The sequence below is a fragment of the Salvia hispanica genome, chromosome 2 (assembly GCF_029641045.1).
Source record: "Salvia hispanica isolate PSC_SH4W2 chromosome 2, Shi_PSC_v1, whole genome shotgun sequence".
NCBI classification, from domain to species: Eukaryota; Viridiplantae; Streptophyta; class Magnoliopsida; order Lamiales; family Lamiaceae; genus Salvia; species Salvia hispanica.
Genome location: NC_142693.1, coordinates 45,759,636 through 45,831,724, shown reverse-complemented (window position 1 = coordinate 45,831,724; position 72,089 = coordinate 45,759,636). Strand labels below are relative to the sequence as shown.

Below are 72,089 nucleotides of genomic sequence, written 5' to 3'. Positions count from 1 at the left end.
ATACACTTAAATTAACTATTTAATACTTAATATACATATATAGAGATATAATATTTATTATGCACATAATAATATAAATGCAATTATAAAATATTTCAATATGCAAAATAATTTATGTTTCAGGTTAGGGATGTCACAACTCTTCCCCTCTTTAAGACTTTTGTCCGCAAAATTCATTCCTCTCTATATTAACGTACTCAAAGAAATTTTTAACCCGTAAGTAGATGTGGATAGTTCTTTCTCATCTTTTCCTCTGTTTCCAAAGTCGCCTCTTCGACTCCATGATTTTGCCAAATAACTTTTACTATTGGAATATCTTTTCTTCGCAATTGTTTCAGCTAGCGGTCCACTATATTGACAGGTTCTTCTACATAACTCAAATTTTCAGAAATATGTATATCATAACCTTTCAGAACATGTGAAGGATCAGATTGATAACGTTGAAGCATATTGACGTGGAAAATATAATAAATATGTGCAAACTTTGGAGGTAATGTTAACCATTTTGCTCGAATCGCGTGACTCCTTTCTGAGGTGTCACAAAAAGATTTTATCAAGACGGAGATAGTAAATCGCGGATCTCTGTCAATATATAAGATACTAGAATACCATATAAGCGTTCCTGCAGATAATGTTGCCAAATCTTCAAAGAAAAATAATGTCGCTAATAATAGATTGTGAACAGAATAAGAAACTCCATGTACTTGCGATTGTTACGACGCATAAGCAATAAACTTTCCATTAAGTCAAAAGATAACCAAATCAATGTTTCGGCGCATCACTTTAAATAACATAATATCTTGTACATGCGGAGATAACCAAAATAGGTGACATATTCAACCGATGCTTCCACTTATTAAAACTCTTTTGATATGCTTCACTTCATATAAAAGAAGAATTTTTGTCGTACTAACTTCATTATCAATTGAATAATAATCGAGAAACATTTCCAGTTGAAAATCAGTTCAATATTTTGTAGATCCACCTCTATTCCACGACTTGACACCACGTGTCCCAACAATAACACATGTTTTAGCAAAAACTCACAGTTACTCAACTTAGCATAGAGTTGTACATCTCGCCGAACTTGAAATACTCACGTTCCAGTAATGGTTAAGAGACTCTTGAAACTGATCAAACAAGTCTTCGATTCTCGATAATGAATATTTATTCTTCACTGTCACTTGATTCGACATTCTATATAAAGTCGCAATGTGCAGTCTTTCTTCTTCAAATATGATATTGGTACACTACAAGATGAAACACTGGGTCATATAAATCTCCTACCATACAACTCTTGTAACTGATTCTTAAATTCTTGAAACTAATGAAGACGGTTGATAAGTAGAAATAAAAATAAATGCAATGTTCAATAGAGAAATATGTTTCCTGATAAGGTGGAAATCCAGATAAATCTGCATTTCCAATAAATCAAAAAGCCGATCTAGATAATATAAGAAAACCGGGTACAATATAGTGATTACCGTAAAATACCACTCGATCACGTCTCGATAATTATATTACCATTTCTTTTACTTGACAAACTACCTTGGTTCGATGAAGTGAAAACCAATCTATACTCATAATAATATCAAAACTTGTGTATGAACAAGAGAATCAATATCCGCTGGCAGCCCAATTGAATTAACTCGCAACACATTCTCTAGAAAACCGTGTATATTGAAATAATGACAGCTCATAATCAACAAACATAGTTCCTTGATTAAAGACAAAACCTTCTCTTCTTCTTATCACAATACACTTCTCTGCATATATTTAGCATTGAGTTCTCTAGAAAAATCGTCTGAACCGAATACCATAGGTTGTATCGTAGCTTGTGGGACTGTTCCCCACCAAGAGTAATTATTGCTTCAAAGAAGAGATACCCTATAATCAAAACCTTCTTCTGACATACAACTCATCTGCTTGAACACCGGTTCTATCACTTTTAACTATATCCTAGTCTCAGTCAGATTAGACCCATAAAATCAACAATTTCTACTTTTCCGAGCTCTTTAAATTTTCTACCTCTTTACCTCATCATTGGTCCATGTACATTTTGATCCAAAAGGCCTAGTTATTTACTGGAATTCCTCATATGATGCAGCATGTATATGAGATGTTTCTACAATTAATTGATGATGCGGGGCGGCTGACCCTTCTCTCCTCAGTGACACATGTTTATGATAATACTAATGCAAATGAAACTTATAACCAAAATGTATCATATGATATGCCTGAATGCTATATCCCAGCGGTTCTATCCCCGCTCTGATACCACCTAAATTGTCACACCTTAACTCTTATAACGTATGCATTTACTATAAATAAATTCAAATTTTAAAATAAATAATCCACACGTCAAGTATATAAAAACACACATATTATATAGTTTCAAAAACCACTATTTATCAAGTACTTCCTCCATCCCATTGAAGATGACCCACTTTCCTTTTTAGTTTGTCCCAATCAAGATGACTCATTGCTTAAAATGGAAACCCTTTTATCTCTACTTTATTCCCTCTCTCTTACTTTACTCTCTCCACTTAACACACAAAATAAAGTTGCATAAAATCTCGTGCCGTCCAAGAAATTGGTCATCTTCCTTGGGATGAAGGGAGTACATATTTGAAACATTTTGAAAAGTAGTGGGACCCTCTCATCACTATATATATTACACATTTATCTACATGCAAAAAAATGATGAGGAGAAGAAGGTTGCCAAAACGCGTCAGCCGCCGACCCTGATAACATATGGAGTTCTTATGACTCACGTCAACCCAAAAGGTTCACTGATATCTTATTCCTGAAAAATATTAGTGGTTTATATGAGGCACAACTTAGTACGTATAAACTTCCCTTTAATTTCACACACAAATATCAAACACGTCCTTTCACCAACATATATCTCCAAAAGTAATAAAATGTCATAAACACTTTAATATTCATATGCACATGCCTCTCCGTTTTTTTTATTATTCTGTGACAGATCAAGCCTGGTATCTGCCTGGGATTTTCATTGTATACGACCCGAAGGTCCCTTTTAATTATTTGACCTTTCCACGAAGGCCCTTCTTCGCACATTTTCTTTGACCCGTAGGTCCATTATCATTGAATATTACCCGTAGATCCCAGGGCAAGACTGTCACATATCCTCTTTAATCCAATGATGCAAATAATTCTAATGCTATATAAAAATATATCCATAGCACCACTCACATATTCAATATTCCACCATTAATATCAAATAACACATAATTATATCAGAGTCACATATAATCAAATTATTCATTTTATTTAACACCTAGCAAAGAAGCACACAAATCAAATCAGTCGTCAGCCGAGCTCTCCCGCCTCGCGTGTCAACAAACGCAGGTGAACATGTGGAAAATCATAGGTGAATGGCGGGCGGCAACTGACCCTATGGAGAAGGGGTTTCTTCATGATCTCCTGCAGAGTATACGGACCGATTTGGCTAGCGCACGTAGGGAGGCAGGAGACGCCGGGACTCAGATGCGGCAGATTTGAGGTTCCCGGGTAGTGGGGCTCGTGTGTGGAAGGAGGGTTTTTTTTTAATTATGTAATTTTTTTAATATACTTTTTTTTAATTTAAATAAAATTATTGCATTTTCTCGTATCTGTGTCGTAAATTTAATTTCGTATTATGCATGATTGTAATTTATTTGTTTTTTATAATTTTGTTTATTATAGCTAGTCCTAGTGCTAGTCCAGTTTCTTGTCCTGATGATATGGCAGACAGTTTCTACTCTTAGATAATGTAACAGGAAGAGTTTTTTGACTAGGCTATTGCTGGCCTATTGTTAAGCTATTGTCATCAGAGATGCTCTGACTAACCCAGCATTCTCACAAAAATATAGTTACTCAATAAATTAAATTAATATAAAAAAATCCATTTATTAATCACATTAATTAGACACAAATGGTTAACGTAATATAGATCAATTGATATTATGCCACCTTAGATGAAGAATTCAAATTTATCTGCAATTACCTATGTTGACTTTTTTAATAAAATTATATTTGATATAACCACTAAAAATATATATTCTGATGTCACATTCGAATACTTACATAGAATCCAACATTGTTTTTGTTCAAAAATATTAATAATATATTATATGTGGGCTACCGGAATTTTCAATACGGGACAACTGTTAACAAAATAAAAATTCTTGGCTTTATCGACGGATTTTCACAAAGTTGCGGAACGGACCATAATTTCATCAAATTTCAAGATTTTTCAATTAATTAACCATTATTATGATTGAACTTTGATAAGAGTACATAGCTACATTTTGTTTTTTGATTTTATTATTTTAATGCCAAAAACGTGAAAGACCATAAAAGAAAATCATACGATTTTTGTTTAATCGAATCATACAAATTTTAAGTAGACCTGATTTATTATGTTAGGATCATGCTAAGTCAACATAATTTTATCTAATTATCTCGTAACAAATATAATATTTGATTTTGTAAAATTAAATGATATAAGTTCAATCTACGTTCAAAGTAGATGAATGTGGGTGCATTCACTTTCTTCTCTAAACCGATTCGCAAAGTTTGTCACTTGAATATGAAGTTTGGAGAGTTGTAAGGTTAATTAATTTTTGTACCACAATTATAACGAGCTTCATGAATAAAGTATTTAAGAGGCTACATGATTACTTGTGGTAGTTATGTCTACAAGTAACTTGGGGGTAAAGTCCGCATCGTCGTTGCACCTCATTGATAAACTTGTAGTTTCAAAGGATTCATTAGTTGATTGTTGCATGTATTGTCGAGTTTGATAGCTCGAATCTCGAGTTTTTAATAATTACAAATCAATTGGTTTAGTAATGAGTTTGTTGAGAATGTGTTGAGCAAATAGGGAAAAACAATAACGAGCTAAACTGACAAAGGAAAGGACGTTGAGCAAAAATGGATACCAGATTGACTCACTCGATCAAGTGAGATGAGACAACAAAGCCAGCCGACCGAGTGGTTTGCGCAGTATCTACTAGGAGATCTACCCGGCCGGGTAGGATTGCACAAAATAACTACCAGATCGGGTCAACCCAATGATCCACTCTAGAAAGTTCTACCTGGCCAGATAGAACTAAGTCATAAGTCCACCCGGTCGAGTTCAACTTGGAATATCCATCCATAACGCTCTACCTAGCAATGTAGATTCGACCCAATGTTCCACCCGGTTGGTTTAACATGGCATTGTGCGCTGTGGCCATTGACTTGGATTTTAGATCTTAACAGTTGGTGTTAGGGTAATCATTGGTCTTGGGTTTTGGCTTGTTTTCGACGAAACTTAATTCTTTTAGACCAAAGTAATTGACTAAGTTTGATACAACCCAACATCTCTGTTGGGCTCATACGTGTACATGAGGTCGTCTAGGTACATCTCTCGATTGACGAACGACATGAACACCTATCTAGTGCATCTTTTGTCTATACACGTCTGTAACTTCAGACTGTTCAATAATTGTGAGGTGACATGAATGGCTAACCATTGAAATTGGTAATTCCTACAACATTTGAATTTTTATGATCATTTATGCATGATTGGTTCTAGCAAGGTCCTCGTGCTCTACTATGGTTATAAATACGATAGTCATGTGGTGTATTTGAGACACCACATTCTCTTTATTGTAGAACTCTATAAATACCTCTTCTAGTTTGTCGAAGCTTGTCTTCAATGTTTCTACATCTTCAGTGCTGCTACGATTCGTCTAAACCCAGAGAACTATTATGGCGTATATTGTCTTGAGGAAAGAGGTCCACCTTGACTAAGCTATTTTACAGTTTCTGTTGATATGGTTTGGAAATCTGAATCTCTTTAGGTGATTATATGGATTAATCATTGTCGTGTTTATACATAAATCACATGAAATACTCATTTAATTCTCACAAAGCAAACTAAATGAAATATATGAGAATTCGATAGACCTCTTGATTCTCCAAATAATTGATGTGGCTTGAACCTTCTCCACGTGGCATGTCTATACTTGACCATAGATCTTCATACCTATTGCTGGACTCGTATTCCCCCATTTGCATGGAAAAATCTTAGAGAAATAAGTAAAGGACTGGATCAAGAAATAGAGCACAAATAAAAAATTCTATCACATCCTGTGATTTAGAATGAAATCGTAGTTCTCTCTATCTTTCTATGTGGGCACCGAATTTGAGGAGGGGGGGGGGGGGGGGGATTAGGGTTTATGTCTCTAATCTTGTCTCCTTATATTATTATGTCATGGTGGGCTAGGTCATGAATCTATGGAGGTTGGACTTGGGTCAACCTATCGTACTTCTAATTATTAAATAAAATAACTCTTAATTTAATATTAACCCTATAGAGTAATATCTCGCACCTCTATAAAAGATAATATTGACTAGCATCTAATTCCAAAATTATGAGTAATATGGGCTGCTATTTTAATTATAATTATTTCTTAGTCTAAGATGTTAATATCAATTATTTAATTCAAGTATGCGATAAATTGATAATTGATTAATAACTTTATATTATAGTTTTCTAGTTTAAAACATTATTTTTATTCCTAGAATAAATTCCAATTACTAGTTTTACTCAATAATAAAGCCTTATTCCGAATATCTCTTGGTAATATTATAAAACCATGCATACACACGATTTAGTTCTATAATTAAACTAGCATCATGTAGTTATTAATCTCCACTAACTAAGATTCCAGGTTTACTGGATTGCGAAAAATCAACACCTATTGATAGGTCAAAATACCGTATAATCAATAATATATGCTCAATCTTATAAACAAATTATAAGAAATATAAAATTCTTGAGAGTATTTCTTATGGCAGATATCATTAAGGATTCATCTCAACATCAGATCTTATTCATTATTGTACCATACCAGTGTCGTTAGTCTCTTTAGGTAATAAAAAACTTTCAGACTTTCTGAACAACTATTTAGCCAAAACTTATATGGGTTGTGAAACTGTTTTTATTCTACAAGGGATGACTGAGTCACCTACCATGGTGACATGTTCCATTACTCCTTAAACTTGTTTAATTTCTATGTTTTCGGACATATAATAATAAAAAAGAACTCATTATGATAGTGGTGCTTTATCTACTATGGGTTAGAACTTAGAATTGGATATAGAGTTACCATATCCTCGTTCGAGACATGTGCAAACATTATGCACTCTCAAAACATGCTTTTAGTTTCATTTCACTTCATTTTATTTCAATTATCTATTTTGATATATTACATTCTGTCTTTGTTTTTTAATTGTATTATGTACGATAAGTTCTTTTCTTTTATTATCCAGTTTATTATGTGATAAAATGTAAAACTCATCCAGTTATGCAGTCTATTCTTGATTAGAAAAATTAAAGGTTTCACTCCTGATACTATAAAAATGAAAATAAAGCAAACTGTTACACTATAGAAATTAAACCCTATTAAGAAACAAAGACCCACCACCCTTTTCACTTTTCCTTAAGAAAATACGAAACATAATAATGTTCCAAAATAGTTTGACAATAACATAGATTGCATATAAGTTGTGTGAAATTTAGAGAGGATTGTGTTCCTAACGGTTAAAAAAGAGTGTGAATTTAGTGGGAAGCAAATTGATTTGAAGAAATATCTATTAAATGGATAACGAATTGATCTAAATTTTATGGTGGATTCTCCAAAATAAATCCTAGAGATTCATAACCAACTTTTCCATTGATCACAAAGCGAAGTGTTGAAAATCATCTTTAACCTAATCTCAATCATCCATCATAGCCGAAAGAGTGGACTTCTTTTACTAAATGCGCCTCAATACATTTCTCCTTTTTTTTAAATAACCATACTTTTATGTTTCTTGTGCAATATTCCTTGTTCATTTTTGTGCAATATTCCTTGTTCATTTGCAAAATCACATCATGTAATTTTACTATGGACTTTTCTCTTAAAGATGTACCATTTTAAATCCATGTTATTTTCATCTTTTAAACAATATTAAAACGGAATATAATACTATGTACAACTATTTCATCCTTAGAAAAATGAACCATCCTTAAATCTCATAAGTAATACTCCATTTAAGGTTCATTATCTATAAAGATTAGTATAATCGATGCAAATACAAATTAATCAAGTACATTATCCAATTTCCATGCCTAATCTAATAATACAGTTGACGGCCTTGAATTCTATTAGTTAGATACTTCTTTCGTCCCATAAAAACAGGGATATTTGAGATAGCACGATAATTAATGTCCAATTGGTAAAGTAAGAGAGATGAGAGAAATGATAGTTAAAATCGTGCTAGTGGATAATGAGATCCACATTATTATTAGTGTTTAATATTGGGCTCGGATGATACAAGTTGTAATTAAATTGATGTATATGGATAATGAATTGAGAAAAACTTTTCATAAATGGAAAGGAAATATTTTTATGGGATAGATAAAAAAAAATATCCTTATCTTTATGAGATGGATGGAATACCATTTATCGAAATATATATGTGCCACATCATCAATCATGCTAATATAAGAGCATTTACAATGGGAGGACTCTTTCCAGGCCGCATCTCACGCCATCATCATTCTCCTCCATTTTTGTCTCAAGCCACTAACTTACACTATATAAATAAAAAATTAATTTACAAATCAATATATATCACGAAACTAATTCATTAAAAATATTAAATAATACTTAAAAAATAAAATTTAAAATTACTTAAAAATATAGAATAAAAAAAAGGGGGGAAAAGTATGCCAGCGCAGGAAAAAAATTGTGTATTTATAGAGATAGAAATTAAAAAAAAAATCTACTTTATCAATGGATCTCACTTCAGTTTTTAATTTATTTCCTACTTATCTCATAACTACATCCATCTTTTGTGAGAACTCTAAACTCTAGATATGGGAATAATTGTGTGACGTGCCCTATTAAGCCTGTTGTCGTGAAATTGAATGGAAACTGTGATAACTAAAGTTATAATCTATTCTAGGAATTCCTTTTTTCGCAGATTCGTGCTCAAAGCAAATATCACACATTTCTTTTTAGTTTCTACACAAAAAGATGTTACATTTCATTTTTTAGAAAAAGTTATCTCACATCAATATAAAAATCTATTTTTTCTTTCCATTTAACACATAAAATAATAACATCTAAAATCTCTTATCATCACCCAAGTGTGATATTTATTATGGGATGGAGGCGGTACTATTTACTTTAGTATAAATATAAAAAAAACCATGTGCTTAGGTAGTTTAGTATACAACACTTATTATATGATAAACAATTTTAAAATTTAATTCCCCATGTGTTGATCGGTAGTGACCTTTAGCTGTACTATTGCTACATTGTATACTTGTACTTGATTTCAGTGTTAATAATGTGCATTAAGTCTTTTCAAGATACTTATTAAGGTGAACAATGTTGGAAATAGTGCAGCCTTTACACGGACAACTCTTGCTATTACAAAAGAACCAAAAACCTAGAAGGTAAATAAAACAAAAGAAATACAATAAAAGAACAAGATGCAAACTATTGTCTTCTTCAAGTCGAGTCGAGGTAACCCTCTCTCCGCAAGACGAGATACGCCCGGGCTAGTGCTCACGGATTGGCGCAACGTCCCCAAAGATGAAACCACTTTCCTCCTACCGAGTTGAAGCACCTCAAACTCGTAGACTCCGGCAAACTTGAATTGGAGGCGAGAACCGAGCTATGCAATGCTTCTAAGATGGAACTAGAATGCTTGAGAGATCAGAGAGAAGAGAGAATGATTGTTGGCAACTCTAACTCTTTTACCACGTCTTGGTTCTACATCCTCAGGACTTGTCCTCGTCACTTTTTGAGAATTAGAACTAGTGGTTTCATCCATCATTCTTTCACTAGAACGATCATCTTGCTTCTTGCAAGGAAACACATTCTCAAAGAATACAACATTCCTTGACTCAATTACTGTTCCTTCAGCTACATCAGGTATAGCTGACTTATGAACTAAGAAGCGACATGCGCTACTGTTCAATGCATATCCAATAAAGATACAATCGACTATTTTAGAGCCAATTGCAACTTGTTTTGGAGGAGGCACTTGTACCTTTGCTAAACACCCCCACACTTTAAGGTATGTTATGAAGGTTTCTTTCCCTTCCACAATTCATAAGGAGTCACATCCCTATTTTTGAGTGGAATCTTATTCAAGATGTAATTTGTGGTTAGCAAAGCTTCCCCCCACATGTTCTGGGGTAATCCTGAATTAATCAACAGAGCATTCATCATCTCTTTCAGTGTTCGATATTTGCGCTCAGCAACACCATTCGACTGAGGAGAATATGGAGCCGTGGTTTGGTGAATTATACCACTTGCATGACTTAATTCTGCAAACGGCGCCACATATTCACCACCTCTATCACTCCGAACACACTTAATTCGACAATTAAGTTGATTTTCGGCTTCATTTTTTAAGTCTTTAAATGCTTCAATTGCCTCATCTTTACTTCTTAATAAGTAAATGTAACAATACGTCGTGCAATCATCAATGAATGTGATGAAATACTTTTTACCACCTCTAGTTTGCACAAATTTTAAATCACATATATCTGTATGGATCAATTCTAGAGGTTTTGTGCTCCGTTCTACCGAGCGGAACGGCAGCTTGGTCATTTTTGCTTCAACACAGACTTCACATTTCTTTGGTGAATTAAACTCATCAACTTTTAGTAAATTAAGATTTACTAATCTTTTTATAGCATTTAGATTTACATGTCCTAATCTTTTATGCCATAAATCAGAGCACTCAAGCAAATAAGAAGATGTGCCATCTTCCTTATTGCTTATTGCTTTTCCACGGTGAATGACCATAACATTCAGCTCAAAAAGCCCATTCACTAGGTGACCTTCACCTATGAACTTTCCATACTTGGTTAATATAACCTTTTCACACTCAAATTCTAGTGAAAATCCATGATTTACTAGAAGTGAGCCTGACACCAAATTATTTCGGATGTCTGGGACATGCAACACATCCTTAAGGGTAAGAACCTTTCCAGATCCTAATTTTAGGAACACGTTACCCACACCAACCACCTCAGAAGAGGCTTGGTTTCCCATGCGTACTTTTCTACCTCCAACAGATTTGTAAGTAGAAAAACGCTTCTCTCGTAGCACACATGACATGTGGCACCCGTATCAACAAACCATACATTTGGATTATTACCATGGTTCACGTCGGAGACCATTGCGACCACCTCGTGATCTTTGTTGTTTATAACAACACGTTCAAATAATTTGCACAAAATTGTCTCCATCAATAAGTACACAATTATCTTGAACCATATGTGCATTTGTATATTCAACACCACATGCATTATTACTACCAAGTCAAAACTGGTCTTGCTTGTCAAATGACAAACGATAAACACAATTATCAAGAGAATGGATCTCAAGAAATTAACCACTTCATTGCGCATCGACATTGCGTCTGTTTGTTGCTTCAGTCCAGCTTTGAATTTTATGTTTCCTCCAGCTTCGGTCGACATGATGATGGCAAGAGTACACTATCTCGTCTTGCGATTGTTGGAAATAGTGCAGCCTTTACACGAGCAACTCTTGCTATTACAAAAGAACCAAAAAACTAGAAGGTAAATAAAACAAAAGAAATACAATAAAAGAACAAGATGCAAACTATTGTCTTCTTCAAGTCGAGTCGAGGTAACCCTCTCTCCGCAAGACGAGATACGCCCGGGCTAGTGCTCACGGATTGGCGCAACGTCCCCAAAGATGAAACCACTTTCCTCCTACCGAGTTGAAGCACCTCAAACTCGTAGACTCCGGCAAACTTGAATTGGAGGCGAGAACCGAGCTATGCAATGCTTCTAAGATGGAACTAGAATGCTTGAGAGATCAGAGAGAAGAGAGAATGATTGTTGGTGTGTTCTCATCTCTCAAATCCACACCTATTTATAGGATAGGAGTGGCCCCACGAGAGGTCTCGGCATTAAGGCACCTCATAAACATATTGGAGGTTACATCATATGAAAGGCCAAAGGTCTTAAGGAAATGAAAGGATTAGACCTTTCACATTTCCACATGTTTTTCTTACAAACAACCCATGATGCCCAGATGTTGGTGAACATGTATAAGCGGGTTCATGTATTTCTCGAAATGCCTGTCAACATCAATTGTATGCACTCCAAGTGGAAGATGTGATCTATCCATGGTTTCCTGTGTTTATGAAGAATATAACGTGTCTTACAATTCCGAAGATGACATCGTTCGCTCAAAAGCAGGAGGCAGCTTGGAAAGATGAAGAGTGTGCATTTGAAGTCCTCCAAGCACGTTGGCTACAATGAAAGGCTCAGCACATCCTTGCAGTGGCCGACACAGGTGGAGGAGGTGAGGGGCTAAAGCCCTCCCCAAACTATTTTTTTTAATAAATTTCTACTATTTTTTTTTTCAAAATTCTTAAAAACTCTTCAGCCCTTCCCAAATTAATATTTTTGGGGTTTAATGGGAAAGAATTTAGTGAGAAGAAGGGGCTGAAAAATAAAATTACTGAGAAAACTTAATGTAACAATGGCCGCATAGGAGTAGGGATGAGGAAGAAGATGAAATAAATAAAATATTTTAAACTTAAATGAATATAATAATAATAGTTGATAAAGTCAAATCCCTATTCCTCCTACTTAAATGGTGGCACGTTTTAACTTCTAGCTCTACAAATATTGAGAAAAGTTACATATTGTGAATATTGTATCTATGTTTCAAAAATATTAGTACTAACATTTTTATGGAGTATTAGATATTTAATGCTTTAGCAAATTAAAACGCAACTAGAACATGAATTATATTATTATTTTTTTTGTTAAATTTGTGTTGGTATTAATTTTATATAGTATTAGATATTTATGCATTTTTATAATTTTTACTTCATCCGTGTCTTATGGTAGTTGGGATAAAGTAAGAGAAAATAAAGTAAAATAGATGAAAAGAGTAAAGTATGAGAGATGGTGGCACAATGTGGAAAACACGGGTTTTAATGAGAAATGAATAAAATAAGAGAGAAAGAGAAAAAGTAAAAAAATGTCAAAATGAAACTATTTTTCATGGACGAAAATGGGTATGAAAAATTTTAGTTAAGCCCCTGCCAAACTTTTTTCCTGCGTCCGCCACTGCATCCTTGGTTCCTAACCATAGTGTACAAAATGGAGAAAACATTACTATATGGCATGATGAATCGGGCTCCTCCAGCTTGACTGTTGTAAGCCACCCTAAACTCAATGTACTCCCCCCAAATTTTGAGAGTTTGCAGCCTGCCATGCTTTATGCATGAAGAAGTAGTTTATACTTACCTCCAAGAAGACCTGATTGAAGATGTTTAAGCACGCACCAACATTTCCTAACACCTTTTGTTGGTTTCTGGATTTACAAGAGATAAACTAGCCGGGCGTAATACAACCCAAGAAGAAATACAAATGGAAAACTGAAATTACAACTTGAAAAATCGAAACAAATAAACCGTGAAAGAATTAGCCGAGTCGAGGAGGCCTCTTTCCACAAGACGAGATACGCCCCGGTAGTGCTCTTCGGATTGACGTTTCGTCCCCAAAGATAAAACGGCTACGTCTCTGGTGAAGCAGCACCGCTATCAGCAGAGCTCCGGCGAACTGGATGGAGGAGAGGGCAGAGCTTTTGACAGAAAAACAATGCAGAGAGAAGAGAGAGTGTATGATGCAGAGTTCTATGCGGATTCTAGTTTCCGGTGTATAGAATGCTAGAATGACTACCCTTTTTATATGCTCAGACCACTGTAGGGGTCAACGCAGCCTTGATGGTTGTCATCAATGCTAGACCGTAACAGTCGTCGGTTACGAGGCGTTACAAGTCGTTACGGTCCGGCGTTACAAGCTCAGAGCTAGAGAGGTTGAATCTAGACGCTTCTAGATTCGATCATGACGTGGACTATCACGTGTCAGCCACGTTGGCTTCCCGCGTCATACTGACGAGGTGTCATCCCGCTTGGCTCGCTGACGTGGAAACGGTGGTGGTCTAAAAAGAATTAGACCCACTAGCCTTGGGTCGAGCCCAAGCACCAAGCCCACGACCAGGCCCAAAGAACAGCCCAAAGACCAATTGTCAAGATCCAAATGAAGGGGTTGGCAGCGGAAGCGCTCACATAAATCAATTACATAATAATTATGATCTATTTAGCAGATTATATAGACAAATTCTATTCGCGTAATTATCACATGTATCATGCTCATAACTCAACTAAAACATGCTTTAAATTAATTGAAACCTAAAACATGCTTTTCTAGGGTTTAGCCATTATACCTTGATGATTCTCCAAAGAATCGAAGATTGCTAGCGCCTTCTCCACGTGAAGATCTTTAGTACAAAACCACGGATCTTCTGTCTGGTTCCTGGACTGTAAACTGATATCAGGGTGGGCTGATCTCACCAGTGCACTAGGACTTAAATAGAGAAGACAGAAATCCTTTCCCTCGGAGGAGAGAAAATTCGACCACTCCTAGAAAGAGAGGGGGCGAAAATTTTGAGTAAAAATCAAGTATATTTCCTGTCTCCTTTATTCTCCTATTTATAATAAGTCACATATTGGGCCCAGACAGGGATCTATGGAAGGCTTTGGATATGGGCTCCTCCAATTAGCTTTTTACTAATTAAATTAAACCCAATTTAATATAAGCTTATAATTGGAATATTACGAGCAGCCACTACAGAAGTAATATTGCACTCCCCATCCAAATCCGAAATTATAAGTACTTCGGGTTTCCATTAATTAATTATCGTCTGCTATGGACTTAATTAATTAATATCTTATTTATTCCAAGAGAGGACTCAGCAAGAAAAACTTATTTATTATTCATAGAGCAATTAAACTCCAACTAGCTAGGTTCTGAATAATAAAACCTTATTTCAAGCTTCTCTTGAGGATGTTATCAAACGAGACTCACCTCGCGCACGATTCAACATAATAGCAATCCTAGCACCGCTAGATATTAATCACCACTACCCAATATACCAGGCTTATTGGGTTGCAAAAAACCCGCACCATTTGGTAAATCAAAGTAGTGCATAATCAATACCGTATGCTCAATGCTAACGTACATTGATTGAGAAATAATTTACGAGACCTCGTCTTTCAGTAGATAGCATAAAGACTGTCTCGCTGTTAGATCCATTCAGTGATATACCACACCAATGTCATCTTATTTCAGTAAGGCTTAGAAATAATCGGACTGACATTGCAACCTTTCACGATAGGTAGTCTAAGCCTATCTAGGTTGTGAAATTATTCTTTTTCTTTGTTTAGAACTGACCGTGTTACCTTAAAGTGAACGACGCCCACATCCGGTCTACTAAAACAAAGACTTGGACTTTGTTAAGTTACTTATACATTTAAATATGTAATAAACATCCATTAAATGTAAAACATAACAACATTATGACAAAAATAATCTGTTTATTCCTTTGGAAAATAAAATAAGAGTTTTAACAGTATTCAAAGTTTTAACAGTATTCAATCACTCGAAAGGTGATTTCTAGTATACAAGGAAGTTCTTAAGCCATTCGGCTTCTTCCTCAGCTTTATCTAAAGCTATGAACTCTGATTCCATGGTTGAACGGGCTATACATGTCTGTTTCATGGATTTCCACGAGACATCACCACCCCCAATAGTAATGTAACATCCGTAACCCGAAACATGCATTATTTTGCATATTTTGGCCATTTCAATCCTTACCGCTTATGTATCCTTTATTGGCATAAGACATTTTAAATGGATATCTAAGGAGATAATATTTAATTACTCATCAATATAACTAAATTTATAATGATATATATAATATCATTACGTGTTAAAATTAGTACATGTATTTTTTTTTATTAGTTAGCAAAAATCAGAAGCAAAAGTAACAGAATAAAATTAAAAAAAAACTTGTCTACAGTTTAAAGTGATGTATATGCTTAAATGCCACGGAAACTTTAGAGTATTTAAATATTTGCAAATTTATGTTATTAATTAAACTAAATAAGTAGTACTTATCTTGGTATGGGTACACGTATGTATATTTATACGTGTAAGATTTTAAAGATACACAGCATACAAAATTTTGGGAATGGCTCCAGCTTTCTCATTAATTTAAATTTATCCATTGTGATTTCATAAGTTCAGGGAGGAAAAATATAGTGATGGAGGAGCTAAGGAGAGAAAAACAAAAGCAGGAGAGGTGAGTTGAGAGAAATCAGTCGAAATAAATGGTGAGTTATATGAGTTTAGAATAGGAAATAGAATCGGGAGTTCGAGTAGATCACTTGTCATTATCAGGTGTGTATAAATCATACTTTTAATTATATATATTTTATGTGATTGATTGTTATGTGTTAAATTGGAGTGAATATTTGAATTATATGATGTGGATATGTGATTTGTGAAATGGATATATTTATCTATATTATTGGAGTTAATTGATGGAACATATGGATATGTTTGATATATGATATTGTCATTATATGAATCATTTGATTAAAGAGGATCTGTGACAGTCATGCCCTGGGTCTGATATCAATGGCAATGGAGCTACGGGTCATATACAATGGTAATGGACCTACCGGTCATATACAATGGTAATGGACCTACAGGTCATATATACAATGGCAATGGACCTTCGGGTCATATATATATGTACAAAGGCAATGGGACCTACGGGTCATATATATTTATACAATGGCAATGAGACCTCCGGGTCATATTATACAATGGCAATGGACCTTCGGGTCATATATATATGTACAAAGGCAGTGGGACTTACGGGTCGTATACAATGGATATCCCGGGCAGATACCAGGCTTGATTTGTCACAGAATAATAAATTGAACATAGAGGCATATGCATATGGATATGAAACTGTTAATGATATTTAATGTTTGTGGATTATGTGTGCTGATGTAGAATATTTGTAAATAAGCTAATAAATTGTGGATTTTTGTAATTATGGTAATTGGATGGTGATATAATTAATATATGATTTCTTTACTTAAATTTATATTTTTTTTATAAGTAGATATGCCAAGGAGGGTTGAGGTGTGACAAGTAAAGACGTATCCACTTGTTGAAAGTGAGTCTTTATTGTCGGATATCCAATTCGCATCACAATACCCTTCAAGTACCGTGGGGTATCTCGAAAAATGTAGCCTATGATTTTGAGTATGTTTTAGATATCTCAAAACCCTTACAAGAGCTCTCCAATGCTCTTTGCTTGGATTACTCGTGTATCGACTCAACTTGTTCACGGCACAAGCAATGTCCGGTCGAGTGCAATTAGTCAAGTACATAATGCACCCAATGACCCGTTCATATTCTTCTTGTGCAACGGGTTCGCCCTTGTTTTTGCTCAAGTGAACATCGAGTTCAATTGGAATCTTAACCGGCGCGCCATCATAGGCATTGAATTTCTTCAATATCTTCTCAACATAATGAGATTGGGGTAAGATGATTCCATCGGATGTTCTTAGATTTTTCATTCCAAGAATTACATCGGCTAGACCCATGTCTTTCATGTCAAAGTTTCTCTTTAACATTGCCTTTGTCTCGTTAATCACTTGAGTGTTACTACCCATGATTAACATGCCATCAATGTAAAGACACACTATAACGTACCCGTTATCAGTGCTTTTAATATAGACACATTTGTCACATTCGTTGATTTTAAACCCATTTGATAACATTACATTATCAAACTTCAAGTGCCATTGCAACGGCACTTGTTTCAATCCATAGAGGGACTTAACCAGTTTGCATACCTTTTTCTCTTATCCAGGTACTACAAACCCTTCGGGTTGTTCCATATAGATTTCGTCCTCTAGTTCACCATTTAGAAACGCAGTCTTAACATCTGTTTGATGAATCTCAAGATTGTGCAATGCAGCAATCGCGAGAAGCACTCGGATATATGTAATCCTCGTTACAGGTGAATAGGTGTCGAAGAAGTCATGTCCTTCCTTTTGTTTAATCCTCGGGAGAAGCAGTCGGACTTTATACTTATCCACTGTTCCATCGGCCTTAAATTTTCTTTTAAGCACCCATTTGCACCCTAAAGGTTTTGCACCTTCGGGCAAGTCAACCAACACCCAAGTGTGGTTTAGCAAAATTGAGTCAATTTCGCTTTGAACAGCTTCTTTCCAATGTAACCCGTCTGGGCCATCGAAGGCTACTTTTATTGACGTTGGCTTTTCATCCAACATAAAAGCAATGTAGTCAGGACCAAAAGTTTTTGGTGTTCTGACTCTACTACCACGTCTTAGTACTGCATCACTTGGATCAGGCCTCACTCGCTTGCGCGATTTAGGCTCTTCATCCGTGGATTTAGAACTAGTGGCTTCATCCACTGTTTTAGAACTAGTGGTCTCATCTTCAATTCTTGTCTCAGAATTGATTGAGACTTCTTCTTTATCCTTGCAAGGAAATGTATTTTTGAGAAATACGACATTCCTTGACTCGATTGTTGTTCCTATTGTAATAGTCGATATTTCAGACTTGTGAACAATAAATCTATATGCACTACTGTTAAGTGCATATCCAATGAAGATACAATCAACCGTTTTAGGTCCAATTGTGACTTACTTAGGTGGGGGAACCATCACCTTTGCCAAACACCCCCACACTTTGAGGTATTTGTAGGATGGTTTCCTTCCTTTCCACAACTCTAAGGAGTGATGTCTTTTCTTTTGAGTAGAATTTTTTTTAGGATATAGTTGGCTGTCAAGATAGCCTCCCCCCACATATTATGTGGTAATCTTGAACTCAGTAGCAACGCATTCATCATCTCTTTTAGAGTTCGATTTTTGCGTTCTGCTACACCATTAGATTGTGGTGAATATTGAGCTATTGTTTGATGAATTATACCATTTGCGTTGCATAACTCTTCAAACAGGGCTACATACTCGCCTCCTCTATCACTTCGAATCGCTTTGATTTTACAACCAAGTTGATTCTCTACCTCGTTCTTAAAATTTTTGAACGCTTCAATTACTTTATCTTTACTTCTTAGAAGATAAATGTAGCAATATCTTGTGCAATCATCTATAAAAGTGATAAGGTACTTTTTACCACCTCTAGTTTGCACCATCTTTAAATCACATACACCCGTGTGAATTAATTCAAGGGGTTTTGTTTTCCGTTCAACTGAGTGAAACGGTAACTTAGTCATTTTTGCCTCAAGACATATTTCACATTTGTCTTGGGTATTCACATTAATTACCTTTAGTAAATCTAAATTTACTAATCTCTTCACGGGTTTTGAATTTAAATGTCCCAATCTACAATGCCACAAATTTGAAGACTCGGTCAAATAAGAGGAAGTAGATGCTTTATTATTATTGTTAGCCAAAGGCTTTGGAACAAGGCACGTAGCCACACTAAGCTTGAAAAGTCCGTCGATTACATAACCTTTTCCGAGGGACTTCCCAAACTTGTATAAAACAAACCTATCAGACTCGAATACAAGTTTAAACCCCTTATTAACTAGTATTGATCCTGACAGTTAGGTTCTAGCGGATGTCCGGGACATGCAGCACATCCTTCAAAGTGATCGTGACGCCAGACGTCATCATGAGGATCACATTGCCAATGCCGAGGACCTCAGACGATGCTTGATTCCCCATGTTGATCTTCCTCCCTTCAACAGCTGTGTAGAAGGCAAACTTGCTTCTACCGGAGCAGACATGAGCAGTGGCGCCGGTGTCAATGTACCAGCCGCCCTTGTTGTCAACAATGTTGAGTTCTTCAGTGACCACGACAACAAGGTCATCTTCATTCCAGTCCTTGAACTCTTTCTAAACGATGTGGGCTGTCGGCTTCTTCTTCTTGTTGCGGCAGTCTTTGGCAAAGTGGCCAATTTTGCCACACTTATAGCACTCGCCTTCAAATTTCTTTGCATGCTGCTTGCCCTTCCCTTTGTCTTTCTTATTTGGGCGGGGACATTTGTTGGAGGGTCCGCCCCGCTCCAACAAGTTGGCTTTGGCATCAAGTGGGCTAAAACCCTTAGCCTTTTGATCGATCTTGCACACATCCGCTTCAATGCGCAGCTTCACGATCAAGTCTTCAAGACTCATCTTCTTTCGCTTGTGCTTGAGATAGTGCTTGAAAGTCCTTCCAGCTAGGAGGAAGTTTTTCAATGAGTATGCACCGTATAAAGTTGTCGGGCAAAATCACCCCTTCAGCCACGAGTCCGTGGATGATCAATTGGAACTCTTGAACTTGGATACTACAACATGTTCAGTACCTGCAGCATTATCGGTACTATACTTTTTCTCTAGGCTTTCCCACATCTCTTTGGATGTGGTTACAACAGAGTATACATTGTACAAGCTATCATCTAAAGCACTTAGAATGAAATTTTTTCAAAGATAATCTCCTTTGCGCCATGCTTCATAGTCCGAAAAGATATCGAGCCTCGTCTCTTGATCACTTGGCGCTGGTGGCTCGTTTTCCGTGAGGAAGTTGGCGACGCCCAATGTTGTCAAGTAGAACAATATCTTTTGGTACCACCTCTTGAAGTCAGATCCTCCAAATTTAGGTGGCTTCTCAGCGGGTGGCATCATTCTAGGTGCCAACGTTGCCGCACTTGGTCCATTAAGGAACCAATTTCGTTGCCCCCGAAGGAGCCAACAACATGGTTGGGTATAGAGCCCCCACCAGTCATGTTGGGCATAGATCCCATCATGGTCGCACTGGTCCCGAAGGAGCCAATACCCGTGCTTAACCCGAAGGTTCCAACACTCACATGAGACACGAAGGCCCCAGCAGTCGCGTGAGACTCGAAGGTCCCAGCATTCGTGTGAGGCCCGAAGGCCCCAACACTCGATCCATTAAAGGATCCAAAGGAACCACTAAAAGTGGAACCAACCGACCCACTCGAGGTGAATCCACCAGTGAGCCCATGGGTATTAGTATACATCCAAGGGGTTGTTGATGAAGATTGATAGAGCCCGAGAGTTGGCATCATCGTGGTGGATGCCATAGTGGAGGAAATGATGGCGGTGGTGGTGGCCAGAGTGATGGCAGCGGCAGTGTTGGATCCAGTCGACATCTCCAAGCAAAAGTATTAAAGTTTCGAAAGTATTTAGTTTAAGTTATGTCCAAATTCCTTCAAAGGCAATTTATATCTCGTCTTGCGATTGTTGGTTTCTGGATTTACAAGAGATAGACTAGTCGGGCGTAATACAACCCAAGAAGAAATACAACTGGAAAACTGAAATTACAACTTGAAAAATCGAAACAAATAAACCGTGAAAGAATTAGCCGAGTCGAGGAGGCCTACTTCCGCAAGACGAGATACGCCCCGGTAGTGCACTTCGGATTGGTGTTTCGTCCCCAAAGATAAAACGACTACGTCTCTGGTAAAGCAGCACCGCTATCAGCAGAGCTCCGGCGAACTGGATGGAGGAGAGGGCAGAGCTTTCGACAGAAAAACAATGCAGAGAGAAGAGAGAGTGTATGATGCAGAGTGCTATGCGGATTCTAGTTTCTGGTGTATAGAATGCTAGAATGACTAGCCTATTTATAGGCTTAGTCCACTGTAGGGGTCAACGCAGCCTTGATGGCATCAATGCTAGACCGTAACGGTCATCGGTTACGAGGCGTTACAAGCTTAGAGCTAGAGAGGTTGAACCTAGACGCTTCTAGATTCGATCATGACGTGGACTATCACGTGTCAGCCATGTTGGCTTCCCGCGTCATACTGACGAGGTGTCATTCCGCTTGGCTCGCTGACGTGGAGACGGTGGTGGTCTAAAAAGAATTAGACCCACTAGCCTTGGGTCGAGCCCAAGCACCAAGCCCACGACCAGGCCCAAAGAACAGCCTAAAGACCAATTGCTAAGATCCAAGGACAAGGACAAGGACATGGACACGGGCACGGGCACGCGCACGGGCGCGGGCTCGGGCTCGCGGCGGGGCCGGCGGCGGCGGCGCGCGCGTGTGGGCTCTACAACCCATCTTAGTCCACTATAATTATTACATGTAATAATCCTTCTTATTAAATACTAGTTTAATAAGGTTGTTACTTCCAATATGAGATAATTAACTCTCTTAATTATTCCCTAAGCTTCTCTCATAGCTCATTAAGTTTGCAATTTTGCACAACTTTAATCCATTATTTCTCACTCACCGAGAATCGGATTTGAGAAAATGAATATACCACGGTCATCTACTACGAACGTATATCGACGCTATATCATTTAATTTCACAAAATTAAATGTCTCGTTGAAATTATAATTGGTCAAAGTCCATTGACCGGCATAGATTCCAACAACTTCAATTTTTAATCTTTATATTTTGAAATTTGTATTTTTTTAATGATGTAATTTTACGTTATATACTCCCTCCACAAAAGTATGTACTCTAACTCTTTTAGTCCGTCCCACAAGAATGTAAACTTTCTAATTTTGGAAATTATTTTCTTTTTGTTGAGGTGAGACTCATTCTCCACTAACAATACTTTAATTAGTTTTTCATTCTATCTCTCTCTTATTTTACTAATTGTTTATTAAAACTGATGCCCAACCAAAAGTGTGTACTTGAATTGGATGCAAAATTGAGATAATTTAACGATTTTTCCACACCACAATCGACGAATACATTATTTTGTGGGTGTATTCTCTTTGGCATCATAACAAGCATGGCTGCCACCAAGATTAAATTGGTCCAAAGTGGAAGGTAATTTATTGATTTCACTTATTCTAAATATTGAATAGACGTTTAAACAATCATCGAGAAAAAAATGGTCAGACTAAAACAATAAATAGTACATACTCTCGTGGGACGGATAGAGTATTGTTTACTTGTATTTCAATTTTTCGACTAAACCAATAAATAGTGTAAACTAATGTGAGAGGTGTGGGAAATGACATCCCATTTTGGGAGTCGTGGCATGTAGTAGAAAAACATATTTACAGACATGGCCTGTAGTAGAAAAACATGATAAAGTAGGAGAGAATGAGAAAAAAAGTAGTTGAACAATGTAATGGGTGGTGGGACCCCTAAATGATAAAGTAAAAGAGAAGGAGAAAATTTTTCCATAAATAGATATGGACTATTTTTATGGGACGGACGAAAAAAGAATACTCAGCCTATTTCTATGAGACTGTGGAGTATATAATACTCACTCCGTACAAATAAATATAAGTACATTTGGGACGACAAGGGAATTTAATGCATAATTGGTAAAATAAAAGACATAAGAAGACGAAAGGTTGAAATAATGTTAGTGGATAGTGATACCCACATTATTATTAATGTTTAATGATAGACATAAGTTAATAAATTGATGTATATGGGTATTGAATCTGGAAAACATTCCACAAATGGAAATGAGATATTTTTACGGGACAGACAAAAAAGAAAGGTGTCCTTATTTTTATGGTACGAGGGAATATATTGTGTCACTGTACACAATATATGTGACTATAATGTGCAAAATATATGTATATGATTACGAATATACTCCAGATATACGTGTGTCAGGCCTCATATACAGATTACAAATATACTCCCGATAAACTCATCTGAACTTGGTGGCGGGTTGTCGTGGCCCGTGGCGTCTGTGGTGGCAGCAGGTGTATCAAGATTGCTCTTTCTAAGAATACAAAGTTTGGTTGAATCGCAACTATGGGAGGATTTAAGAAGCGGGAAAGAAAGGGGAAACAATCAATTGGGCGCGAAATATAAATCAACCTTGGGAAATTCAACCATTCAAATAGAGTATCCAATCTCAATAGTTCAACAACTGAAAGAAATAATATTCAATGATATCAAAAGATAAATGAAACAACGTTCAACTGAAGCATTCGAGAGTAGAATAATGTCATGTATGAAGACACGACATATTCTGAACATTTGATAGGCTTCTTCTTCACTTTTATGCTCAACACACATCGCGTTCGTCACAACTCCACCTACACATAGGGAACAGACATGCAGGGCTGAGTACTTGATACACTCAATGGACTTATGCCGAAAACCTAAAATTATTTATCATGTCTCCATTGGGTGACAACGGGGTTTTAACTTAAGAAAATCCCCGAGGCACTAAAATCTTTTCCATCATAAAACTTGGTTGTGCAACCAGCTATCATCATCATTATCAATCCATATCTAGACCATGAATAACAGGTAATGTGGCCCAAGTCACAAGACCGGTCAACTCGAAAGATGACGCACGATCTCCCATAGGTGTACACCAGTCTGAGTAGGGTTTGCGACCCTACTAGGACCCGAATTCGATTAACCATAGATGTAAAAAGCCACATCACATAGTTCCATAGAGAGAACAAAAATATGGCATGACATATATACATCACATCAACTTTCACATTAAAACAAACTTAGGACATAGTCCATATTTTAAAAAAAGCCCACCTCGTTTGCTTATTTTCTCAACTCGACTTTTCATTCCGACTTTAAAATAACGTGCAAGAAAATCACCTTTTAAAAAGAACATAACATGCAAAACAAAAATTAGACTTTGGAAAAATAATCTAATTTAAAAACAAAGAATTCATCTTATATGATATTCATTTTACCCTTTGATCTTTCTTAGGAAATTTTGAAATTTTCCATAACTTTAAAATGTTGTCTTTATCTCCCTTCGATATTTTGCGGCCGGCCGGTGGCCATTTGAGCTCCCAAAACACTACTCCTTCGATTCCTTTTCTTTCTTGAATTTTATTCGTAATCCACGAATTAAAACTCCAGCCCAACACAACCGAAATAGCCCAAACTTATTAATTCCAATCACAAGCCCTTTGTTTTCCTTTGGCCCAATAAACAATTTAAACTCCCCATCCTTGTCCAAAAAGGATTTCGAAAACTGTACGCTACGCCTCCACTCTTATTCTCCAAATCTGCACTCTCCATCTAACTCTCTCGACAAAACGCCCAAAACAGAGTAATCTACAAAATAGGACCTCTCTCAACTCTCTGTCGTGGGAGTTACAAAACTGATGTCTTGGAGGAGCTAAAAAAGAATTAGATCGATGAAGACCACTTTGGGCTTCCCATGTGGCTTCAAAAAGAATTACTCCCTTCGTCCCCGATTAAGAGTTATACTTTTCCATTTCGGTCCGTCCCTAATTGAGAGTCACACTTCATTTTTTATCATAAATAGTAAGTAGGTCCCACATTCCACTAACTCAATTCACTCACATTTTATTATAAAACCAATAGAGTAAAGGCCAAATGCGGTCCCTAACATATGGCCGTTTTATCAATTTGGTCCTTAACATTATCTTTTTGATTATTGGTCCCTCACAAATAAACTCGGACCCGAATCGGTCCTCACTTAACAGAACCGTTTATTTTACACTGTCAACGTTATTTAAAATAAAAACATTAATTAAAATGGTAGACGCCGGAGAGATTATCGTCGCTATTTCTTCGGTAGACTCCTTGCTGCTGCTCCTCCAGCATCAGCCGCTGCAGATCCTGAATCTGCTTCTGGATCGGATCCATCGCAATTGACCGCTCATCCAGTGCTTGAAGGAACACCGGATCCTCCATCTTCGGAGCTCTCCCCCTCATCCTCATATGTTGCTGAATCGGCGGTTGCGGCGCCATTGCATTCACTTTCTCAAATCGGCGGTTGCGGCTGCGCAGTGACAATTGGCGCATAATTCAACGCCTCCACGAACCTCTCCTTCTCCGATTTAACATCATCGGAGCCGAAGCTCCTAGTCGACGAGCTCAAGCTCTGATTCAGTGTCGGAAAAATGAAAATCCTAAGGCGCGTCGGCTTCGGCAAAATCCAGTACAGCCGCTCATACTCGTGCATCATGTGCTCCAGATCGTCGTCGTTCGTGACGAAAATCAACGCGTCGAGATCTTCCCCGGGAGCTGGTACTTGAACGAGATGCTCTCGCAATCGCAGAGCGCGGTGAGCTTGGGGAGCAGAGAGCTGAATTTGATGCTGCAATCCACGGTGAGGATCTTCGTCTCGCCTCCGATGTACGAGAGTTGGTTATCGTGAGGGCGCGGGTGGATCTTCCCGCCGTAGCTGCACATGAACTTGACCTTGTAATTCGGCGGCGACTGATTCCCCTGAGAATCCTCCCACGGCGGCGGATTCTCGAAGTCGATCTCGCGAGAGCGGGAGAGGAGTCGCCAGATCTATTTTTTTATATTTTTTGATATAATTAAAAATATTAATTAAAATAGTTGACCGTTAGTTTTAGACGGTTCTGTTAAGTGAGGACCGATTCGGATCCAAGTTTATTTGTGAGTGACCATATAATCAAAAAAGATAATGTTAAGGACCAAATTTAAAAAATGGTCATATATTAGGGACCACATTTGACCTTTACTCAAACCAATATAAAAAAATGAGTCTCACATTCCACTAACTTTTTCAACCAACTTTTCTTTACATTTCTTAAAACTCGTGCCGGTCAAAGTGTGACTCCTAATCGGAGACGGAGGGGGTAATTTGGATCAATAAAACAATTTATTTTCAAATTTGTCAATACTTATGCCCGATTTTTATTTTTTTTCTTAATGGCTATTTGAAGATTATAATATTGCTTATTTTCATATTTATGCAATAGTGTGTTTATAAATAATACACTATTTTGAGTTGAGTTTTGTATATTTACTTAATTTATTAGATCATTGATGAATGAATATTATAGTTTCATATTAATAAAATACATTCAAGTTATCATCACTATACAATCGGTATTGATAATACGTATATATAATAAATTAATTAAACTAAATATAAAATTTAGATTTTTGATATGTTTCCAAACACGGGAAAGTAAAACAGTTGGGAATCATATTAATGGAAATTTACTTTTCCAACAAACAAGCACAGCCCTGGAGTTGCATACTCTGTTGCGAGAACAAATAAATGGTTGTGAATTTTGAGAAATTGTTTTTGGGGCTTAAATGAAATGAAAAGTTGAGGCAGTTGAATCCGCAAATACAGGTTGATGTTCATACATGTCCCAATGAGTAACTGCATCAGTAAGGAAGATGGTTTTGTGGAGTAGGGATTGAACTCGCTATACTAATATCAAACCATATAGTTGTTATAAGATCATCCATTGGTGAAAACATGGTCCTTGTACATAAGCCTTACCTGTTTGAGCTTCTTGGACTGTTCCTGAATGAGGGTGGCCGTGGAGGGGCTCCGGTTCAAGACGATCCCATATCCATCTCCAAGATTCTCCACCCCTTCACTAATGAGTTGCCAGAACAAGCCCCCCGCAGCCGCTCCTCCTCTTCTCGCAGATGAGTAGATGGCTCCATAAACAGCAGCCATCACCTCATCTCTCGCGCTAGTCCTGTACCCGGGATCCTTTGACGACTTCCCAAACTCTGCAAACAAAAGTGGCTTCTGGATTTTCGTCTCCGCATCCTTGATGTGGCTACTCAGCCACTCATCCAAGAAGAGAAGCTGCTCTTCATCGCTTTCCCCCGTCAACCTGCCCATCCCACAATTCTAGTTAAAATGATTTGAGAAGTACTTCCTCTGTCCCAAGAAAGTTGAGTTGCTACTCGTTTTGAAAAAATCGTAATAAATAGTTAAAGTGGATGAATAGTAAAGTAAAAGCAAAAATAGTATAAAGAAAAGTAAAGTATTCTCCATATTATCCTCGCATTTACTTTACTATTCATCCACTTTAACGATTTTTTCAATGAATAGCGACTCAAATTTCTTGGGACAGAGGGAGTAACACATTTGATGATATATTGGCCAACCTACCATTGGTCGGGATAAGAGTGCACGGTGGCAAAGTCTATCTCTGCAATCTGGTTGTTTCTCAAGAAATCTGTTCCAACTTCAAAATGTGGATTCTTTTTATTGTGATGGTAGAATCCTTCTAGCCCTGCTTCAAGCAAGTGCTTGCTATCTATGGATTTCAAATACGAGGCCATCTCTTCTATCCATGCCTGAATAGTGTTCCCAGATTGATCAGTTGGGCATCTTGGCTCATTCATGAGCTCCCATGCCATTATAGTTGGATCATCCTTGTAAGCAATCCCACTTATGCTGTTTTTTCTTGTTAGAACAGCCTAGCACAATCAACATTCATTTATTCTACCACTAATAAATAATCAGAGCTTGTAAAAGAGAAGAAGAAATCATACTTTGATGTGGTTTTTGTAGTAGCCTTTCACAACTGAGTTTGTGAAGAAATCATCATCAGAAATAATGTTTTGGCCTTCATTTCTTGCCCAGTTAACATACTGTTGCTTTCCTCCAGTATAATTGTAGTTGTCCACTAAGCTCAAAATCAGCTTAATATTGTGCTTTCCAGCTTCAGATATCACATAATCCAGCCCCTGCACCATTAATTACACACCAAATAAGAAAATTCATCCCAAAATAGGCCCACATGGCTGGTTCTTTGCCAGACCACAACTTCGAGTCGGCTCCCAAACGTACTCGTTGTTCACGGCTTCCGCAAGCAACCATTACAATCGTTTGGGCTCTGAATGAAATTGAGTGCTAATGTTACAGACCAAATAGAAGACTTCTCTACTAGCCTAAAATAGTTCGTTTGGGCTCCCAATGAAAGTGAGTGCAAATGTTACACAGACCAAATAGAAGACTTCATCTACCAACCTAAAATGTTACACAGACCAAATAGAAGACTTCATCTACCAACCTAAAATATTTCATATTGGTGGTGTTTGGTTTCCGAGATAAATTAGTAATATCTCCGTCTGTCTCACCTAAAATAACTCATTACATAAAATAGAAAATCATTTATCTCTATTTTATTTTCTCTCTAACTAACATATAAAATAAAACTGCATAAAATCTCGTGTTACCGAAAGGAGTATCTTCCTTCAAGACGGAGGGATGAACAACAGTATAATTTAGTATTTCAATCTCACCGAAAGAAGGAGTATCTTCCTTATAAAGGAGAGTATAATTTAGTATTTCAATCTCATGAACCAAATGCAATATAGTATATTTAAACTAAGATATAATCTTGCAAACTAAACCGGCTTGGTATATAAACCTCACACCAATTACTTTCACAACCGATGTGAGAGTGGGAGACATTGAGTTTTAATTAAACACTCTTCTCTGTATCTCTGTATTAGAGACTGACTGACCTGAAACATGTTGTCATTGTAAGAGCCAGGGGAAGACTGAAGAGGGGAGTCTCCACCATCTCTGAAAGCCCAAGTTCTTGCAATTGAGAGGCTGTGATTGGAAGCCTCTTCAAATGTGGATGAAATTTTGTTTCTCTGAGAGGGGTCGGATGCGACATACATCAACCAGTATGCGTTGAATCCGTTTCCGTAAAATGGATTCCCGTTTAGGATGAAATGCTCTCTCTCTACTTTCATGAATCCATCATTTTCTGCACTCACCTCACTCATCACCAAAATAATCAGAAACAACTTACAGATATTCTTCTTCATCATTTTCATTTTTATGGTAACTGCTTTCTTCTTCAGTTTTTATCCTCTCCTTGTTGTATCCGTGATTTTTGGACTGTGCGGTGGTCAAAAGCTATATCACCGCCTCAAAACAATAAACAAATTTTTAATTAAATATAAAACTAATACTTAAATGGGGGAGTGATCAATTGTTAACTCATCATTTAATTGCTAATTACAACTAATTTAAGGCCATATGATTTTAAAAAACGTGTGATCTACAATTTTCCATGTGTAATTTTCGTTTTTATTAATTAAATCGAAAAAATTATAAAAAAAAAAGCCAAATTAATGGTTTTAGATGAAAATGTCAATATAGTGTTTCGAAAATATCAGCACAATGCTTTGAGAATGTCAACAAAATTTTAGGATTGACATTGTATGCTTTATATTGACATATTATCTTAGCTGTATTGACATTAGCTTGTATATGAAAAATACGAAAATTTTAGATTTTTTTTTTCAAATTTTGACGTCGAAACATATGCATGTAGTATATCGTTGGAATCCTTATAAAATTATCTTTAATTTGATATATGTTATATGAATTTAAAGTTTTGGGATTTCTTTTAAAAGTTAGTTATAACTAACTTGACATTAATACCACTATTTATTTTTATTGGAATTAATCCTATAGCCTTATTGACGTTTTTTATTGATCGTATTGACATTTTGTGGTTAATGATCTAGGCCTTTAATTTGAATATCTAATGGCTATTATTGAGTTGTAGTTAGCAATTAATCATTGAGTTAGCAATATAACACTCCCCTACTTAAATGAATCTCACATTTCACTCACTTTTCTCTTTATTTTTCTTCACAAAGTCGAGCAATTTATGGTACAATCAAAATTGCTCTTTAAATGATGGACGGAGAGAGTAATCATAATGTTTAATTGGTAAAGTCTGAGATTGATAAGAAAAAGTAGGAGGGGTGAAAAAGATAGTGGAATGAGTGTTAATGGACTATGGAATCCACATTATAAATGATGTATAAGAATATTATTTGTTGAAAAACTTTCTAGATTTTATCTAATTTTGAGGGACGATCCAAAATGATAAAACTATTCTATTTTTTTGTGATGTGGGAGAGTAAACATAGTCTATTTTTAAATAAAACGACGTTGCTTGGTTGAAAACATTAACAATATATTCATTTATTGTATAAGATTGTGTGGGATATTTGCAAATAGATCCAAACTCATTTATTGGTTGATTTTGAAAGTTATGGGATGGATTTTAACCAATTTTCATAATTATTTATTTGTTATCAGACTTTTTTATTAATATTCTTTCTATACACAACTAATAGGTTGTTAATAGTTTTATTAATATATCACATGAATTTTAATGAAAATTTAATAAAGTAGAAGAGAGAGAAATAAACGGTATTGTTAATGAGAATGTGACCCACAAAAAGAGCGAAAGTTACCACGTGTCGAACTGACTAATTTTGTGCACATCGTAAAATGGAAAATATATGACTTACTTATGGACGAATGAAGTATTACAAAATGCCAAACCAGTATCGACCCAACACTGTGAATTTCGGTTATCGATTAACTAATAATCGATAAGTTCTGAATCGGTTCTCGATTAACCAAATAATCGAGAACCGTTACCTACCCCTACCTGCTGCCACGATATCCCTCCAAGTCTTGTTGTGGTCTTGCATTCTACAGTAGCATTCAAAGTTGCACAAGGAAGATCTTGTGATTGGCAAACTCCATCCACACTCTCTAGGACAGTAGGTACTATTTCATTGGTGATAATATAACTACACAGAGAGATCATCATCACATGTTCAACGTTCCTTAACAGCCACCCTTGTTTTATCACTTTGATCTTTCCTTGAGCCACTCCTAATATCCCCCCTTAATCCTAGTGTGGAGTGCATAGAAACTCCAAGTTTGTTGCGCAATCTCACATAGGATTGACTACTCAGTGGCTTGGTAAGAATATCCGCAATTTGATTACATGACTTAACTCAATTTCTTTAGCAAAGACTTTATCTCGAACAAAATGAACATTGAGTTCTATATGCTTAGATCTCGCGTGCAAAACATGGTTTGAAGCTATAGCAATTGCCCTGAGATTATCCACCTATACCACAAATGCAGTTTCCCTTTTAATCTTCAGTCCGTCAAGTAAAGAATGTAGCCAAGTGATCTTTGATATCATAAACAAAAGCAAACAAATTCACATCGAAGAAAAACAAGAGAGTAGATTGATAGTGAAATGACCTTTGCATTCAAAATCAATGAGTCGTTGCATCACTTGCTATTCATATATATCCATACAAATGGAAAGATCTAGTCCAACAAACTAATCAAGCTCTTGCTGCCACGATATCTCTCCAAGTCTTGTTATGGTACTGCATTCCACATGTAGCCTTCACAACTGCACAAGGAGGATCTTGTGCTTGACACACTCCTTCCACACTCTTTTTAGGACTGTAGGCACTATTCCACTGGTGATAATAGCCAACTAGAGTGATCCTCGTCACCATGTTCCTTGACAACCACTCTTGTTTTGTCACTTTTATCTTTCCTTGAACCACTCCTAGTACCCCTCTCCACATGCCACGTAGCCTTAACGTGTGGTGCTCGAACATGCATATGATCCATCCCAATGATCTGCCTCCAATGTCGCTCCGATGCAATTTCATCCCGATAGACGGTACCGCTCGATGCATCCGGCGCCATTGAGGATCATTTCTTCGTATTCCTTATTTTTCTTATCATAATTTTCTAACAAAAGTGTGGATGCTTAAAACTTACACGTTGAATTGAGGACCACAATCATATAGCTAGTTATTCTATTTTTGTCGAAATTTCCACTAATATTTTGTTAGAGTTTGTATACTAGAAATCACGTTTCGAGTGATTGAATACTGTAAAACTCTTATTTTATTTTCCAATGAATAAAACAGATTATTTTTGTCATAATGTTGTTATGTTTTACATTTAATGGATGTTAATGCATGTTTAAATGTATAAGTTAACTTAACAAAGTCTAAGTCTTTGTTTTAGTAGACCGGTTGTGGGCGTCGTCCACTTTAAGGTAATACGGTCAGTTCTAAACAAAGAAAAATATGAATTTCACAACCTAGATGGAATTAGACTACCCATCGAGAAAGGTTGCAATGTCAGTCCGTATATTTCTAAGCCTTACTGAAATAAGATGACATTGGTGTGGTATAGCACTGAACGGATCTAACAGCAAGACTTGCCTTGGGCTATCTACTGAAAGGCGAGGTCTTGATAAATATTTATTTCTTAATCAATGTAGGTTAGCATTGAGCATACGGTATTGATTATGCATTGCTTTGACTTATCAAATGGTGCGGGTTTTTCGTAGCCCAATTATCCTGATATATTGGGCAGTGGTGATCGATATCTAGCGGTGCTAGGATTGCTATTATATTGAATCGTGCACGAGGTGAGTCTCGTTTGATAATGTCCTCAAGAGGAGCGCGAAACTAAGTTTTATTATTCGGAACCTAGCTAGTTGGAGTATGATTACTCTATGAATAATAAATGAGTGTTTCATGCTAAGTCCACTCTTGGAATTAATAAGAAGTTAATTAATTAAGTCAATAGCAGACATTAATTAATTAATGGACATATTAATCTTAAGCACGGGAAATGAAAGATAAACGGAAACCCGGATTACTTATAATTTCGGATTTGGATGGGGAGAGTTCAATATTACTTCTGTAGTGGCTGCTCGTAATATTCCAATTATAACTTATATTAAATTGTGGGTTCAATTTAATTAGTAAAAAGTAAATTGGATGAGCCCATATCCAAAGCCTTCCATAGATCCCTGTCTGGGCCCAAAAGGAACTTAATATAAATAGGAGAATAAAGGAGACAGAAAATACACAATATCTCATATTGCAATTTTCGAAAATTTCGATCTCTCCCAGCTGTAGGAGATTTCGAATTTGAGTCCTATTCCAAAAAGGATTTCTTCTGTCTTCTTTATTTAAGTCCTAGTATTCTAGTAAGATCAGCCCACACTGATATTAGAGTACAGTTCGGGAACCAGAGAGAAGATTTGTGGTCTAGTACTTAAAGCTACACGTGGAGAAGTCGCTAGCCATCTTCAATTCTTTGGAGAATTAATTAGGTATTATTCTACTCCGTAGAAAAGCATGTTTTAGGTTTTCAATATTCTTAAAGCATGATTAATTCAAGTTATGAGCATGATACATGTGATAATTACGCGAATAGATTTTGTCTAAATAATCTGCTAAATAGATCTGATTATTATGTGATTTATTTACATGCTCTTCCGCTGCGTGAACCAACAATTGGTATCAGAGCCAGTCTTTGGCTCTGATTATTTGGATTTAAATTTCGCGAAATTCATGTATGCATGTCTTGATTGATTACGAAGCATGTTCTTGTGTTTTTATTTTTTTATGTTTATGCATGTTGAACTCAAGAACATTCGAATCATAGAACTTGAATTATTCGAACGAACTAGATGTGCGATTCGTCGGCGCTTGCGCCGGGACGAATTGCGCTATGATCGATCGAAGAGGGTTGCCAATCGAGTGGGAGCCGAGGGCGACGGGCATGGGGCGACGCGCCGGCGAGCAAGGGCTCGCGCGCGCCACCGGCCAAGCCCGCCAAACCCTAGCCGGCCCCGATCAAACGCGATGCGACGCGACAGGAGCCGAGGACGTGCGATCACGCGGCGACGCGCATGCGAGCAGGGGCTCGCGCGCGCCGCCGATCGAGACCGCGAGCCCAGGCGGCACCAGACGCGTCGGACGGAGGAAGCCTGGCACGGTGGCTCGTCCGAGAACCACCGAGGCGCCGGTCTTCTTCGCAAAACCCTAACCCTAACCCTAATACCGAAACCCTAGCCGACCCAGCCCTAGCGAGGCGCAACCGAGAGCAGCCGCCGGCTGCTGGTGCGCGCGAGCTCGTCGGGCAGTGGGAGATCGCCGGGAGGTCGTGGCTCTGGCTGCGCCTTCTGGCTCGACGACGACGGAGGGTGAAATCTCGGCGGTTGTCCGCCGGGAGGAAGAAGGGAGAAGGAAGAGCGCGCCGTAAGGCGCGGGTTTTCCGGCGGTCGTCGGGGGGCGAACACGCCGTCCCGGCGAGAATCTCCGGGGATATCTTCGTATCTTCGTTGTGTAGATTCGTGCCAACCTCGAATCTCTAGAGATTGACGAAAGATTATTTTAATGATTATTTAATTGTTTAATTAATAGATATCATTAAAAATAATATTATTTAATGAAATAAAACATTTTGGGAAGATTTCCCTAGATTTTAGGAATATTTGGATTATTTTCTATATCTATGAATATTTTATATCCTAGATGATATAGATAAGAATAATTTAATAGTTTCCTAATTATAATATATATCTAGAATCTATTATAAGATATGATATATATAAGAATACATTAAATAATATAATTGATATTCTTCCTAATCTTGAACTTGGAAATTATATGAATTTGATTTTTCATGTCTAATTAAGATTATAAATAATGTATTTTATTTTAGATATATCTTATAGTAAGACATGAATGAGAATTAAATTCTAGATTAATAGTTTCTATATTAAGATATTAAAGATTATAAAAGATTTAATTATCCAGTAAATTAAATACCAACAGAATTTAATTAGTCTTAATCTGCCTTAAGGCTAAAGGATAATTAATTAAAACCATAACCCAAATATCTAAGCGATAATTATGAACTAATGGTTTATATATGGTCTCCATCGGTTGGACTGCCAAATTTTGTGAAGCTGATTTTCTAATATTATCGCCACCTACAGAGTAGGGACAATAATCCTACGAAAACAGTAAGTTCATAAGGGCGGACTTCTCAAATAATGAATAGAGTGAACTAGAAAGTGATTCCTAATATTATCGCCACCTACAGAGTAGGGACAATAATCCTAAGGAATTGCGAGTTTCAGGGTTCAATCGGAATTTATGAGATAGCTTGATTTTGTTATCAACACATGAACATTGTTATGGGAGTGTGTTGTAGAAATAAAATACTGTAATGCTAAACCAGGTGGTCGTGCTTAGGAAGCATTTGACATGTCAACCTCCAGAGGAGGAAGCTATTGATATGTCGGTGTTGTGACCAGTAAATTGTCGAAATTTTAATGCGTATTAACCTCCTGAGGAGGATACAATTTATTAATTTTGCTGTTGTAAGATTTTGAAAAGTTTTATGGTTAATCTACTCAATTTCCTTACATAAGTTTATGACAAATAGTAAAATCTTCTGTTTGCAGTGCAATAAAATTCGTCAAGATGTCTTTTAATCCTCTTTCTGCCATTCTCAAAGAAAACAAACTCGAAGGCCAAAATTACATCGAATGGAAACAAAACTTGGATATCGTTCTCACAGCAGAAGAGTACAAGTTCGTACTCACTACTCCACGCCCAGCTGTCCCGGCTGCTAGTGCCAGCCAAGCATTGCGAGATGCGCATAGACGGTGGCATAAGGCGAATGAGATGGCTAAGTGCTACATGTTGGCTTCTATGTCATCAGTACTCAAGCATCAGCATTCTGCCATGGAAACTGCCGCCGAGATCATGACAAATCTCGCAAATCTTTTTGGTACTCAGAATCGAACGGCTAAGTCTCAAGCCTTTCGGAGTATCATGACGAAGTCTATGAAGGAAGGCTCGTCTGTGAGGCAACACGTCCTCGAGATGATGAGTCACCTCAACCAGATTGAGGTATTGGGAGGGACGATCGATCCCGAGTCCCAGGTTACTATAATCCTTCAGAGTCTTCCCCCTAGCTTCCAGCAGTTCAAGCTCAACTTTGAGATGAACAAACGGAATTATACTTTAGCAGAGTTGCTGACTGAACTTCAGTCGGCGGAGGACCTTATGGTTCAAGCTAAAGTAGCTATGATGAGTATCGCGCCTAATTCCTCTGGCTCTAAGGCTAGAAGAGGAAAGAAAAAGGCACCGAACCAAGTAGCAGTCAACAATGCTAAGGGAAAGAAGAAACAGCGGGGTGACAAGAAGCAAACTGGAAAATGCTTCAAGTGTGGAGAGAAAGGTCATTGGAAGCCAGATTGTCCTAAAAAGGGCAAGGCTACAGGTATGCACCATGCTCTAGTAGTCGAGTCATGTTTGGCTTTGACATCTACTCATACTTGGGTTATTGATACTGGAGCAACTGATCATATATGTTTTGATCCTGACTTGATGCAGGTGACAAGACGGCTACATGATCGTGAGATAGAGGTCCAGCTGGGCGACGCTACGAAAGTGGCGGCCGTTGCAGTGGGAGACGTTTATTTACGTTTTTCTAGTGATAGATTTTTGATTTTGAAGAATGTTTTGTTGATACCCTCTTTTAGAAGAAATTTAATTTCAGTTTCTAAATTGTCTTATGATGGATATTCGATTTCTTTTAATGACAATTGCGTTATTAAGAAAGATGGTTCTTATATCTGTCGCGGTATCATGGAAAACAATCTGTACACGATCACTTCTACACAATTTAATCAACGTAAATCAGAACTCAATGCTACATCGAAAATTTCTAAGAAAAGAAAAGAACCTTCAACTTCAATGAATGAAACGTACTTATGGCACCTTAGACTTGGTCATGCCAACGAAAGAAGGATTCATGCGATGGTTGATCAAGATCTTATTAAAGGTCTTGAGAAGGAACCGTTTTCGAAGTGTGAGTCCTGTCTCGAAGGCAAGATGACTAAGAGATCTTTTAGATCAAAGGGGAATAGGGCCAAAGAAGTACTTGAGCTCATTCATACTGATGTGTGTGGACCAATGTCAACCGAGGCAAGGGGCGGTTTTCGATATTTCGTCACCTTTACAGATGACTACTCGAAAATCGGATACATCTATTTGATGCGCTACAAGTCTGAAACTTTTGACAAGTTCAAGGAGTTTAAGGCTAAAGTAGAGACGCAACATGGTAAGAGTATCAAATGCCTGCGATCTGATCGCGGAGGCGAATACCTAAGTGCCGAGTTTTTGGACTATTTATCGGTAGCTGGGATTGAATCCCAAACGACTGCGCCGGGCACACCCCAGCAGAATGGCGTGGCTGAAAGAAGGAATAGGACCTTATTAAATATGGTCAGATCGATGATGAGTTATGCACGGTTACCTGTTTCGTTTTGGGGTCATGCTTTGCTTTCTGCAAACTATCTCTTAGACGTCTTACCTTCTAAATCTGTTCCTACTACCCCATATGAGTTGTGGAATGGGCGTAAGCCCAATCTAGAACATCTCAGAGTATGGGGGTGTCCGGCTCATGTATTGGAAAAGGATCCAACTAAGCTGGAATCTAGGACTGAGGTTTGCGTGTTTATAGGATACCCTAGAGGAACGAAAGCTTATGAATTCTATAGTCTCAGAGATCAGAAAGTGATTGTGAGCACTCATGCCACATTCTTAGAGGAAGACTATGTAATGAATCATAAGTCCAGCAGTGAGATTGCTCTAGAAGAGCTAACTCAAGTTTCAACTTCCATTAACCAAGAACAATTACCAAGTGTAACAACAATTCCAGAAACTTCAACTAATACTCCAGATATTGTAGTGCCGCGCCGCAGTGGGAGGGTCTCTCATGAGCCCGATAGATACATTGGTTTGGGTGAGTGTATGGATCACTCCTCGGACAGCAATGTACTGGATCCCTGGAATTTTGCAGAGGCGCAGGCTGATGTCGATCATTGCGAATGGGTGAAAGCAATGGATTCGGAACTACAATCTATGTTAGACAAAGACGTCTACGATTTGTCTGTCCTACCCGAAGGCTGTACTGCCATTGGGAGCAAGTGGATATACAAACGTAAACGTGGACCCGATGGACGAGTTAAAGTCTTCAAGGCAAGACTAGTGGCTAAGGGGTATACCCAAAAGGAAGGTATCGATTACGATGAGACCTTCTCCCCAGTGGCCATGCTCAAATCGATCCGTATACTTTTGTCTATAGCAGCTTACATGGATTGGGAAGTATGGCAGATGGACGTTAAGACTGCGTTTCTAAACGGGAGTCTTGAGGAGACCATCTACATGGAACAACCCGAAGGCTATGTAGTGAAGGGCAAGGAACACATGGTTTGGAAGCTTAAGAAGGCCATTTATGGTCTCAAGCAAGCATCTAGATCATGGAACCAGTGTTTCGATCAAACTGTTCAAAAGTTTGGATTCGAAAAATGCCCTAATGAAAGCTGCGTGTATAAGAAGGTTGAAAAAGGAAATGTTGTGTTCTTAGTTTTGTATGTAGATGACATTCTTCTAATTGGAAACAATAAAAAGATGTTGTCATCAGTGCGAACTTGGTTGTCCAGCCAGTTCGAGATGAAAGATATGGGTGATGCGGGACACATTCTCGGTATCAAGGTTCTTAGGAACCGAGGTAAGAAAATGTTGTGCTTATCCCAAGAATCTTACATCGAAACGGTACTTAGACGCTTTAGCATGCAAGATGCCAAGAAAGGTTTCCTACCTTTTAGACATGGCATCCAGTTGTCTCAAGAGATGTGTCCTAAGACAGCATCTGAGATAGCAGAGATGAGAAGAATACCATATGCCTCGGCAGTTGGTAGTCTCATGTATGCTATGCTTTGTACTAGACCCGATATCTGCTTTGCTGTTGGCATGGTAGCAAGATATCAATCAAATCCCGGCCAAGGACATTGGACTGCCGTAAAGAACATACTCAAGTACCTTAATCGGACTAAGGACTATGTTCTAGTTTACAATGCAGCCGAGCTCTGTCCTTTAGGATATACAGATTCAGACTTTCAGGCTGATCTGGATTCGAGAAAATCAACTTCCGGATATGTGTTTACCTTAGGAGGTGGAGCTATAGTTTGGAAGAGTGTAAAGCAGAAATGCATTGCAGACTCTACCATGGAAGCCGAGTATGTAGCCGCTTCGGAGGCTGCAAAGGAGGCTGTATGGCTTAAGAACTTCCTTCTGGACTTAGGTGTGGTTACGAATATGCCCAAGCGCATCACCGTTTATTGTGATAACTCTGGTGCTGTGGCAAATTCGAGGGAACCACGGGCTCATAAGGCGAGCAAGCACATAGAGAGGAAGTATCATATCATTCGAGATATAGTGCAGAGAGGAGACATACAAGTGGTCAAGATTGAGTCAGAAAACAACCTGGCAGATCCTTTCACGAAGGCGTTAGCGGTAAAGCCGTATGAAAGCCATGTTGAAGGAATGGGAGTTCGACTAATTCAAGACCTCAATCCGCTTTCAGTATAAGTGGGAGATTTAGACGTTAGCACATTTTGTATACTCGAAAGTGTTTTGAGTATAAGTGGGAGATTGTTAGAGTTTGTATACTAGAAATCACGTTTCGAGTGATTGAATACTGTAAAACTCTTATTTTATTTTCCAATGAATAAAACAGATTATTTTTGTCATAATGTTGTTATGTTTTACATTTAATGGATGTTAATGCATGTTTAAATGTATAAGTTAACTTAACAAAGTCTAAGTCTTTGTTTTAGTAGACCGGTTGTGGGCGTCGTCCACTTTAAGGTAATACGGTCAGTTCTAAACAAAGAAAAATATGAATTTCACAACCTAGATGGAATTAGACTACCCATCGAGAAAGGTTGCAATGTCAGTCCGTATATTTCTAAGCCTTACTGAAATAAGATGACATTGGTGTGGTATAGCACTGAACGGATCTAACAGCAAGACTTGCCTTGGGCTATCTACTGAAAGGCGAGGTCTTGATAAATATTTATTTCTTAATCAATGTAGGTTAGCATTGAGCATACGGTATTGATTATGCATTGCTTTGACTTATCAAATGGTGCGGGTTTTTCGTAGCCCAATTATCCTGATATATTGGGCAGTGGTGATCGATATCTAGCGGTGCTAGGATTGCTATTATATTGAATCGTGCACGAGGTGAGTCTCGTTTGATAATGTCCTCAAGAGGAGCGCGAAACTAAGTTTTATTATTCGGAACCTAGCTAGTTGGAGTATGATTACTCTATGAATAATAAATGAGTGTTTCATGCTAAGTCCACTCTTGGAATTAATAAGAAGTTAATTAATTAAGTCAATAGCAGACATTAATTAATTAATGGACATATTAATCTTAAGCACGGGAAATGAAAGATAAACGGAAACCCGGATTACTTATAATTTCGGATTTGGATGGGGAGAGTTCAATATTACTTCTGTAGTGGCTGCTCGTAATATTCCAATTATAACTTATATTAAATTGTGGGTTCAATTTAATTAGTAAAAAGTAAATTGGATGAGCCCATATCCAAAGCCTTCCATAGATCCCTGTCTGGGCCCAAAAGGAACTTAATATAAATAGGAGAATAAAGGAGACAGAAAATACACAATATCTCATATTGCAATTTTCGAAAATTTCGATCTCTCCCAGCTGTAGGAGATTTCGAATTTGAGTCCTATTCCAAAAAGGATTTCTTCTGTCTTCTTTATTTAAGTCCTAGTATTCTAGTAAGATCAGCCCACACTGATATTAGAGTACAGTTCGGGAACCAGAGAGAAGATTTGTGGTCTAGTACTTAAAGCTACACGTGGAGAAGTCGCTAGCCATCTTCAATTCTTTGGAGAATTAATTAGGTATTATTCTACTCCGTAGAAAAGCATGTTTTAGGTTTTCAATATTCTTAAAGCATGATTAATTCAAGTTATGAGCATGATACATGTGATAATTACGCGAATAGATTTTGTCTAAATAATCTGCTAAATAGATCTGATTATTATGTGATTTATTTACATGCTCTTCCGCTGCGTGAACCAACATATTTATCATAACTATTAGTACTCCCTTCGTCCTAGTTAAGATGATCTCTTTCTTTTTTGCGCGTGTTTTGAGAAAATGATAATAAAATAGTTAAAGTAGAGAGAAAGTAAAATAAGAGAGAATAATATAGAGAATAATCTTTTTTATATTATTTTTTCTTTATTTTAATTATTTATTATTATTTTTTTAAAACACATGCGAAAAAGAAAGAAGTCATTTTAACTAGACACAAATGGAGTAATTAATAGTAGCAATAGTAAGCACAACCATAAAATTAGTATGGTTTCATCATGGTAGGATATAGCCCAATAATAATGAGTTAAAATGATTGCCCAAACCCCAAATGTCTTGAAGGAAAAGAAAGCTTCCTCCCTCTGAATCCTGATAGTATTTGCAAATCGGAATCCGCATTTCTGCAAATTTGCAAAAGCCAATTCAATATGTTCAGGAACCAGTACGATACCGACGTCACCACTTGGTCGCCGGCGGGGCGGCTTTTCCAGATCGAGTACGCCATGGAGGCGGTGAAGCAGGGTTCTGCGGCGATAGGCCTCAGATCGAAGACGCACGTGGTGCTCGCCAGTGTCAACAAGGCCAGCTCCGAGCTCTCGTCTCACCAGAAGAAAATCTTCAAGGTTGACGACCACATCGGCGTCGCCATCGCCGGACTCACCGCCGACGGCAGGGTCCTCTCGCGTTATATGCGCAACGAGTGTATTAATTACTCCTACACATACGAGTCACCTCTCCCCGTCGGTCGCCTCGTTGTTCAGCTCGCTGACAAGGCTCAGGTTTTGATTGAACCCTAAACTCTTCTGTTTTCTCGCTATTCCTATCTAGATCATTTTGTGATTGAGAGTTAGGTTTCGAGAATTGGTACTCGTAGTTAGGGGAGGGCAAAACCTAATTAGAATTCTCCAATTGCTTTATTTTCTACCATTTTCTTCTTTTTTGTATTTTCAATGGTTGTTTGTTTTTGTGAAAATGTTGAAATTTGGTATCTTAAGAGTTATGTAGTTCGGTTAGAGCAGGATCTACACGCAATTTGGCATTGGGCATAAGGAGGTGTGGTAACTATGCCAGAGAAGACCAATATAGATATACATAGTCTGCAGCACATAAAGTTTATATGGAGAGGGGCACTGCAATTGGGATTAGGAGCTCTGTTGTATTCTTTTAGAGAATAAATATGATATATTTGGATAGTTTTCCTGAAGGAATACAAGACTGTGTGGCTGAAGCTAGCTGTGGTGGAGATATTGAGAGACGGAAGACACACATAATTGGGAAGGTCTAGAAGAATTCTCCTTTGTGCTTGGCATTTGAAGTTAACTAGATTATGGATGTTATTATAGAGATGGTTTAAAAACACCAAATGTTCTTGCCATAGGGTTGGTTGCATTGTTGCTAAGCATAGTGATTATTGGCAGTTGGAACAAAACAATGCAATCATGGTTCTTGATTGAAGCTCGTATGATAAAAATTATGCAATACAAGGAATTAGTCAATTACAAGGTTGGTCCATTTGTTCTTATCATCAAATAAGTTCACATTTGCAATAAGGGCAGATTTTTTCAATTTTTGAGATGACACAAGGTGCTAGCTAGGTGTAATACCTAATGGAGACACCCTGGCGGGTTTATGTTTGGCCAGCCTAGATTAGGTGGAGGCTACTTGGAATAGATTAGAGGTAGCCACGTGATGTAGCCCATGGTTCCGTGTTTCAAGATCCAATCAAAGTCAAGCATAGATTAATTCTAGAGGTCTTGCATGGATTAATTTAAGAAGTTTTGGCTCAAGAGTTGTCCAAGAGACCATTTGGAGAACATGATCACAACAGCCCAAGTTACATTCATTTATCTTTCATAGTTGAATTGGATAAGTAGTTGGAAAGTTTGACCTTATTTGATTTGTTTTCCTCCTAGGATTAGGTTTGAAAGACCTTTATATCATCAATCAAATTGTTATTTTTGAATCTCTTTGGTTCTCTCTCAAATTTTCTGTTCATTGAGAAATTTAGCTTACTTGTCAACAATGTTATTTATGTATGTCTGTTGATCAAAGAACCACCACAATGTTATGGTGGTCTGCATGGCGGAATATGACAGTCTTTGTCGTTCCATTATTGGTTTAATCTTGTTTCAGAGTAGGTGCGTCAACATATAAGATCTGATAGCAGAACCAAAGCAATAGATCTTATTAATTCAACTTAGAAAAGTTGGTCGACAGGTAAAGCTTGGTACACTCGGTACACGTAACGTAAAGATGATTATAGCTACTCTCTCTGACAAATAATTTGATTGTAAGCAGCTAATAAGATTCAGCTTCTATATAGGCCTTGGCCTGCCATGTAAGTAAATCTTAGTATCCTACCATACGTTTCTTATATTTAGTCATCAGGGTAGCATACCCGCGGCTGATATGAATATTGGCTGTAAATTTTGATTCTGCATTTTTTATAAGTTGCTACTCCTATGTTTCGCACTCGTTTTGAAAAAATATAAATTAATTAAAGTGGAGATGGGTCTAAGTATTAAAATAGAGAGAGAAAGAAAGATGAATATTTTAATAGGAGTGAGAAAAAGTGGTTGAGTGTATTAATTGGAGAGATAAAATTTCCAAAAAAGGAAATGTGTCATCTTATTTGGGACAAACTAAAAAGGAAAACGTGACTATCTTAAATGGGATGGAGGGAGTATATTTTTTCTTGTCATGAAATGAATTTCTTGTTTCTTGGTAATTTATCTGACAAAGCGTGTTATTGTGAGTAGTTGCTGAAGTATTATCACCGAGGCTCTCAGAATCTCTTTTTACATGCGGTTTCCGAAGGTTTATATATTTATCTGCAAAAATGCAGGTATGCACCCAGCGCTCATGGAAGCGACCATATGGCGTTGGCCTGCTGGTCGGTGGTCTAGATGAATCTGGTGCTCATCTATACTACAACTGTCCAAGTGGAAATTACTTTGAGTATCAAGCATTTGCGATTGGATCTCGGTCACAGGCTGCCAAGACATACCTAGAACGTAAGTTTGAGAGCTTTATGGACTCATCACGAGAAAATCTGATCAAGGATGCTCTTTTTGCATTGAGGGAGACCCTGCAAGGCGAAAAAATGACTAGCTCAATCTGCACAATCTCCATACTGGGTGCTGGGGAGGCGTTTCACGTATTGGATCAAGAAACTGTGCAAAGACTGATCAATGAATTCGAGGTAGTTGGTGAAGAACCCCCTGCTGATGAGGCTGCTGCACCAGATGCTGAAGCTGCTCCTGAAGGAGCAGCCCCTGACCAAGGTGCGGCTGCGATGGATATCTGATTAAAGCCAAAATCTACTCTGTTTGCCTCTCTCTCTGTAGGAAATGAGTGTCGTGTCGTGTCGTGTTGCTGAATGCAACTCCGGCCTTGAGTAGAAATTGCTGGCTGGACTGCATACTCGTATTTTCTTCGCTAGCAATCACTGTGATTTGTGCCACTATATAAGTTTATCCCTACCCTTGCTTTCGTATTTGTATTTCTGATGAGTTGATGTTGGGATGGCATTACGTTTTCTAATCTTTGGCTTAATTTGAGCAAAATATACTATTGGTATGGCATCAATTCTACGTAGGTATAATGTTTATTGCGATACTATTGGTATGGAATCAATTCAATATAGGAGTGATGCTTGTTGTGAATTTCACTTGGGGTTCGTTTCATAGAATGATACTCGTAGGTTATAGCAAGTAAGAGGCTCGAGATTGGAAACATAGGCTGAAGTTAAGATGGTGAATAATACTCCCTCTGTCTCGTAAAGTGGTTTTAATTCGGGATGAGATTTTGTGTAGTGTTGTTTTGGAGTTAAGTGGAGAGGGAAAAAAATACATAATGATGTTTCTATTTTTGGACATGTGTCATGGGATATCCCAAAAGAAAATGTGTCGTATAGAGTAGGACGGAGACGGTATAAGGTTTTTAAATTGTTAGTTTGATAAATAAGATAATACTCACTTTGTCCCTACTCTAAGGACATATTTTCCCGTTTGAATGTCTCACTCTAAATGACATATTTCTTAAAATTGAAATATTATTCTTTCTACTTTTTTCTCTCTCTCTCACTCTTTATTTTATTAACTTGACTTACAAAACAACACTATATAAAATCTTGTGTTAAATAAAAAATATTCCACTTAGAATGAGACTAGGAGTAATCAAGATTATGAAAAAAAAATCAGGTTAATTAAGTAATAGTAACTAATTAAGGTTCTCGTGTAGCGAAAATGAATTAAAAAAAATAAAAAAGTGATTCAATTAACAAGGAACAGGGAAGTAGTATCGATGGTCAATCATTTGAGTCAATTGTCTTTTCTCTTTTCTTCACGATTACTCTTTTATCACGTCTTCTTTCTTTTTTCCTTTTCAAATATTTTATCGTATATCACTCACTAATACTACTACACTTTTATAGATTAGTATCATTGGCGTCAAATTCATAAATTCCAAACTTAGATGGGTGGGGATCCTCTGCTATGCATTTTTGCACGGTTACAGAAATAAAAAAAATGGATCAAATATATAAACATATAAAAAATTATGAACAAACTTGGTTGTATTAGGAACAGCAAGGACTGTTGTGTAACAGATCCCAATCCAAACTAGATAAGGCAAACACTGCAAAAAGAGAAGCCCCATAGCATGATTGGAGAGGGGAGTCCTGTTAGTTTGTCCTTCCTTCCACCATTTAAAGAGTCATTTTAACTCGTCGCAGGTTTTAAGAAATTGTTTAACTTTGTGAAGAAAAAAAAGTAAAGAGAGAAAGTGAGTGGAATGTGGGACCCATTTAAAGTTTTAGTTTTATATTAGATTGTGAGTGTAAAAAGTTGGTGGGAGGTGGGATCCGCATACTAAAAGTGGAATAAAGTCAATAGTTCTATAAATCGTGGACAAACCAAAATGGCAAAAGGGTTCTTTAAATCATGGACGGATCTTAAATTGATAACAGACAACTATGTCAGCAACCTATGTTATGGATGTCAACACAAAGACATTTTTATATCATCTAAATTTAGTTGACATACGTATGTCTTCTGTATAGATGTCAACAGAAGACATATACAGATCACTTGGCATCTATAACATAGGTTGTTGACATAGTTGTTAGTTATAAATTTAAGATAGTTATCAACCGATCATATCCTTTGGAGGAGGTTCCTAATAATTATTTTTTTTTATATACAATTAATATTAATAATAGCAATAAATGATTAATTTATTTATTAAATCGGGCTGAAATCACGAGAGCGGCCAATCTGCGACTATTCCGTTTCCAAGTAGCCAAGCTTGAGCAAATGCACTTTGCCTTCGGAGATTTCTCACTAAACACTAATGCACCAACAATTTCACCTACTCCCCTCGTCCACTAATAAGTGTCTTATATTGCCATTTTCGTCCGTCCACCAATACTAGTCTAATTTACCTTTTACTATTTTTGGTAATAGACCCCACATTCCATTAACTTTATCTCAATCACATTTCATTATAAAACTAATTATATAAAAGTAGAACACATCTTCCACTAACATTTTCTTACTCACTTTGTATTACATTTCTTAAAACCCGTGTCCAGTCAAATATGGTCAAATATGACTACCACAATCGGATCGAGTATTTAATACTCCCTCTGTTCAATGCTAATAGATGTGTTTCATTTTCTGTACTCGTTCCACAATAAAAGTCATACTTTGTCATTTCAATCCATCCCACAATAAGAGTTAGATTTCACTTTTACCATAAATGGTAAGTAAGTTTCACATTCTACTAACTCACTTCACTCACATTTTATTATAAAATTAATATAAAAAAGTAGGCCCCATATTGCACTAACTTTTCCAACTCATATTTCAATCGGCAGCCTCAAAGGGCAATAACTATAAAGCCAAAAATTTCTACTGAAAGATATCATTGAACAGCCTTCTGCAATTTTCCGGGTAGGATGTTGTCTGGAAGGACGAGCTCTGGTGGAGTTTCGCGGACTACACCAATCATTGAGTCGTATTCCTCATCACGACGAGCAAACTTCTTGCGCAGCATCTTTTCAAACTCAATCTCATCAAAGGATTTGGCATTTTCAGCAGCATGAACCTTTGCTAGGTTGACATAGTTGGTTGCTGATTTGATGATGAATTAAATATCTTCTTCAGTAAGCTTTCTGATGAGCTTGGCTGGATTACCGGCCCAGACGTGTAAATATATGGGTTCCAAATTGTACGATCAAATCTCCAGCCCATTCAGGGTTGATCCAATATATACAAAGAAAAAACAAGACAAGGAAATTAGGAAAATTAAGGATATGAAAAAAATCAGTAAAGTTAAACGATAAGGGCAGGAGATTTAAAAGGTGAAACAACATTTTGCTATCTCAATCTCAAGCTTTCAAAAAATAGACACTTGATCATATCATGATCTGAGGATTCGTAGTTTTCTGTTAAAAAAAATTTGGAACTGAGCCCAAAACAGGCATCTATGATCCACTTGTTCTCACTCTTCTTCTATACAAAAATGAGTTGAGAGTCTAATGAAATAGAACTTGATTTTTCTAAAAGTTGGATAAAAAGGTACAAAACTAATGGGGGCAAAGACCTCCTATTTGAAAGCTGCTATCATGCTACGGAGCAAAGTACCAGTTATATCTCCAAAATTCAAATTATGAGGTCTCTTGGCTCAAATAGAGCTTGCTTTGTTCTACCAGAGTGAATTAAGAAAAAGAAGGGATAAGTGTTTGCTATTGTTTCATATATTCATTCAAGTGTATTTCATAGAGAGGAGAATACACACCTAAATAGGCTGAGAATCATGTACATATGGTATGATTTACCCTAGCTATAAATCAGGAAGAGATAATTTACAATTAATGTGAGATCATTCTAATTTAGTTCCTAATCTTGGTGTATCTTCCGTGATATCTTCCAACACCCCCCCTCAAGTTAAACAATGGGATCACCCATTTTTAACTTGCCCAATACTTCATGGAAGCTTCTTGAATCCACAGCCTTCGTAAGAATATCTGCTAACTGGTCTTTTGAACGAACAAATGGAAGGTCCACAATTCTAGCTTCTATATTCTCCTTGATGAAGTGGCGGTCTACTTCAACATGCTTCGTTCGATCATGTTGCACGGGATTTTCAGATATGCTTATTGCTGCCTTGTTGTCACAAAAGAGCTTGCATGGCTCCTTTGACATCAAGCCTAATTCTGTCATCAACTTCTTCAGCCATAGGATCTCTGTCAATCCACTTTTGATTCCACGAAACTCTGCTTTTGCACTTGATAGAGCTACTACCTTTTGCTTTTTACTTCGCCAAGTCACGAGATTTCCACCCACAAAGGTAAGATATCCTGCAGTCGATCTTCGATCATTTGGGTTCCCTGCCCAGTCCGCATCTGTGAACCCATGCACTTCTAAGTTCCCATGGTTTTCAAACAAAACTCCATGTCCCGGAGTCCCCTTCAAGTAACGCACAATTCTCAAAGCCGCTTCCCAGTGATCGACTTGTGGCTTATGCATAAACTGACTAACTATTCCCACTGCATAGGCAATATCTGGTCTAGTATGGGATAAATAGATAAGCTTACCCACCAGACATTGATATCTCGTTTGGTGCGTGAGTTCGGCTCCTTCATCTAGTCGAAGACCATGGTTCTGCATCATTGGAGTCTTTGCAGGCTTGCAATCTAGCATCCCTATTTCGGCCAAAAGATCCAAAACATACTTCCGTTGGCTTATAAATATCCCTTTCTTGGATCGCATCACTTCAATGCCCAGAAAATACTTTAAGAGACCCAAATCCTTCATCTCAAATTCAGAAAAAAGATTCTTCCTTAGCTGGCTTATCTCCTCCTCGTCATCTCCAGTAAGGATCATATCATCCACATAGATAATGAGACACGTGATCTTCCCTTCTTTCTTCTTGAGAAACAGAGTATGATCTGAATTACTCTGTTGGTATCCATATTTCTTCATTACTTCAGTAAACCTCCCAAACCATGCCCTCGGAGATTGTTTCAAACCATAAAGAGTCCTTCTCAGCTTACACACCTCTCCCGCCTTGAATTCCCCATCAAATCCTGGTGGAGCCTCCATATAGATTGGTTTAGTGAGTTCGCCATGCAGAAAGGCATTAGTCACGTCAAACTGATGTAGCGGCCAGTTCTTTGTTGCGGCAATAGAGAAAAGCACACGTATAGTACTCATTTTGGCCACTGGTGAGAAGGTCTCTGAATAATCGACTCCATAGGTTTGAGTATAGCCCTTTGCCACTAACCTCGCCTTGTAGCGCTCAATTGAACCGTCTGGCTTCCTCTTGATCGTGAATACCCAACGGCATCCTACTAGTCTAGACCCCTCGGGTCTCAGACACACTTCCCACGTTCTGTTTTTCATTAGTGCCTTCATTTCTACGAGCATTGCTTCCCTCCAATGTTTGATTTTCATTGCTTCTTCCGCAGTTCTGGGAATTTCCTCTTCATCATATAGAGCTGTTGTGAAGGCCCTTGCCATCTCCGTCAAATTTGCTTTAGCCAGATTCGCCACCGAATATCTACTCTTCTTCGAGATACGTTCTGGGCTGTACCTCTTGGGTGGGACGCCCCTTGTGGTTCGATAAGGGAGTATGTACTGTCCTGTATCTCCATCAATCGCAGCAGTCTCTACCGGTTCCAGTTCTGTCACAGAGTCATTAGGAATATTCGTACTATTGACTCCAGGTTCAGTAATTACCTCAGATATCACTGGAGGAGGACTATCGGGAGAAGGCGAGTGAGGAGGCTCCGCTGTTGACAAGACAGGCTCTGCGGCAGTACTAACTGTCTCTGTTGGTTCCGCGGCAGAGTTGCTTGGTGGTGACACAAACCAACTTAGAGGTCCACTCGTCCTATCAATAGTTCTACTCTCCCCCTGACTACTAAGGTTGGTGTAGTAATACTCACACTCAAGAAAGTTGCAATTCATAGTGGTTATTATCTTCCTAGAGGATGGATCAAAGCACCTATACCCCTTTTGGTTGATTCACCTATACCCCTTTTGGTTGATTCCATACCCCAAAAAAACACATTTTATGGCGCAAGCGGAAAATTTGGTTCTTTCGTGTTTTGGAACATGGACATACACGGAACACCCAAAAATTTTAAGTGGTAAGGTAAGTGGTTCAGGTACTTTGGCTAGGGAAGATAAAAGTTGTAAAGGAGTTTTCATGTTTAAAATTTTTGTTGGTAGACGGTTAACTAAATACACAGATGTAGCAACAGTCTCAGGCCATAAAAATTTTGGAACATTAGAATAAAAAACAAGGCACGAGTAATTTCCAAAATGATCCTATTTTTCCTTTCAGCTACTCCATTTTGTTCGGGGGTATATGGGCAAGAGGTTTGGTGAACTAACCCTTTATCCACGAAAAAATTTGACATTTCCCGATTTACAAACTCCCTCCCGTTGTCTGACCTAAGAATTTTAATGGTTGTCTGAAATTGAGTTTAAACCAGTTTGTAAAAAAGGACAAATTTTTCGTACACCTCAGATTTTTTTTTCAAAAAATATACCCACGTCATTCTCGAACAATCATCCACAAACAATAAAAAATATTTAAAACCATGATCACCAGTAACGGGTGCAGGACCCCAGACATCAGCATGTACCAAAGAAAAAAGACTCTTAACTCGAGTTTAAGATGATTTAAACGATTGTCTGTGGCTCTTGGCCAAAACACAAGATTCGCAATCAAAGTTCTTAAAATGAGAAAACTTAGGAAAAAGTAATTTAAAATAACCATGAGATGGGTGACCATAACGTCTATGCCACAACCAAGCTTCTCGAGTCGCAGATCCGTGAGCCAGCATTGCGGCACTCCCTTGGTGAGCCATCTCGTCAACATAGTAGAGGCCTTGACGCTCAGTGCCACGCCCAATTATCCTCCTCGTCCTGATATCTTGTAATACACAGAAATTAGGATGCATTAGTAGCATACAATTTAATTCCTTCGTCACGTGACTAATAGACATCAACTTGTGAGATAATTTGGGAACATAGAGACAATTCGACAATTTTAGCGTGGGAGAAATCTCAATTGTTCCACTACCCTCTACTGATGTTAATTCCCCATCTGCAGTCTGTATTTGACTTTTCATTTTTCCACAAAAATCCAAAAAATCCCTCCTATCATGAGTCATAGTATCAGTCGCCCCACAATCAAAAAATCCACCCTCTATCTTTTTCACTCGGCTTACATTCTACATTACATGCAATAGGCAATTTGTGCAAGATTTCAAATCTATTGGGGCTGACAAATGCATTATCACATAATATGGGGTCATTTTTCGAAATACTCAAACTATGGGGGTCAGATTGTGAGACATGGGGTTCAATATGTAATTTTTTCAAAAAAGAGGGCCTTGCAGGAAAATTATAAATTGGGCTAGGGTTTCTCAAACCCAGCCCATTACCTCCTGGGAAAATCCCGCCGCCGCTCTCTTCTCCTCCGACGCGTCCGGCGAAGGCTGCCTGCCCGACTTCTTCGCCTCGCCTGCCGCCGCCGCCGCGTGGAGTTTCTCCGTCGGTGCCTCTTCCACGGGAATTGAACTCTGTTCCACCGGCTTCCTCCACTCCGATGGCCAATCGTGCCTTCCCCTTTTGAGTTTCATCCCACCATTCCGGGAATCCCACTAATTTGAAGCAGGTTTCCTTGGTATGTTTATTCATCCCGCAATGAGAGCACCACAACTTGGTTTTGTCTGGCTTGTTGGCTCCACCGCGGCGGTTGTTGGTGGCGGCGGGGTGTTGGGTCTGCTGGCGGGGCGGCGCCGGTTGGGATGAGGTTCGCTGGTTTCGGGCTCCGAATCCGAAGCCCACTCCTCCTGACGGCGCTTCTCCATTCGACGCTCCAGTCGGGTTCGCCGGCGACATGATTTTCTGTCGTATAGCCTCCCGTTTTACCCAGCCATATGCGACGTCCACTGGAGGTGTCGGGCTATCTTTGAGGATATCCCTTCTGACTCCTTCGTATTGAGAATTCAATCCGGCCAAAAATTTGTATAATCTGCGTGTATTAATGATTTCTCGATACTGACACACTCCTTTGTCGCAGCAGGTGATGGTTTTGTTCTGGCATCTATCGATCTCCACCCATACTCCGTGCAGGGTTCTCCAGTACGTTTCCAGATCCATGTCCCCTTGGACAATTCGACTGACCTTCTCCTCTAGGTCGTATATCAGATATGCATCCGACGTACTTTGATACGTCACAGCCAAGCTATCCCAAATCGCCTTCGCACTTTGGTGATGTGCGAAATCTCCGACGAGGTTGATCACCATATTGTCAACGATCCAGGAAAAGACCACCAAATCGGTCTCTTCCCACTCCAGATATTCCTTATCTGTTGGGTCTGGGGGCGCCGGCACTCCCGTGATGTGCCTCGACGCCCGTCTGCATCCAATGGCAACTCGCATAAGCTGAGCCCATAATGGATAATTTCTCCCATTTAGTTTGAATGCTACCGTCACATTCTTGCTGGTTTTGAGTCTGATATCGCCGGGTTTAACATCATCTTCATCCCCTGACATTTTGCAGGTTCGGTTGTCCGTCGCCTTCTGGTGGGGACAAGGTATTGGCGATGATGAACTATTTTCTGAGCCTCTGAATCTCCTGCTCTGAAGCCATGTTTGCTATTGTTTCATATATTCATTCAAGTGTATTTCATAGAGAGGAGAATACACGCCTAAATAGGCTGAGAATCATGTACATATGGTATGATTTACCCTAGCTATAAATCAGGAAGAGATAATTTACAATTAATGTGAGATCATTCTAATTTAGTTCCTAATCTTGGTGTATCTTCCGTGATATCTTCCAACAATAAGTCTTGTGAAAAACATAGAATTCTGATCCAATTTACATATTCACGAGGTATTTTCATAGCAATATACTATTGTGGAGATGAGAGACTAATTCAAGCATTCGAGAGATGACTAATAAAATTGAAACTGAAAGAAGAGATGGGCTATTTGAAAATAAGGGCCCTGTATGCATAATTCATTAAATCTAAGGTTGTATTTTGGATTGAAGGATTTAAATCAACCCGGAATCTCGCTTAATTGTATAACGCTCTGGCCACAAACAACCCTGGGACCACAGCTAGATTTAGCAAAGTGACTGATTAGTTGAACATTCATCATGGATGAACTGAGAGTGGAGTAATTTATTATCAACATTGAGTTTGACTCGGCTTTGATGACTTATGTATATATTTACAGGGTAAATATCATTTTTCAACAAAATTATCAACGCTTTTCACAATAATCCTATACTTACAATAGTGACAGATTACTATGATTAATATTACTCGAGTCTAATTGGCAACCAGAAGCTTGTGCAAACAAAATTGTCATTCAAACTGGAATAAGCAAGATAGAATTGTAGGTCAATTAAGGCCATGGGAGAGAAGGAGAGAGATGTTATTTCTAGTGCAAGCAATGGAGAGATGCCAGGATTGAGAATTCTTGTTTCAAATATTTCATTACAGTTGTATCATGTATATAGTACTAATAATAAACACTTTTTCTCACTCTTTGGAAAGAGAAAGGCAAACAAGATTGGATGACAATAGCAGTCTTTTTTACACTGGAGCCACTGGAGAAAAAATCTGGAGATGAGCAGAGAAGTCATGGGTGATTGATATGAAACTGGATTGCTTTAGATATTTTTCATTCTTGTAGCATCCAGATCGAATGAGTGAGAGAGATCTGTTATGATTTAGAGATAGTCCTAATCAATGACTTAGCCTCCAACTTAGGTAACTAATTTTGTTTCCTGTTAACCAACACTTCCAACATGATCACATCAACTAGTCATTGTTGGAAATTTGGTCAGCTTCCAATATTGTTGAAAAATTGAAAAAGCTGGGAACTATCAAAAGGGTGGGTTATTTATGTCAGAATCATGAAAGTTTGAGGCATCATGTGCTAGACCTATTTTTAACTATATAAATACCAAATTTATCTAATAATGTATTGACCCGAGTATCGGATTTAGACTTCCTCACGCATTACTGACATTATTGACGGCCAGTTATTGAAGACGGAGACAAACATCAAAGATACTTATTTTATAAATTGATTGAGATTTTGATTATTGAGCAGAAACCTGTCCCAATAAGAATGGTTCATATAGAGTTGAAGAGAAACATCCAACAAATAGCACTAAACCAAGTCTAATAATCTGAAACAGTAAAGTGCCTATCAATAACGCAGTCACATAACACTTCCCAAGTTTCAATTAGTAAGGATACTCCTAGAAAACTACCAAAGCTCATAGTAACTTTATTGCCAAAACCACCAAGCAAAATGAAACGGATGAGTTCCTCGTCATATGAACTCCTCGTCATATGAACTTTTACAGGAGGCGAAAAGAAAGAATTCCAGCAGTATAGATTGTCTGGATACTATCTAATAAATATGAGACTCTGTCACTCAATTTAACTCATTCCAAATGACTAGGTCAATAGGAAATATTAAACTACTACTTGAACATAAGACATATATCACACATAACTACACAGGAACACTTTGGTGTGTGGAACACTTATTGACGGCCAGTTATTGAAGACGGAGACAAACATCAAAGATACTTATTTTATAAATTGATTGAGATTTTGATTATTGGGCAGAAACCTGTCCCAATAAGAATGGTTCATATAGAGTTGAAGAGAAACATCCAACAAATAGCACTAAACCAAGTCTAATAATCTGAAACAGTAAAGTGCCTATCAATAACGCAGTCACATAACACTTCCCAAGTTTCAATTAGTAAGGATACTCCTAGAAAACTACAAAAGCTCATAGTAACTTTATTGCCAAAACCACCAAGCAAAATGAAACGGATGAGTTCCTCGTCATATGAACTTTTACAGGAGGCGAAAAGAAAGAATTCCAGCAGTATAGATTGTCTGGATACTATCTAATAAATATGAGACTCTATCACTCAATTTAACTCATTCCAAATGACTAGGTCAATAGGAAATATTAAACTACTACTTGAACATAAGACATATATCACACATAACTACACAGGAACACTTTGGTGTGTGGGACGAGAGCGGAGAGTAGATATTGGATATCTGGAACTGGATAGATACTCTTTCAATGAAAGATAAGCATAACCTCCTATTGCAAGATAGAAAACAGAATTTTAAAAGAAGTGCATTATAGCAAATGAAATGGCATACCTCTCCAGTACGGATTCTGGTGTCCTGTCTCACAAGGGATCCTGCAGCAACCATGGCATGTTTCTCCACAACCACACCATCAAGAAGGGTTGCTCCCATTCCAACAAAAGCCTCGTCCTCAATTGTACATCCATGTACAACCGCACTATGACCTATTTGTTCCAAATAAGATTTAAAAATTGGAAATTATACGATGAAGTCCTTCATATGCTAAGTATTGGACTATTTCTACTTTGTATCCAAAAAACAGGGGAGTCAAATCTGCTTACCAATTGTAACATTATTTCCAATAATAGTTGGCAGAACTTCCCCACTTAGATTAGATTTTGCTACGTGCACTATGGAATTGTCCTGTATGTTAGTTCCAGTCCCAACACTGATGGAGTTTACATCACCTGTTTACAGGAAAGAGGCATACTAATCATTTTGCAACAATGTGAACAGCACCATTCTGTTTTGTAATTTAACTACGTTAGCTTTCCAAAATATCAATTCTGAAGAAGCCTATCAGAATTATTTAAAGTCGAAGAGGATCAGATCAAACTAAGACTATAGACTCTCGAGGAATCATGTAAAACTCAACATCAGTTAGAGTGGACAACTTGGTTGCAGTATGATAAGGCATTTGCATATGAAGAGCACACTGAGATGACTAGATGAGAACAAAGAGTCTAATAGACATAATAAATCTTGATATTGAACTGTGCTAATGCGGTAACATAAAATTAGCTTGATGCACTGCATGAAATGAAATCGAGAAACAGGAGGAAACTTCACTCGGCGCAAGAACCGGAGAATCTGTACAAGCCTTACAAGGTGATCATTTTTCCAAGGGGCACCATAAGTCGAAATGATGGGGTCAGGGGTTCTTAACGTGGAAAACCAGATGTATGCGAGACCCGTGGGGAAGTTTCAACCTGTACGCCGCTTCTCCAATGCGGGCCTCCACCCGAAAAGGCCCGAAATACCGCGGAGCAAGCTTCCTGTTGGCAGCCGAAAATAATGTGGACGGGCGGTATGCCCGGAATTTCAGGTACACCAGGTCCCTCGAGTGAAGAAAATCCACGGCAGCCTGCGATCGTATCTCGCCGAATGTGCGCTGGTATTGTAACAATACTCCGCCCAAGCGAGCCACCTATTCAAGGTCTTCGGTCTATTCGACGAGAAACATCGAAGGTAGGTCTGCAAGCAACGATTCATGACCTCCGTTTGACCATCCGTCTCGGGGTGATAGGCCGAGCTCATCTTTAATTTAGTCCCTATCGCCCGGAAAAGTTCCTACTAAAAAACACTAAGGAAAACGGGGTTGCGATCTGAGAAGCCGCACGATCTCTTTTGCGAACAGGTCCACCACCTGCCGAGCAGAGAATGAGTGCCGTAACGCGATGAAATGTGCGTATTTGGACAGCCGGTCCACCACTACAAAGACACAATTCACCCCTCCCGCTTTCGGAAGACCGGAGAGAAAATCCATACTAATGTCCTCCCAAATACGCTCCGGGGATGGGAAGGGGACTTAAAAGGCCGGCCAGGGCTTGTGTGTCAGACTTATGCTTCTGGCACGTGGCGCAAGCAGCTACAAAATTTGTCACTTGCTTGACCATACCCGGCCAATAGACATTGGTTGCCAACCGCCGGTCGGGGCTTGTGTGTCAGACTTATGCTTTTGGCACGTGGCGCAAGCGGCTACAAAATTTGTCGCTTGCTTGACCATACCCGACCAATAGACATTGGTTGCCAACCACCGGTAAGTGCGATACGCGCTAGCATGTCCGCCGCTCGGAGTCAAATGGAATTCAACCAATAATTTCGGAATCCAAGGAGAGTGAGGGGGCACGACGATCCTTCCCTTATAAAACAGAACACCATGTATGAGCTCATAATGAGAGGTTGTTGGGCGGCCTGTCGGCGGACAAAGAGGACGTCTCACCAAGCCGGACAGGTTGGGCGGGATAGAGTATCAAATTCGACGGAGTCCTCATCCCTCCGTGAGAGCGCGTCAGCGGCTCAATTCAACCAACCGTCTTTGCAGAGAATAATGAAGTCATAGCCGAGCAGCTTTGCCACCAATTCTGCTGTGCCGGTGTGGAAAGTGGATGAGCCAATAACTGCTCAAAGCTACGTTGATTGGTGTGGACCGCGAAATGCCGTCCCAAAAGATAGGGCCGCCAATGATGAATGGCCAGAACCAAAGCCATGAGCTCCTTCTCATATGCGGATTTGGCTAGCCATAGGTCGGACAGAGTCATGCTAAAATAGGCCACCGGTTGGTGGTCTTGCATAAGGGCTTGACCTGAAACATCGCATTCAATGACAACTCCTGGAGAAATCAGGCATCCGAAGAAGAGGGGCCGTGGTCAACGCTGCTTTTAACTCGGTGCAAGCGGCGTCTGTGTCGGCCGGCCAAATCCACGACTTTCTAGGTGGAGCATGATCTGACTTTTTAAGCAACGCGATTAGGGGTGCCGTAATCTTCCCTTAATCGCAGATAAAGTGCTGGTAATAGCCCACGAGACCGAGGAATCCGCGAACCCCCTTGAGAGATGTCGGGGTCGGCCAACATAGCATCGCCGAAATCTTCGCAGGATCCGTTGGCATGCCCTGGAACGAAACAATACGACCGAGATATTCAACACTCGTTCGACCCAATAAGCATTTCTTTGGAATTACCACGAGAAAGTGTTCTCTCAGAATACCGAAAAATCTGGCAAAGATGCTCCAGAAGAGTTGTCCAAGAAGTGCTATATACGAGAATATCATCAAAAACAACCAAGACAAACCGTCGCAGAAGAGGCCGGAAAATGTCATTCATCAAACTTTGGAAAGTGGCGGGTGCGTCGGTGAGGCCGAAAGACATGACCAGGAACTCATAGTGGTCGGAATGAGTGCGGAAAGCGGTCTTATGCACGCCGGTCGCAGCCACGCGAATTTGGTGATATCCCACCTTAAGATCAAGCTTGCTAAACCATCGAGATCCATGGAGTTTGTCCAGCAACTCCTGTATAATCGGGATGAGGTACTTGTATGGAATGGTGCGCTTATTGAGCTCACGGTAATCAACGCAAAAACGCCACGAACCATCTTTCTTCCGCACCAATAACACCGAGCTTGACTGGAGCTTGGTTGAATCACTCTCGACGCCAACATTTCAGCGATGAGTTTCTCCATCTCGTCCTTTTGTAAGTGGTTGTACCTGTTTGGTCGAACCGAGACAGGTTGGGGTGCGGCGCACGGGAGGCAGCATCGCTGAGACGTGGCAGACAGAAGGAAATGCCTCGATCACCTCGCACAGCTGATCCCAAGCCGCTGCGGACAGGTATAACCACTTAAAAAAGGGACGAGATGGAGAAACTCGTCACTGAAATGTTGACGTTCAGCCAAGCTCTAGTCCAGCCCGGTGTTATTGGTACGCAAGAAAGCTGGTTCGTGTTGTTTTTGCGTTGATTATCGCGAGCTCAATAAGCGCACCATTCCTGACAAGTACCCCATCCCAATTTTACAGAAGAGTCTAGATGAACTTTATGGATCTCGATGGTTTAGCAAGCTTGATTTAAGGCGAGGTATAGCCAAATTCGCATGGCTGCGATCGACGTGCATAAAACCACTTTCCACACTCATTCTAGCCACTATGAGTTTTCCTCGTCATGCCGTTCGGCCTCAGTAACGCACCCGCCACTTTCCAAAGTTTGATGAACGACATTTTCCGACCTCTTCTCCAACGCTTTGTCTTGGTTTTCTTTGACAATATTCTTGTCTATAGCGGTTCTTGGACAGCTCATCTGGTTTTCGGTATTCTGAGGGAACACTCCCGCATGGTAAATCCAAAGAAATGCTTAATGGATCGAACGAGTGTTGAATATTTCGGCCATATTGTTTCTTTCGAGGGCGTACGAATGGATCCCGTGAAGATTTCGGCGGCGCTACGTTGGCCGACCCCGACATCTCTCAAGGGGGTTCACGGATTCGTCGGTCTCACGGGTTATTACCGGCACTTAATCCGCGATTAAGGGAAGATTGTGGCGCCCTTGACCGCGTTGATTAAAGAGTTAGACCCTGCTCCACCTAGAAAGTCCTGGATTTGGCCAGCCGACGAAGACACCACTCTCACTGTGTTAAACACGGTGTTGACCACGACCCCTCTCCTTTAGATGCCCGATTTCTCCAAGAGTTTCGTCATTGAATGCAATGCTTCGGGTCATGGCCTTGGAGCGGTTCTCATGCAAGACCGCCAACCGATGGCCTATTTTAGCAAGACTCTATCCGACTGATGGCTTGCCAAATCCGCATACGAGAAGGAGCTCATGTCTTTGGTTCTAGCCATTCATCATTGGCGGCCCTATCTTTTGGGACGGTATTTCGTGGTGCACACCAATCAACGTAGGTTGTTGATTGATTGAAGCAGTTATTGGCTCATCCACTTTCCACACCGCCACAGCAGAATTGGGCGGCAAAGCTGCTCGGCTATGACTTCATTATTCTCTACAAAGTCGGCCAGCTGAATCGAGCTCACGGAGGGATGAGGACTCTGTCGAACAGACGTGCAGTCCTCTTTGTCCGCCGACCCAACCTTGGCTAAGATCAAAGCCGATCTAGAGGCAGGCCACCCAACAACCTCTCATTTTGAGCTCATACATGGTGTTCTGTTTTATACGGGAAATTATCAAAATCTCAGATTGTGCAGGAGTTTATTTCTTTCTCGCGTTCCCGGACGAGCACAACTCGTGCTGTTTTTCTCAGTAGCACCTTTACTTAACATTTACTCCTGTATTCAAATTTTTATGGCAAATATGCAATGTCTCGTTGAGTAAATTCAACAGCGGCCCAACTTTGTTATTTTATCTCAAGAATAGATAATCCATATAGTGATTAAGCTAAATGAAATTTTTTTTCGCGACTCAACTTTTTCTAATTGTCATTAAGTGATGATATAAATCGCATATTATATATCTTCCATTATATTTGGACAGAGGAGAGTGATCAATTGCTAACTCCTCATTTATTGGCTAACTACAACTAATTTAAGGCCATAGGATTTTAGAAGACGTGTGGTCTACAATTTGCCACGTCTAATTTTCGTTTTTGTTAATAAAATCAAAAAAGATAAAAAATAAACTCCAAATTAGGGTTTTAGATGAAAATGTCAATGATCAATTGCCAACTCACTACAACAAATCTTCTCTTTAAGGACACAAATTTAACGACGCAATTGATTGCGTTGGAAATTTTTTAAAAGTTATTAAAATTAGCGCAAGAAATAGCGTCTTAATTTAAGGCCTCTGATTACTTCTATTGAAATTGCAACTCTAAACTCTAATTAAAAATCAGAATATATTAGAATAACAGCCCAACCCCAAGGCCCATTAGCAGTTTGTTCTCTCTCACCATTCACGCAACAGCCATGCCCAATGCATTCACCGCCGTCGCCTCTCAGCTGTGCACCGCCGCCGTTTCACCACCATCGGTAACGGTCATCGTTCCGCCACAACACGACTGGATACTTGGATACTGGCTGTCACTCCTTGTGAAGCTTCGAAAGCCATTTTTTTCCATGGTATCTCAATTGGATTGATGAAGATTAGGTTTTATAATGTTTTGAATTTGTTCAAATATATATATGCTTTGATACATCTACGATTTAATAGTTTTATTTTTATTTGTTCTAATGTGTCAAATTCTCTATTTTGTTTTCTGATTTTTCCGATTGCTCAAGTTCTATTTGATTTCAATCATGCTCACTTTGCTAGATTTTAATGTTGCATTTCATCGATGATAAAATTCCTGGTTTTAAGCTTCTGAGCATTTTTTTAAATTTGATTTTAAGCATTTTTTTAATTACTTTTTTAATCTCTGTTACTCTTTCTCACTTATTATTTCTATTCTAATTTTGTGCTAATTGAACCTCTTTTCTGATTTGCTTCTTTGTTAGTTTTCCTCCCAAAGCATATCTATGTGAAGATAAGATTCATTGTCCCCATTCCTCAATTCGTGTTTCTATGCGGGGTATTGGTGCATGTAATTGTTGGTTAGATCGATTAGGTATTCATGTTATGGCCTTTGGTTTCTGAATGGTTGTGTAGTATTATTTTTATCAGCAACACAGAGCTTCATATAGAATAGGTAAAATATTGCTTGATTTTTGTGTATCTTGTCTTGGTAATAGAGTGGCATATGAGCCACAATGAATAACACATCTCATTGTGTGTTAGGGACGTTAACACTCTCTTAACCACTGTGTGTTGTCTGTGTTTTGAGGTAATCCATTTTGTATGTTTTGATTTAATAGGTGTTGGGGGTTATGCATACATATATCATGGAGCCTCCATGATGGCACGGAATGATCACTAGTAAGCCAGGTTTTCCTCATCTCTATTGATTGATATGCCTATTTTATAGTAAGTCTCTAATTAGGTATCCAATTATGTTTTATTATCTTGAAATATTACAAGTTCAATTCATTCTTATAGAATAACTCCCCTAATATACTTTGATAAGGAATGCAGTGTTCATAGAATATAATGATATATGTTCTGATTAATTAGTATATATTGTATAATTCTTTCTTATTTTTACTTAATTTTTTTTGCAGTGATAATTAGGGAAATTTCAAATTTTTTGGCAAATAGCCCCCACAGTGCTTGTTTCCCTTCTCTTGGTGCATTCAGTAACATCGTTAGGTAAGCTATTCCCAATACTATTTTCAATTTATGCCCAAATTATGCAATCCTTGATGTTGAATATGGTATGCTGTAATCTTATATTGGCCTACTTCATCTTAAATCAGAAACTGTATGTACTAGAGATATTGGGTTTTTATATTTGCGTCGTTGGTTGTGTCATAATTGTTATAGATGTGCCACAAGAGCAGCCTATTTCTTCTGTGCAGGAAATTAGAGTATGGTAACACAGCCAGGTAGTATAAGTCTTTGTTTTGTTCGCCTATTGCTTGAAAAGTCACTCTCTACCACATGTCAGTCATTCATTTGCGACGGTAGCGTCTTTCTCACTATTCACATGTATTTTTTTAGGTGCTGTGTGTAGAGGAAATGTAAAGTGCTGCCAGGTGATGATAGTTCACCCCATTAATTTTTGAAATTATGTTAGTAATTCCATGCCTGATAATCGATTCCTCTGTGTAGAATTTCCAGAAAGATCATATGGTGCTAAGAATGTATACATTTATCCCATACACAGGGCCTTTCCCTCCCCCTTCAAAAGGTGATTAAGTATATTATTTATAATGTGTAATTTAATTCCAGATTTATGTAGTACATCATTGTGGAGCTTCTCATTAAGGAGGTGAAGCTTGTGATACACTTGTAACTCCGGTGGCACCTCATTCTTAGAAGAGAAGTAGAGGTGCTGAGTCCACAATTTATCAGAAAAGGTGTGTGATGCTCTTAGTTTATTGCATGTAGTTTGTGGACATTTTGTACTGCAAATTTTTCTCAGACCAGTAACTATTTTTGTCTGGATTTTTTAAAGAGATCCTTGGTTAGTGACAATATTACATAAACATTATTCATAATCTGAAAGTATCACAAAGGCATTGAAAATTATAAGTTCATTATGTTAGTCAGGGTTGGGGCCATAAATATAGTTATATGGTAGAGGTTATAAACTATTCAATTGTTTCTTGGCTATTAGATTTGGGTATTGTAATGGTGTACGAGTTTATGCTTATAATTGTAATCTTGAGATATTTTGTAGTTGTGGCTCTTCTAATCATCCTTTAACTTGATCCAATATTTTCCTTATGTTCTAATAGGATATCCTGGTAACTTTACCCGACTGATGATAAGACTTTTCTAACTCCCCAACTCCCCTGGTGGTTCATATGAGGTATGGCCTTTGTGATTTGTCTTCTTGATTTTGTGAACTCCTGTTTTCTGTTTGTGTCTTCATTATATTTGTCTTTGAATTTTACTCCTGATATTGTGATTCTTTGATTTACCAGGCCATCCAACAAGATAATGCTTCACTCCTAAATTCCATTCCTAGATATGATTATAAACATGCTCAAGGTATGAGTTCTCATCTTTTACTTTTTTCTGGTTTACTATCTTATGCTCTTTATTTCTCCTTCATTTCTCACTTTTGGCCCTACATTTGGATGTGTGTGTGAGAGAGACAGATCTGTAGAGCAAGATGAAGTGATATTATGAGGCAGTAGTAGCAATGAGCTGTTTAGTAGCCTCCCAATATCATGTAATAGTAGATTCTGTTACTATTTGCATTTCTATCTGATGTATTTCTATTCTGTAATGTTTCTTTAGCATTTGCAAATTAGTTTTATCCATTGTAATGAAACTCCTGCAAATGATGTGTATAAATGAAGTTATGGTTGAAGATCATTAATAATTAGTGAAGCAGATCATCTTAATTGGGTATTTTATTTAGATTTATTCTCTTAATTGTATTTAGGGACACTTCTTAATAATGTCTCTAAGGTGCATTTAGAGACGCTTTTCAAAAAAATGTCTCTAATTTGCATTTAGGGACGCTTTTTTAGTAGTCTCTAAGTTGCCTTTTTAGGGACGCTTTTTAAAAAGTGTCCCAATATTATTTCACCGACGCTTCCATTTTGCGTCCTTATCTTGTTTTGGCACGCCACCAATAAGGACGCATTTTAAAGCGTAGGTGATTTATTTAACAACATAAATTAGCGTCTCTAATGCAATATAAAAGCGTCCTTAGACGTTATTTTTGTTGTAGTGACTCCTCAACTTTTTCGCGTCTCAACTTTTTCTAATTGTCATTAAGTGATGATATAAATCGCATATTATATATCTTCCATTATATTTGGACGGAGGGGAGTGATCAATTGCTAACTCCTCATTTATTGGCTAACTACAACTAATTTAAGGCCATAGGATTTTAGAAAACGTGTGGTCTACAATTTGCCACGTCTAATTTTCGTTTTTATTAATAAAATCAAAAAAGATAAAAAATAAACTCCAAATTAGGGTTTTAGATGAAAATGTCAATATAGTGTTTCGAAAATATCAACACAATGCTTTGAGAATGTCAACACAATGCTTTGAGAATGTTAACACATTGTTTATATTGACATTCTACATGTATTATATTGACATTTATATAGTATGTTGACATTTCTGCAAGTACGAAATTTCGAATTTTTTAAAAAAATTTTTACGACAGAATATATGCGCATATTAGGATATCGTTGGAATCCTTATGAAATTATCTTTAATTTGATATATGTTATATGAATTTAAAGTTTTGGGATTTCTTTTAAAAGTTAGTTATAACTAAACATGTAGTTAATTGACATTAATACCCCTATTGATATTTTTTGGAATTAATCCTATGGCCTTATTGACGTTTTTCGTTGATCGTATTGATATTTAGGGATTAATGATCTAAGCCCTTAATTTGAATATCTAATTGCTATTATTTAGTTGTACTTAGCAATTAAGTTATGAGTTAGCAATATAACACTCCCCTTTGGACAGATGACCGTCACTTTATTTTATGTACATCTCTTCTTAATTTAATACTCCCTTCATCCCTCAAAAGTACTACGAAGTATTTCCTTTTTAGTCCGTCCCTGAAAAGTATGTATTTTCTAATTTTGGAAATCCAACTACACTCTCCACTAACACTACTTCCACTATCCTTTCTCTATCCCTCTTTTACTTTACCAATTATGCATTAAAACTTGTGCTCAACCAAATGTTCATACTTTTCAGGGACATTTAGGATCTCATGTTGGAAACTTGGAAATATGTAACCACCTTGAATATAAGGGCTATGCTCATGCTAAGAGTCGTAAATTTTCATTGACTGTAGCAGTTCACTTCCATAGAACCCAATCAGCGTGTCCATTAATTGACTGCATAAGCCTTGCGGTTGAGTTGTTCGTCAACCAGCGGACAAGAGTATACTTTATGGTAAACCCCAAGAGAACTTCTCTACTTTGTAAGACCTAACATTTTTACTTCTCTAAATAGCTCAATAAACATTTCATTACTCATTAGGCAGAACTAAAGCTTTATAAATTATAATTGATCAAATTTTGATTTTGAAGACTTGTTACTGGCAGTGATCTTTTAGTGATAGTCTTCTCTGTCAATCATGACAGGATTTTCATATAAAAAAAGAGATGTGAATCGCCCAATCTCTTTGCAGCAACACCTAGGTAAAAATTAACTCAAGGCATAAACAGAGGCTGCAATTCTGCAAATCACAGAATATCATGAGGAAACAAAACATACCACACAGGACTGTGTTTCACTCAGATCAATATCAGCAAAGTAATATTAGCCAGATTAGATGCTACATTTTAAAGTGCATACCTCGAAGGACAGATCCATACCATATCGATGATCCTTGGCCCACCTGAACATCCCCAATGACAGAGGCACTTGGGGCAATAAATGCGTCTATATCAACCACCGGAGATTTATCTTAGAAACTGAAAATAAACACTTATAAGATCAAAGGCATGGATACAAAAAGTATTCTAAAAATACTAAGAACAAAATATTGAAGGCTGAAGCTGTTTGAAAGAAAGTGCATCATGAACTAAACAACCAGAAGCATAGATTTATGCTACAATGAGATGGGACATTATAAAAAAACAAATTGCTAGAAAATACCAACATATGAAAGGTGTAAGGTACATGACAAAAATTAATGCTGTATATGAAAGCAGATCCAATGAAATTTTCCCTGAAATTAAGGTTACCAAGGATCAGACATGAAAGGTGAAATCTGAATAAAACATACCAGGTGCCCTGGAAAAGCAAAATATATATAAGAGCAAGATCAAACTACTCTGAATCTGAATGGGCTTGATTATCCTGACAAGTTACAAAACACACAAGGACTTGATTACCTAAACTTATGTATGTGTCCCAGAATCTAATTCTAACATCTACAAGTGATCTGGACTGGTACACGTAATAAATCTCGCTTAACATGCCTCAATATTGTTTGTGAACTTTTCAATATTATGCTCGACACAAAAAGTTCTTAAAGGAAATAATTCAAAAATAAAAGTACTAATAATTATTCTAATTAAATGAAAAGAACTACTTAGAGACAAAGTCTCCAAACCACGCTGGTTTCTTGGGCTGCCTCGTTGATCTCCGTGGCTCTGTGTTCTCAACTCTCTCCTCCATTTCATCCTCGTCGCTATCTTCCGACGCCGTCTCTACCTCTTGTGCTTCCACGGCGTCGATGCTCTGTTCTAACGTTGGACCCGTATCAACTCCCTCCCCGATAACAAGCTCCTTGTCCGCAAGGAGGTAAGGAAAATGCTGCTCTATTGTCGCCAAAGGCTCCCACGAAGAAGAAGAGGCTACATCAACCCCAAGGCTGACACCTGGTCAATAGGCTGCCCGTTCACCAAGGCTGTACGTCGGTCAAGTATCCTCACCGGTCTCTGCACTGACCTCGCCCCCACAAATTCAGATGGGAAATCAGCCCTTGCCTCCGAAGCTTCCCCCTCGACGAAAGATCGAAGTAAACTGACGTGGAAAACATCATGGATACGAGCCCCCTACGGTAGCTGTAATCGGTATGCAACAGGCCCGATTCTTTCCGTCACAGTAAAGGGGCCATAAAATCTCCGAGCTAGCTTCGCGGACACCGGTCGCGCCACAGAATGTTGACGATATTGTTGTAACTTAAGTAAGACCTTATCTCCCACCTCAAACTGAACATCACGCCGATGCTTATTGGCTGCATTTCTCATTCGTTGTTGAGCTCGTTCCAAATTCCTCCGCAGCTCCACCAAAAGTTCTCCCCACTGCTGGATGAGCTCAGCGACTTCCGGCTCCACCCGAATTCTGCCCGTAGTAGGCATTGCCGCCACCAAAGGCGGTGGGTCGCGCCCATAAAGCGCCCTAAAAGGGGAAGTGCCGATGGACTCATTATGAAAACAGTTAAGAGCCAGTTCCGCCCACGGAAGAAAGTTAGCCCACTTAGCTGGACGCTCCGACGTGAAAGCCCTCAAGTATTGTTCTAAACCACGATTACGCACCTCGGTTTGACCATCTGACTGAGGGTGGTAGGCGGTAGAGAAATGGAGTTTCGTGCCGCTGAGTTGAAGCATATCTCTCCACACATCACTGAGAAAAATCGGATCACGATCAGAAACCAAAGTCTTGGGGAACCCGTGATGCTTAACCACTGTCTCAATAAATAAACGCGCAACTCGCATCGCGTCAAAATGTGCTGGTAGCAAAGCGAAGTGAGCATACTTAGATAAACGGTCCACCGCGACCATAATGGTTGTGTACCCACGAGAATTCGGCAAACCCACTATAAAGTCCATAGACTCATCCTCCCAAACTTGCGACGGAATGGGCAGAGGTTGTAGTAACCCTACGGGTCGCTGCGTGGAATATTTGGTCGTCTGGCACACGACACATGCGGCCACAAAATTTTTCACATCAGTGCGCACGTTGTGCCAATGAAAGTGGGTAGTCAACTGTCGCAGTGATGGGGTTTGGTGCCCCTTGCACAGCGGAAGACTTGTACAAAACAAATAAATCAGACACGGATCTATTTGACCGATTATGCGATAATCAATTCACATGTTAAACAGAAAATTACATCCTAGAACGTAAATAATTCATGCTTAAAGAAAGTAAATCCTAAAACATGAATTCTACGGTTTAGAGTTACCGATTTGATTCTCCAAAGAATCGACGATTGCTCGCGCCTTCTCCACGTGATGATCTTCAATACTAGACCACGGATCTTCTCTCTGGTTCCCGAACTGTATCTCGATATCAGGGTGGGCTGATCTTATCAAAATACTAGGACTCGAATAAAGAAGACAGAAGAAATCCTTTTGGGAAAAGGAGTAGAAATCGAAATCTCCTTCAGCTGGGGGGCCGAAAATTTCGAAAAAATTCAAGTATGAAAATTGTGATCATTCTGTCTCCTTTATTCTCCTATTTATGTTAAGTTCTTTTTGGGCCCAGACAGGGATCTATGGAAGGTTTTGGATATGGGCTCCCCCAATTAGCTTTTTACTAATTAAATTGAACCCACAATTTAATACAAGCTTATATTGGAATATTACGAGCAGTCACTACAGAAATTATATTGAACTCTCCCCATCCAAATCCGAAATTACAAGTAATCCGGGTTTCCGTTATTTATTATTTATTTTCCGCGCTTAAGATATAAATGTCCATTAATTAATTAATGTCTGCTATGGACTTAATTAATTAATATCTTATTAATTCCAAGAGTGGACTTAGCAAGAAACACTTATTTATTATTCATAGAGTAATAAAACTCCAACTGGCCAGTTTTCCGAATAATAAAACCTTGTTCGAGCTCCTCTTGAGAACATTATCAAACGAGACTCACCTCGTGCACGTTTCAACATAATAACAATCCTAGCACCGCTAGATATTAATCACCACTACCCAATATATCAGGATTATTGGGTTGCGAAAAACCCGCACCATTTGATAAGTCAAAGTAGTGCATAATCAATACCGTATGCTCAATGCTAACATATGTAGATTAAGAAATAACATTTTATCAAGATCTAGTCTTTCAGTAGATAGCATAAAGACACGTCTTGCTGTTAGATCCGTTCAGTGTTATACCACACCAATGTCAAATTATTTCAGTAAGGCTTAGAAATATGCGGGCTGACATTGCAGCCTTTCACGATAGGTAGCCAAAGCCTATCTAGGTTGTGAAATTCTTCTTTTTCTTTTGCAAAGCATTGCATAGATCTGACCGTGTTACCTTAAAGTGAACGACGCCCACAACCGGTCTACTAAGCAAAAGACTTAGACTTTGTTTACTTCTTATGCATTTAAATGTTTGTAAAACATCTTATAAATGCACAAGCAAACACAATGTAATAATAATAGTGATTCTATTCGTGCGAGACTGCTCGAATAATACTGAATCAGATTAAAAGTGGATTGTAGAGTTTTACGTATACAAGCAAGATTCTATTCGCGCGAAACTTGCTCGAAACATGCTTTTCAGTATACCAAACCTAACACGCAGAGTGCGCTCAAACCCCGGATGACCCGCCAGAGGGGTGCTGTGGTGCTCGAAAAGTATGGCCTCACGGAGCGGTGAATCCTTCACAAAGATACGACGACCATAGTAAATCAGCCCGTCACTCACCAAATACCTCGGGTCGGCCTCGCCCGCGTCAATCTGGCGGCGTAACTCAGATAAATCCTTCCGGAAGGAAGTCTCCTCTCGCAATGCAGATAGGATATTTGGAATGGGATGCGCGATAGCCACCAATAGGGTCGCCTCATCGCCAACTTCCTCATCACGACGCAACAACGCGTCTGCTACTCGGTTCGCTGCTCCCGGCTTGTACTCGATAGAAAACTTATATCCCATTAATTTCCTGACATATAGGTGTTGTTCTGGCGTCTGGATCACTTGTTGTAGGAGTTCCCGCAAACTCTTCTGATCACTGCGGATGACAAATTCTCTACCCAATAGATATTGGCGCCATTTCTGCACTGCTTCAACTATGGCGTACAATTCCTTGTGGTAAGTGGAAGCGCTACGACGTCTTGGTCCCAACTTTTTACTAAAATAAGCCAATGGATGACCCCCTTGCATACTGCCCCTATCCCAAAATCGGATGCGTCAGTCTCCACAAAAAAAGTCTGAGAAAAATCTGGCAACTGTAGAACAGGTGTAGCTATCATGGCCCGCTTTAAAGCCTCAAAACTCTCTGTCACGGCCTCCGTCCAAGTAAAAGAGTCCTTCTTGAGGAGATCAGTGAGCGGTGCAGCAATTACCGCATAATTCGCGATGAAGCGGCGGTAATAACCGGTCAGACCCAGAAAACCGCGGAGCTGTTTAACCGTTGTCGGTGTTGGCCAGGCCACCATTGCGGCGATCTTTGCCGGGTCTGCCTTAAGTGTTGACCCCTATGATCAAGTGGCCCAAATAATCAACTGTCGTACTGCAAAATGAACATTTCGACAATTTAACAAAGAACTGATGCTTTTCCAAGATGGAGAGAACCTGGTCCAAATGCCCGCCGTGCGTTACCAAGTCCGGGCTGTAAACGAGTATATCGTCGAAGAAAACTATAACCGACTTCCACAAAAATGGCTGGAATACACAATTCATCGCGGCCTGAAATGTGGAGGGGGCGTTTGTGAGGCCAAAAGGCATGACCAGAAACTCAAAATGTCCATCGTGCGTGCGGAACGCCGTCTTATAAGTATCATCCGCATGCATACGAATCTGGTGGTACTCCGAACGGAGGTCGAGTTTAGTAAAAACCCAAGCTGCACCTAGTTCATCAAATAGCTCATCTGCCGTCGGGATAGGAAAATGATCTGGTACCGTAGCCTTATTCAAGGCTCTATAGTCAATGCAGAATCTGAACGACCCGTCCTTTTTGCGAACCAGCAGGACCGGAGATGAAAAGGAGCTATGACTGCGCTGAATAACCCCTTGATCTAACATTTCTTTCACCTGTTTCTCGATCTCATTCTTCTGGAAATATGGAAATAGGGTTATCCGTACGGGCGGACATTCACCGGTTTGGAGTTTGGCAACAAATGAATACGGTGATCGAATTGTCGGGCGGGCGGCAAACCTGTCGGAAGTTGAAACACCGCGCTGTGGCCGTGTAATACAGCGCTGATTGGTGCTAGTATGTCAGCTGGGAATATTAACTCCATCCCTTGTGAATCAGTGTCTGGTCGCGACTCTAACTGCATCAATTCGTATAATTCGCACGTTGCCGGGTGGCCGACAAGTGATGCCAACGAGCTCAAGGAAATCTGTCGTGGTGCTTGGGTCGTTCCGGTAAGCACTATCACCTCGTTGTCCCGAACGAACTCCATGGATTTTCCCACATAATCAGTCGTGACGCGGCCCAGCGATTCCAACCACTCCATTCCCAGAATTACATCCGGCCCATGAACGGACAAAATATGAAGATCAATAGAGAAAACCGCGCCTTGCATAACCAGACGAGTGTTCTTACTGATATGGGAGCACAACAATGATTCCCCATTTCCTACAAACACGCGAAAGGGCTTCAGTGCAGTTAATGGTAGGGATAGTTTTTCGGCCAAACGCGGGTGTAAGAAGTCGTGTGAGCTTCCAGTATCAACCAATACCGACACGGTCTCATCCCCAATCGATCCCAGTAATGTGAGGGACTTCGAATGGCGTTTACCCTCGATGGCGTGTAAGTGCGAGAGGTCTGCTGTAATCACTTCCTCAGGCGAGTCACCCGCCGGAGGGTCCACCGGATCGTCCTCATCCTCGTACACTCCCATGTAGGCCAAAAATCTGTGCTTGCAAACATGGCTCGTCACCCATTTTTCCGGGCAATAGTAGCACAGCCCAAGCCGAGAGCGTTCTGCCTTCTGCGCTGCAGAGAGCCTAATAATTGCCGTTCGCGATGAATCCGAACCGTGGGACTGTGGCAGTGATGGTTTACCAGCCAAAGCCGGCGATGCCTGGCTCGGGCCGTTCTGCTGCTCTGCAGTCAGCTGTGGTCGAGACTTGCGTGGCTGCCACTGTCTGCGTTGATAAGAAGGCTGTGGTGGCTGGTTCAATTCTGGGC

General features: G+C 38.8%; 2 protein-coding genes, 1 long non-coding RNA gene and 2 pseudogenes across 10 annotated transcripts; 2 read left to right on the top strand and 3 right to left on the bottom strand.

Moving 5' to 3' along the window:
- Positions 1-25,418: 25,418 nt before the first annotated feature.
- LOC125196219 (uncharacterized) lies at positions 25,419-27,045 on the bottom strand (annotated as a pseudogene).
- Positions 26,971-29,529, bottom strand: LOC125202174 (mannan endo-1,4-beta-mannosidase 7-like). The gene is made up of 4 exons (XM_048100535.2): positions 29,154-29,529; positions 28,176-28,370; positions 27,790-28,100; positions 26,971-27,508 (listed from the first exon to the last, which is right to left on the bottom strand). Exons 1-4 carry the CDS (start codon positions 29,472-29,474, stop codon positions 27,121-27,123), a joined length of 1,215 nt encoding a protein of 404 aa, XP_047956492.1. The 5' UTR covers positions 29,475-29,529; the 3' UTR covers positions 26,971-27,120.
- Positions 29,530-41,577: 12,048 nt separating this feature from the next.
- LOC125202175 (proteasome subunit alpha type-1-B-like) lies at positions 41,578-44,870 on the top strand. The gene is made up of 2 exons (XM_048100536.2): positions 41,578-42,065; positions 44,132-44,870. The coding sequence occupies exons 1-2, from the start codon at positions 41,715-41,717 to the stop codon at positions 44,591-44,593; spliced, it is 813 nt and encodes a 270-aa protein (XP_047956493.1). The 5' UTR covers positions 41,578-41,714; the 3' UTR covers positions 44,594-44,870.
- A 2,341-nt stretch (positions 44,871-47,211) lies between these two features.
- On the bottom strand, positions 47,212-67,036 carry LOC125196210 (gamma carbonic anhydrase 2, mitochondrial-like; annotated as a pseudogene).
- LOC125202176 (uncharacterized) lies at positions 60,864-63,905 on the top strand. Of its 8 annotated transcripts, XR_007173046.2 has the most exons (8): positions 60,870-61,076; positions 61,809-61,878; positions 62,112-62,199; positions 62,551-62,585; positions 62,662-62,693; positions 62,782-62,909; positions 63,291-63,364; positions 63,480-63,905. It is a non-coding gene; the product is annotated as an uncharacterized LOC125202176 (long non-coding RNA). The 8 variants fall into 8 exon arrangements; XR_007173045.2 differs by having other exon boundaries at positions 62,662-62,909; XR_016135124.1 differs by having other exon boundaries at positions 60,864-61,076; positions 62,112-62,693.
- Positions 67,037-72,089: the final 5,053 nt, after the last annotated feature.

Coding starts and splice junctions, on each gene's coding strand:
- LOC125202174 (XM_048100535.2), bottom strand. CDS start 29,474: ATGAAAATGATGAAGAAGAATATCTGTAAGTTGTTTCTGATTATTTTG. Junction 28,371..29,153: donor ACAATGACAACATGTTTCAG/GTCAGTCAGTCT, acceptor TTAATGGTGCAG/GGGCTGGATTATGTGATATC. Junction 28,101..28,175: donor ACTACAAAAACCACATCAAA/GTATGATTTCTT, acceptor TGATTGTGCTAG/GCTGTTCTAACAAGAAAAAA.
- LOC125202175 (XM_048100536.2), top strand. CDS start 41,715: ATGTTCAGGAACCAGTACGATACCGACGTCACCACTTGGTCGCCGGCG. Junction 42,066..44,131: donor AGCTCGCTGACAAGGCTCAG/GTTTTGATTGAA, acceptor GCAAAAATGCAG/GTATGCACCCAGCGCTCATG.